This window comes from Nicotiana tabacum, chromosome 11, assembly GCF_000715075.1.
Source record: "Nicotiana tabacum cultivar K326 chromosome 11, ASM71507v2, whole genome shotgun sequence".
In the NCBI taxonomy this organism is placed as follows: domain Eukaryota; kingdom Viridiplantae; phylum Streptophyta; class Magnoliopsida; order Solanales; family Solanaceae; genus Nicotiana; species Nicotiana tabacum.
Window position 1 is genome coordinate 10,004,743 of NC_134090.1, and position 72,089 is coordinate 10,076,831.

Consider the following 72,089-nt stretch of genomic DNA (forward strand, 5'->3'; position numbering starts at 1 on the left):
ACTGAACTTTTAAATGTTAAAAATCCGGCCTAGACTCTCTCCCCAAAAATGAATTTTGTCCCTGTATATCCAGTGTATCCAGAGTGTATATCGAGTTCCGCCCCCTCTTTTTTTCTTCTCTCTATCTATTATTTCCTCTTTTTTTGAACCCCCTTCTTCCTAAATTTTCTCTTCTATTTATAGCAAAATTTTCGAAATCTTCAGATTTGTTTTTTTTTTTTTTTAATTAAAAGAAATCCCACTTACAAATTGCTTTTATTTTTTTAGAAAAAGAAATCCCACCTTTATTTAATTTTATTTTTAAAATTCCAAATTTAGTTACTTTTATCTTATTTAAAATCCCACTTTTTATTTTTTTAAAAGAGAATCTCACTTTATTTAACTTTTCTTTAAAAAAAACAAACCACTATCTTTTCTTTTTATTTTAAAAATGCTACTTTCAATTACTTTAAATTTTTTAAATTTTCAGATACCTTTATATTTATTTTTTAATTCCAACCTTCTTTTACTTTTTAATTTTTTAAAAATTTCCACAAAACTTTTTATTTTTTAAAATTTTCTACATTCTTTTACTTTTTTTAAAAGAGAATTCCACCTATTTTTACTTTTATATTTTTTTTATTCAATACTTCCCTTTTTCTTATTTTTTAAATTATTCCTGAAATTATTATTTTTTCAAAAAAAATAAATATTTTCGGATTTTTTTATATAAAAAAACAAAAAAAAAAACTATTAATAGTGATAATTCACCTTTTAATTTTTTTTGGTATTTTTATCCTATAATAAAAAGTGTAATAAAGTTAAAATAATAGTAGGTTAAAACTCCCTAAAATATTTACATAAAGAATTGATAAAAAAATTAAATGTTGTCAAAAATTAGGTGTTCACATATATCAAAAGTTCTCATTCTTCAGGGAACGAAACATAATTATTTAAATGTGAATTAATCACACCAAATTGTGTGACTGCTTAGAACCTCTTTTAAGATATTGCTACTTCAGGAGCAAATCGAGGCATGCAAGTAATGTAGAGAAATTTTCTCTAATTTATCTTCAATTGTAACTATGGAAAGCCTAAATTATCACTTCTGGTGGTCATAGGCATATACCATTTCTGGTAGTTGTATATTACTTTCAAACTCTACCAGAGTTGCAAGCAAACTTATTGTCTTTGCTCGCCTTTAGAATCAAGTTATAGGACTTCAATATAAGGTAAAAACCTTACCTGATAAGCATGAAATGCTTTTAAAGTGGTAATTGTGTTTTATACATGGTAGATGATGATGCTCATGAAATCATCGTAACCAAGAGCGTGACTTTAGTTGGGACACATATCTTCAACCGGGATGGACGTTACTGCCAGCATCTCAACACCTCAGTTGGTTAGAACTTACTTAATTTTAAAGCTCTACCATTCACCTCAGATAGGAAAATCAAATTCGAAGTAAGTGCTCAAAATGACAGAGTCTCGTGCTGATAACGTGTTATAAAATAAAGATTGTAAAGTAAATAAATCAAAGACAAGTATAGGGAGAGAGATTGATATATTATTGAACTTTCAAACTGATGTACATAATGAACTGAAATCTCTTCTATTTATAGAAGAAAGGAAGTTGATGTGTAAGTTGCTACGCAAGTTGCTGTGTAAGTTGCTACTACAAGCTGCTATTACAAGCTATTGTGTAAGCTGCTACGTAAGCTGCTGTGTAAGCTGCTACGGCAAGTTGCTGTGTAAGCTGCTACTGCAAGCTGCTGTGTAAGCTGCTACTATACCAGATATGGATAATCTTCTACCTAGGGTAATGTTTATCCATAACCGGATACCGAAGTGATAAGCTTCTTCAGGAAGCTTATTTCCAATAGAGTACTAAATAGATAAACATATTTACGGTGGAGTCTGTAAGCACGTGATTTTTGCCCTGTATGAGGATTACTCCCAAAAAAATTCAAAATAAAACAATTTTCCTTTGTGTGCAATTTTTGAATTTTCGTGACATTTTTTGATAATTATTTGTATTTTTGCCTGTGCATGTTAATGTGTTAAATTAATAAAAAATATGTCGCATTTGCATTTGATATTTAATTAAGTTTGTTTTACAAAATGTCAAAATCATAAAAATAATGTACGTTGCATTTTTAGCATTTAATGTCCAAATTGTGTGATTTTATCATTAATCGCTATTTAATTGTGTGTTAATTAATATTAAGAGTTAATTAGTATTTCCAGATAATTTTGGATTTTATAATTTAATCTTAGCATTTTTAGCTTTATTATTTAGGAAATTGAATAAATAGAAAAGAACAAAAATAGAAGAAGACCGGATTTTTCTTCAATTTTAGACCACAGGCCCAAAGATACCCAACCTTCCCCTACGACCCGGTCCATTTCAAACTTGGTCGACCCAGTCCATAACCCAAAAACTCAACACCCCTATCTCCCTATCTTTCATTTCACAAAAAAACAAACCCAAAAAACATAAGAACCTACCCGCCCCCCTCCATCTTCTTCTTCTCTAAATCCCTCCAAACCCTAGCAGCCATGGCTGCCTCCTCATCGTCACCATCACCTCCGGAAACCATGGTTGCCTACCCCTGCTGCGTCGTCCTCCTCATCGTCACCACCTGTTGCTGCCGCTGCTTCGTTATCTTCTTCGGCACGCAGCGAACCAGTCCAAAACGAGCTCCACCTCCTCGTCCCAAACGACCAGCAGCTCGACCAGATTCACGACGCATGACCATGGCTGCCCGCGTTGCTGCTGCTGCTTCATCCAGTTTCTGCAGCGTCGCCACTACTGCTCCTGCTACGTCCAGCCATGGACGAGCTGCAGCGTCGCTTCTGTTGCCTTCTGCTACGTCCAGCCATGGACGACCACCAAAGCTGCCAACCGTCGAGCATGTTCAGTAGTAGCAGCTGCTACTGCTTCATCGCCTCCTCGCCGCCACTGCTTCATCTTCAAACGACACCAAATGACCATCTTCTTTGATCATCCATTCGTGGTCGTCTTCGGCGTCAAGTTATTTTGGTGCGATAATAGTTTCCGGGCAGATTTGTTTTCGTTCGAGTTCATCGTCTTTCCGATCCGATTAGTTGGTTTAAGTTTCGTTTCTGTCCGTAATTTGTTTGATATTTTTGAATCTGAAATCAGTAAATGTTTGATTCTTGTTTTTGTTCGTGTTTATCGTTTTTTTTTTGTTTTTTCCAGTTTGTTTCATTTTTTCTTGTTTATTTTTTAGGTAGAAATTGTTACTTTAATTATAATGTTGTTAGATTTAAGTTGAAGTTCAATTAATTATTTCTTCAGTTTGTTTTTATTAATTTAAAAAGATTTAGTTTTAGTATAGAAATATGTTAGTTTGATAACTTGAATCCGTCATCTTTGTTGTTTAATATAGATTTAATTCGTGTTCATTTTTTGTTTGATGTTCGTTTTTAATCCAGTGATTTAATGTGAGCTTATGTTTTGGTTTTTAATTTTTTGATTTAGTTTGAATCATTCATCTTTGTTGTAATATTGTTAGATTTAATTTGAAGATCAATTGATTATTGAGTTTAGTGATTTGAATCCATTTATTTGTTCTGTTTAAGTTTAATTTGAATTTGAGCTCAATGATTTGAATATACTTGTTTGTTATTGTTGTTGAATCTGAAAGTAGATTTGTTGTTTAAAAATATTGTTCAGTCAAAATAATTCCAGTTGTTTCTTTGCTGTTCATCATTTAGTTTGAATTTGTTGATTGAATTTGATTAAGAATTGGTTATAGTTGTTGTATTTTGGGTAGAATTGATTAGGTGAATTGGTTATAGCTGATGGTGGTAGAATGGTCAATTGCAGTATTTTTAGGGGTAAAATGGTAATTTCAGTAATTTCAAAGGGGTATTTTTGAATTGAAAATCTGAACATTTTTTATTTTTAGTGCTCTGTCCATTAAGATTAAATAATATTTAAATAATATTTAAATAATACGTAGTGGGGGACAAGACATAATGGTGGGGAATTTTTACATTGTTTAATATAGTGGGAGACAAAGCATGCAGTAGTGGGGCAATAAGTGATGTGTTAATACATTATTTAATATAGTGGGGGACAAAACATTAGGTAGTGGGAAATTAAAGGGGGATGGGTAGAAGATAGTGGGATTTAATTTTTAAAATGCTGAAAGTTGGTAATAAATAGAGGGGCTGGACACAAATAAAAAGGGGCTGGATATCGAAGAGAGAGAGAATTCCGAAAATATTAAGACTTCCAAAAGATAAAATAAAAACAGTCTGGAAATTTAAAAAGAGAGTAGTATACGCCTGATATACAATCTAATTATTCTGATATACGAATTCAGAAATTAAGGGTTAAACATTAACTAGTCTTTCAATCTAAAAAGATTCCCTTTACTTCTGCCCGTTGATTGTTGTTGGTGTCTCTGGATTTTCGTTTGATTTGTTCCTTGAGTTTGGTTGGTTGTTTGCCACTACTTCACTGGTTTACTGGATTTTTATCTTGATTTTAAAATCTGTCACTGGTTTCTCATTGCTGGTTGTTACTGGTTGTTGGGTGTTGCTGTTGTTGTATGCTACTGCATTTCTGCTGATCTTCCTTTTCTTTTGCTTCCAATATCAGGTACACAACTGACACGCTGGATACTGTAAACTGAAACATGAAGCATGAATATGAAATGAAGAGTTGAAGTTCTGAATTTATCTTAATTATATTCTGAATTTTATTTGTATATATACATTATTTAACTTACTCTAATTAGAATCATGTAGCTGTTTAATATATATAATGGAACATCTGACGGTAGTTTAGCGGACGAACTATCTATGTATTACCTAAAATAAATAAATAGTGTAGTAACTCTGTCTAGTTAATTCGTTATTGTTGGATGATTATCATGTCTCAAAAAGCATGTTAGCTGATTTAGACTATTTTTAAACATTCAATAGTTAGTTCACTAAACGAATAGATCATTTCGGAACTTGTAGAAATATTGTTTAGCTAAATACTATTGGTTAATTTCAGCATGTAAATGGTTTAGGATTAAAATTAGATTGCCAAGTTTTTTTTTTTAATTTGACAAACTGTGAGCATGCCTAGTATAATGTAACTAGGTAGTAACATGTGAATGAGATGGCCCGGGTCCAGTTTGTACCATACACATTGGGTCTGGGCCTGATTGGCAACGGACTGCCCTGCTTGCATCATTTTCAGATTTTACGAATCATATTCGGAACCCAACTATAACAACGCGTAAGCATGTAAATAAATTAGGACCTTTTCTCTTTCATTTTTGTAGAGACAAATTTAATAGAAAAAATGTAGGCACTTTAGGATTATCCTGTTAAAATAAATGAGATGAGCCTCACCCAATAAAACGTATAAGTTGTGGGGCCCTCAATAAAAGGTTAATAATTGTATAGACTTCGGGATCGGTCGTTTAGCAAATTTCACGACCTTACCCCAAAAATAATAATACGCTAGTCGCTTTAGGCGCGCCTTTAACAATTTATTTTCTTAACACTCGGGTGCACATTTATGTGACCCAAATCCAAATCTCAACAGAGTCGAAATATGTCGATAACCACGGGTACATTGATGTGACGTGGTTCGAGATATATTTTCACGATGTTGCAATTCTCGATAAAAATAATAATAATAATAATAATAATAAAAGCGGTTAAATTCAAAATTCGCACATATGTTCAACATGTATTATATCAGATAACCAAGCCGAATATAACAGTTGAGAGACCGTGTTAGAACCACGGAACTCAGGAATGCTAACACCTTCTCCCGGGTTAACAAAATTCCTTATCCGGATTTCTGGCGCGTAGACTGTTAAACAGAGTCAATATTTTCCTCGATTCGGGATTCAACCGGTGACTTGGGACACCATAAATCTCCCAAGTGGCGACTCTAAAATAAATAAATAAATCCCGTTTCGATTGTCCTTTAATTGGAAGAAACTCCTTTCCGCGCCCCTTTTGGGCGGCGCGGGCGAAAAAGGAGGTGTGACAGCTCTGGCGACTCTGCTGGGGACCAGATTTGCAGAACCATTGGTTCAGGGTTAGAAATTCGAGCTTAGATAAATTGTTATATTTGGCTTTATCTGATTTTGTTACATGTTTGGGCCCAATGTGCTAAATGCTGCTTTTACCGCTTTGATATTATCTGAACTGTATATAAACTGTGCCGAAAACCTTCTCTTCTTACCTCCGGGGATGTGCTTACTGGTTGAGACTCCCTATTCTGTTAGTGTCATACCCTGAAATAAAGAGGCTCGAAAAGTTTCTAAGCCGGTTGGCCTTTTGGTTCCCGGAAAGGAGCTCATTCCTCAACTCGAGTTGTCCACTCGGGTACACTGTCTAGAACATATACCGAGGTTGAACCTAGAATAACGTGACTTCATGCTGGATCCCTAGTAGGAACGCTTATTTGCATCACGTTGCATTTGACTTAGGGGACTCAACACAGGGGTTGGGTCCGTCTAGGACTAGCAACCTGAAATGAAAAGACCGTCCTGATGCATCCTATTTATTTTCCGTGCATTTATTTGTCTCGCGCCCGCATGCTGATCGGCTTTTGAACATCAGGAATATTATGAAATTGAGGGAAAAAAAAAAAGAAATAGCGGTTAGGGAGTTAATTGTTTATTTTTGAAAAACCCAATGCCCAAATACTGTCGAAACTCTGCCAAAATTTTGAGAAAAAAAATGTTTTATTAGTTTGTTTTACTAAAAGCAAAAGAAAAAAAAGAGTCGTTGTTCTGTCTTGTTTTCAAAAATAGAAAAGGAAAATAGTTTGTCTTGCCATGAAAAAAAAGTCTTGTTTTAAAATAGTTCAGTTAATCGCCCGAACTGCGCAGGTCTGATTCTCACCGGATGTGAGATACGTAGGCAAACCTCTTCAGTTCCGGTCCACCATATTCCAAAAAATCCAAAAATATTTTCCATTACCCAGTCTTTTAGACCTCAATTAAAAAATAATACAAAAATATTTCCTTTTAATCTCTCTCAAAATCCAAAATATTTGTTTAAAAATTCAAAATTCAAAAATATTTTTTTTCTTTTCTTTTGTAGTATTTCTTTCAGAAATTCAGAGTAATAGTCCAAAAATATTTCCTTTTTCTTTAGAAGATTTTTTGAACTTTAAAAAAAAAGGAAAAGAAGTTAAAATTCAAAAAAAAATAATCTTTAGTCGTCGTTCTTTTCAAAAAAAAATCGAAATCCAAAAATATTTTCTCTCTTCTTTGTAAGTATTTTTATTCGAAAAAAAAAGTTAGTTTATTGCCTTTATTTCTGATTGGCGAACTACACTGGTTTGATTCTCACAGGGCGTGAGATACGTAGGCAACCCTCATCGGGTCCAACCTCTCATTTTGTTAAAATAGCCAAAAAATGTCAAATTTTTGTCATAAATAAGTCGGGTAATGCCGCTCAGGTCAAATATAGCCAAGTGTCCCCAAAAGGGACGCCGGAAGGCTGGATTTTCATAAACGGCCACATTTGGTCATTCTTTTAGAATTTTGACCGGTTATCCACACAGCCTTAAATTCTTCGTCCCCGAGGCACTAAAAAGGTTGTGTTTACCGGATCTTTCATTTTGATTTGAAAAATAGAAAAAAGAGTCATAAATACGTTGGGTGACGCCGCTTTTGTCAAAATTAGTCAAATGTTCCCAAACGGGATGCCGGAAGGCTGATTTTGCATAAACAGCCACCTTTGGTTATGTTTTGATTTTTGACCCTCACAGCCTTAAGATCTTCGTCCCTGAGGCGCTGAAAGGCCGTGTTTGCAATACCGGGTCTTTTATTCTAATTTGAAAAAAAAACAAGGAAAGAGTCATAAATAAGTTGGGTCACGCCGTTTTGTCAAAAATAACCGAATGTTCTCGAAAGGGACGCCGGAAGGTTAAATTTGCATAAACGACCATCTTTGGTCATTCTTTTGGGTTGTGACCAGTTATCCCGCACAACCTTAAAATCTTCGTCTCCGAAGTGCTGAAAGGTCGTGTTTGCAAAATCAGGTCTTTTATTATTTGAAAAACAAGAAAATAGTCAGTGGTCAAGTAAATACCGTTTGGTTTTTAGTTAAAATAAGCCGGCCCGACTTCGGTGATGTCTTAAACCGTTCTTGCCAAGATAGCCTTAGAGTATCTTTTAGTTGTCGAAGGGCTATTTTCGTAAAAGAACGAACAAGTTTGTGAAAGGTCGTAAAATAATCCTTCCCGGCCTTAAAATTCATGTGAAGTTGAGAAGGGGACACGTCGAAAAAACAACCATTTGGTTAAAATTGGCATATAGGGGAAGGAATCTGGCTGTTTGTTTTTGAGTTTGTAATTCTTTGATTAGAGTATGTAGGCTATTTGATTTTCGAGACCGTTTGTTGTCTTTTGTCAAAGTCTGTTAGTATGGTCAGTTTTTAAACTTTTGTAATCAAGTTTGTTTTAATATGAAAATTGAAAATTCCAAAAAAATGTTTTATTATTATTTATCTTTTATTGGTCCGAACTACGCAAGGTCTGATTCATGCGGGGTCATGATATGTAGGCAATCTCCATAAGATTCGACTACCACTGAAGAAAAAAAGGAATAATAAAAAAAAAAAGAGAAATAAAAATAAAGGAAAGTGCAATAGATTTTCAAAGGGGCACAATTACAAGAAGCTGGAACGACGCACGTAACTGAAGTGAATGCATGATAGAACGGTTTAACTGCTTAGGTGCATTGCATCTCTGATATATGATTATCTGTCAAATGCCCTAACACTAACGTGATGGCTTCACTTTGCTGTGTTCATATATAGAAAAGTGGTTGGTTGTGGTAACTCCTCCCTGCAAAGCAAAGTCAAAGGACAATGACAGAGAACCTCAAAACCGAGTGGGTCGGTACCGATGACCGACAACAACTGGTCGAACGGAATAACGGGTTGGTAGAAGAAGTGAAAATGTTGAGACAGCATGTGCCAGACATGTATCGGGCGTGGATGGCTCGGAAAGCACCACCCCCGCCACCACCTAGCTTCCTGGAATCTGTCCTTACCCGAACACCGAGCACAATGCCAGACGCTCCCCCACACTTTCCATATATAACCGCCTATCACAGCTTTCCCAGCCACCCGAGTAGCTCCATCACTTTCCCTCCAGCTATGTTTTCTCAATTCTTCTCCCCTTCCCAACACCACTTCTCTCCCCGTGACCCTAAAAACCATACGTCACTTTACAGGTACCCGGCTCCACAAAAGGCCTATCCACCCCCTCAAGCATACCGGAAGCCTCCTGGATCAGGTTTTAAGCCAAATCAGACATTTAGGAACGAGAGGTTGCTGAAGCGAGGAAAGGCTCTCACCCTTATCGGAGTATCTTATGCAAGTCTATTTGAAAGGCTAAGGCATGCTGGCCTGATTGAGCCGTTCCCCGCATATACTCCAGATCCACGTGCAAGAAGCTTTGATCCTGCTGCACGATGCGCATACCACTCCAATGTCAGAGGGCACAACATTGAGAGATGTCGTAATTTGAAAAGAGAAATAGAAAGGATGATCCAGGAAAATCTGATTGTGATCCAAGATAGTGACACCTAGAATATCGCGCAGAATCCTTTACATGCACATCATAATGAACACTTTGTGGGGAAGCTGCCTGATGACAGGGAGCACTCGAATCCTATTGGGAACTTGTTGACTGAGGTTGATGATATTGAAGTTGGTAATGGTCTTGGCAATATTGATGTGAAGCTTAGTGGCTAAGATACCAGGTTTGATAAGTGGGAGGACGCTCCATTCCTTGGTTAGCAAGAGAGAAGCTTTTGGTGGCTTAATTTGTTGTCATTTCTGTTGTCTGGATTATTCTTAGGGTTGTAATATGGATGTTGTCTTGTGTCAAACTTTCTTATCTTTTCATTTTGTCATAGCGGTTTGTTTAATTTTGTCCAGATTTGTTTCGAGATTGTATTCTGGTTTGTTTTGTTTGTCTTGTTATTCAAACCATTTTACCGTTAGTCTAATGCAAAATCCGATCTTTTATTATTTCCATTCATCTTTTGTTTAGTTCTTTTATCATTTTGTTCAGCGCCGATTCTGGTGACATGACATGACATGCGCACACAGTTTGAGCCTAATCTTAAAAGATAATCATAAAACCATTGGGATGTGATCGGCACATTTAAAAGGAATAAGGACGGTTTGAGATTATTCGGAGCTCGAGTCATGTGGAACTGGGGCGAATAAAACATAAAGAAAAACCATAAAATCAAGTGAGAGTATTGCCTAACGGTGCTTTAAAAATGACAAATGAAAAGGCAAATGTATGCATATGGTTATCAAGTCCGGCACAATCAGAAGATGTGGCGATTATTTAATGGTGTTGTTTGTGCTTGGCGTGATTTGAAGATTGGAATGACGAAGGCCTTTTATTCTGCTATCTAAACACTTTCTCCTTCGTTAACCCTTTGATCCTTATTTGTTTTCTTTCATACCCCTCTTTCGGAATCAGTAACAAAGAGTAGAAACGCAAACATAAAAAGATAAGAAAAGAAAAAAAGAAAGAAAAAAACAAAAACAACAGAAAAAAAAAAGAGAAGAGATAAAGAAAAGGAAAAATGAAAACAAAAACAAAAGAAAATCACAACAAGGAATTGTGAACTACGTTCGACCTGATTCCTCAAAGAGGATACGTAGGCGCCTCACGGCTCGGTCATAGTGTAACAAAAAATTAAAAAATCCCCAAGCAAGAAACTGGGGCAAGGGTTGCGCTTGTTGTAAACAAATATGGTTCCGAAGGTTGTAATTTTGAACCCCAAATTGATTTGTTTTTGAGCCTTTAATACCCTTTCTTTCTAGCCTATCCAAAAACCCACATTACGGTCCAAAGAAAGATCTTCCGATCAGTCCTCAAAAGATGCCAAGTCAGACAAATGAGAGAGTCTTATCATAACATAACACTCTGATCTCCAGCAGAAAAGACTCTGGTCCATATATAGAGAAGACTCTGATCCCCAGCAGAAAAGACTCCGGCCCCCTGCAGAAAAGAAATACAAAGAAGAGTCTTATCGGTAACACCCCAATCCCCAACTGGAAAGTAATACAAATAAGAGAGTTTTATCGGTGAAAACCTTCTCGGGCACCATAAGGCGATGAAAGATGAGAGAAAAACCAACATGAGAGAGGCTTGATAGTGAAAAACCTTCGGGCACTACAAGTCGAATAAGATTGAGAATCAGATGGGGAATCGCCAAATGAAGATCTTGAAAGACGATTGACGGCAGAGGATAGGCCACATGTGCATGTCATGACCATTAGAGTCGGTATCAGCGTTTGATAGGTTTTTATTTATAGTTTCTCTTGTTAAAGAGTCCTCTTTTTCCTTTGTCTTTTATTCGGTTCCTTTTTTTTTGTTTATCTTTCTCCTTTCATAGGAAAATTCCCCATTAGAGTCTGTTTGGTCAGAACAAGTAAGAAATGACTTCAAAATCTGCCATCAGTTTTCCAATTATGCAAGACCAGATCCGATTAGAACATCCAAATGGTCTAAGTCAGGAAGGAACAAGCGCGAGGCCAGTGTCAAGAAAGATATCCCCAGCAAAAGGAGATTGACAAAAGGATGGACGAGTGACAAGAGGGATATCCCCGCCGAAATCAAAGGTTATAAACCTCAAGGCCAAGGCCCGTGGACAAATCAAGAAAGAACAATACGGAGAGCAATGGACATGATTTGAGAAATTCATATGAGACTAAAAGGTCGTGGAAATGCCAATTTCCGAGCTATGCCACAAAAGAAGAGGGATATCCTCAGCAGAAAAGGTTGTTTTCAGTGACACGAATGAACAAAAAATATGGTTTATCAGCAAAACATTGCAAAATATTGAAGGGGAATCAGCTATCAAGGAAAAGATACCTGGTCAGATAGAAAAACAACGTTGAGAGGTTGGTGAATAAGGAATCGACGATAAGGTCGGAAGTTATCACCCAAGTTTCAAGATAGTCGAACGACGCAAAGCAGGGCAAGTCGTTCTAAGACCAGCAGGAATATCATCCCCAACAAATAATATCATCCCAAGCAAGTTTTGATAGTGTAATAGGAACGTATAGTAGGAAAGGAGAAAGGGAAAAGTCATCCCCAGTAGGAGTATCACAACCAACCACCACGTTTTAAACTAACAAATTTTGTTTGATTTGAAACAGGTAAAGGAAATGGCATTGATGACGGAAATGCATGCCACAAGGGAGATTATCAAACTAGGGCAGAAAATTTTCCTTCATTTAGAAAATTTTCTGGAAGTCAGATACCCATTTGGGGAAGAATAAAGATAGCACCAATCTAAAGGGAAGTGGTCTTTGAACCAGTGTTACCCCCAGTGTAACAAGTTTTAATGAAGGAAGTTGTTCCCCAACGGACAGAACAAAAGGATGAAACTTGTGCTCGGAAAAAGCAAAATGCCAGTGTCATTCCCAGCAACCTTCAGAAGTGTGAAGAACTAGTTTGGAAGGAATCAAAATCCCCCAGCAGTGTTATCCTCGACAGCGTTATCCCCAGCTGATAACATTTTATCCCCAACAATGTTGAGAGAGAATTTTTTTGAAGGAAGTAGTTTTGGAAAAAAAGGGGAAGAAAGGAGATTCCCCCAATAATATTATCCCCCAACAGGTAAGTAAATAATTCCCCAGCAGTGTTATCCCCAACAGTCTCGGGGAAAGACAACACGAGCTTTTAAAGGAGAAAGCCATCCCCAGCAAGGCCACAAATCGGCCACCATTTTAAAAACTGATAAAATTTTCTTTACTTGAGAGTTGAAACATGAACAAAGCAGCACAAGGGAAAAAGAAAAGAAAAGAAGAAATTACAAAGGTAAGTTTCTCAAACCTTTGATCTTTACATTTTCCTCCTAGGATAAAAGTCCTAGTCTGATGGATTTCCCTCCCGATACAATCTTAGTCCGATGAATTTTCTCCTAGGATCAAAATCTAGTTCGATGAATTTTCTCCTAGGATAATTTGAAAAAAAAGAAGAAGAAGTTTGAATTTGAAAAAAAGGGAGTCATTTTTTAGTTTTCTTAAGATTATCAATGTTCAGTTGTTGTTGAGGTCAGGAGCCCGCCTAGAGAATGGAGGTGTTAAATTTAAGAAATTGTTGAAGTCAGGAGCCCCCCTGAAGAACAGAATGGCGTTTTATTTTTAAAGTTGTTGAGGTCAGGGGCCTGCCTGGAGAATGGAGGTGTTAAAATTTAAGAAATTGTTGAAGTCGGGAGCCCGCCTGTAGAACGGAGGTTGTTAAATTTTAAGTTGAAGAAGTCAGGAGCCCGCCTGGAGAATGGAGGTGCTAATATTTTAAAAGTTGTTGAGGTCAGGAGCCCCCTGAAGAACAGAATGACAATTTAAATTTCAAGTTTTGAAGTTGGGAGCCCGCCCATATAACAGAGGAATATATTTCAGTCTTTACATTTAAGTTGAAGAAATTGGGTTCATCCGCCCTCGAATAGGATATTTTGGGTTCATCCGCCCTCGAATAGGATATTTTGGGTTCATCCGCCCTCGAATAGGATATTTTGGGTTCATCCGCCCTCGAATAGGATATTTTGGGTTCATCCGCCCTCGAATAGGATATTTTGGGTTCATCCGCCCTCGAATAGGATATTTTGGGTTCATCCGCCCTCGAATAGGATATTTTGGGTTCATCCGCCCTCGAATAGGATATGTTGGGTTCATCCGCCCTCGAATAGGATATTTTGGGTTCATCCGCCCTCGAATAGGATATTTAGGGTTCATCCTCCCTTGAACAGGATATTGAATTTAATCCTTTCTCCAAAGGACGTTTAATTTATTTCGACCCGAGTGGTCCTGCTTGTATGAACATTGCCAAAATATATGTTTCATAAATCATTACCAAAGGCGAATTATTTTCAAGTTGTGGTTGAGGTCAGGAGCCCGCCTGAAGAGAGGAATGACAATTTATTCTCAAAAGTTGTTGATGAGGTCAGGAGCCCGCCTGAAGAGAGGAAAGGCAATTTATTCTCAAAAATTGTTGATGAGGTCAGGAGCCCGCCTGAAGAGAGGAAAGACAATTTATTTCCAAAGTTGTTTATGAGGTCAGGAGCCCGCCTGAAGAGAGGAATGACAATTTATTCTCAAAAGTAGTTGATGAGGTTAGGAGCCCGCCTGAAGAGAGGAAAGACAATTTATTTCCAAAGTTGTTGATGAGGTCAGGAGCCTGCCTGAAGAGAGGAATGACAATTTATTTTCAAAGTTGTTGATGAGGTCAGGAGCCCGCCTGAAGAGAGGAATGACAATTTATTTTCAAAGTTGTTGATGAGGTTAGGAGCCCGCCTGAAGAGAGGAAAGGCGAATTGTTTTCAAAGTTGTTGATGAGGTCAGGAGCCCGCCCGAAGAGAGGAATGACAATTTATTTTCAAAGTTGTGGTTGAGGTCAGGAGCCCGCCTGAAGAGAGGAATGACAAGTTATTCTCAAAAGTTGTTGATGAGGTCAGGAGCCCGCATGAAGAGAGGAAAGGCGATTTATTTTCAAAGTTGTTGATGAGGTCAGGAGCCCGCCCGAAGAGAGGAATGACAATTTATTTTCAAAGTTGTGGTTGAGGTCAGGAGCCCGCCTGAAGAGAGGAATGACAATTTATTTTCAAAGTTGTTGTTCAGGTCAGGAGCCCGCCTGAAGAGAGGAATGACAATTTATTTTTCGAAGTTGTTGAAATATCGCCCGCCTGAAGAAAAGAATGGCGATTTATTTTTAAAAGTTGTTGTTGAGGTCAGGAGCCCCCCTGAAGAACAGAATGGCGATTTTTTTTTTTAAAGTTGTTGAGGTTAGGAGCCCCCCTGAAGAACAGAATGACGTTTTATTTTCAAAGTTGTTGTTGAGGTCAGGATCCCCCCCTGTGAAGAACAAAATGGCGCTTTATTTTCAAAGTTGTTGGTTGAAGTTGGGAGCCCACCCATATAATAGAGGAATACATTTCAAGTCAGTAAAGCAGAAGAATCCAACCGGAATCCCTAGCGGGACGCAGAGGAAGGAAGTCCAAGACTCGATGGAAAAATAATGCAAAAAGGAAATAAGCAGTTCGAGATCGGCAGTCAAGGGAGAATACAAGACAAATTGGAAGTAAATAAATACCAGAGGAGTCACCGAGACATCAAAGCAACAAGAGACACAAGAGCATGATCTAGATAAGATTTTGTAATTCATACACTATGGTCTAGTCTAGCTTCTTGTTTTCTTTCAGCATGGTGTAATAAGGAGATCAGCAAGCAGTAAAAACAGCATGCAACATCAGTAACATTGCAGTCCCATGGTAGTCCCAGCTACCAAAACTTCCCGAACTACATTAACCTGATTTCCTTTTAGCCAGGGATATGTAGGAAACCTTTGAAGCAAAGGTTCGGTTAAAACTTTTTTCAAAATATGCTTCACACGGAGTACTCGGATGGGAAAAAACGCTCACTTTATCTTTGCACGAAAACTCTTCGTGTCTTCGGACAAAGAGGGGCAGCTGTAAGCACGTGATTTTTGCCCTGTATGAGGATTACTCCCAAAAAAATTCAAAATAAAACAATTTTCCTTTGTGTGCAATTTTTGAATTTTCGTGACACTTTTTGATAATTATTTGTATTTTTGTCTGTGCATGTTAATGTGTTAAATTAATAAAAAATATGTCGCATTTGAATTTGATATTTAATTAAGTTTGTTTTACAAAATGAAAAATCATAAAAATAATGTACGTTGCATTTTTAGCATTTAATGTCCAAATTGTGTGATTTTATCGTTAATCGCTATTTAATTGTGTGTTAATTATTATTAAGAGTTAATTAGTATTTCCAGATAATTTTGGGTTTTATAATTTAATCTTAGCATTTTTAGCTTTATTATTTAGGAAATTGAATAAATAGAAAAGAACAAAAATAGAAGAAGACCGGATTGGGCCTTTTCTTCAATTTTAGACCACAGGCCCAAAGATACCCAACCTTCCCCAATGACCCAGTCCATTTCAAACTGGGTCGACCCAGTCCATAACCAAAAAAACCCAACACCCCTATCTTCATATGTTTCATTTCACAAAAAAAACAAACCCAAAAAACCTAAGAACCTACCCGCCCCCTCCCTTTTCTTCTTCTCCAAACCCTAGCAGCCATGGCTGCCTCCTCATCGTCACCATCACCTCCGGCAACCATGGTTGTCTACCCCTGCTGCATCATCCTCCTCATCGTCACCACCTGCTGCTGCCGCTGCTTCGTTATCTTTTTCGGCACGCAGCGAACCAGTCCAAAACGAGCTCCACCTCCTCGTCCCAAACGACTAGCAGCTCGACCAGATTCACGACGCACGACCATGGATGTACGCGTTGCTGTTGCCGCTTCATTCAGTTTCTGTAGCGTCGCCACTGCTGCTCATGCTACGTCCAGCCATGGATGAGTTGCAGCGTCGCTTCTGCTGCCTTCTGCTACGTCCAGCCATGGACGACCACCAAAGCTGCCCTCCGTCAAGCATGTTCAGCAGTAGCAGCTGCTACTGCTTCCTCGCCGCCACTGCTTTGTCTTCAAACGACACCAAACGACCATCTTCTTCGATCGTCCGTTCGTGGTCGTCTTCGGCATCAAGTTATTTTGGTGCGATAATTGTTTCCGGGCAGATTTGTTTTCATTCGAGTTCATCGTCGTTCCGATCCGGTTAGTTGGTTTAAGTTTCGTTTCTGTCTGTAATTTGATTGATATTTTCGGATCTGAAATCAGTAAATGTTTGATTCTTGTTTTTGTTCGTGTTTATCATTTTTTTATTTTTTCAGTTTGTTTCATTTTTTCTTGTTTATTTTTTAGGTAGAAATTGTTAGTTTAATTATAATGTTGTTAGATTTAAGTTGAAGTTCAATTAATTATTTCTTCAGTTTGTTTTTATTAATTTAAAAAGATTTCGTTTTAATATAGAAATATGTTAGTTTGATAACTTGAATCCGTCATCTTTGTTGTTTAATATAGATTTAATTCGTGTTAATTTTTTTGTTTGAAGTTCGTTTTTAATCTAGTGATTTAATGTGAGCTTATGTTTTGGTTTTTAATTTTTTGATTTAGTTTGAATCTTTCATCTTTGTTGTAATGTTGTTAGATTTAATTTGAAGATCAATTGATTATTGAGTTTAGTGATTTGAATCCGTTTATTTGTTCTGTTTAAGTTTAATTTGAATTTGAGCTCAATGATTTGAATATACTTGTTTGTTATTGTTATTGAATCTGAAAGTAGATTTGTTGTTTAAAAATATTGTTCAGTCAAAATAATTCCAGTTGTTTCTTTGTTGTTCATCATTTAGTTTGAATTTGTTGATTAAATTTGATTAAGAATTGGTTATAGTTGTTGTATTTTGGTTAGAATTGATTAGGTGATTTGGTTATAGCTGATGGTTGTAGAATGGTCAATTGCTGTATTTTCAGTGGTAAAATGGTAATTTCAGTAATGTCAAAAGGGTATTTTTGAATTGAAAATCTGAACATTTTTTATTTTTAGTGCTCTGTCCATTAAGATTAAATAATATTTAAATAATATTTAAATAATATTTAAATAATACGTAGTGGGGGACAAGACATAATGGTGGGGAATTTTTACATTGTTAAATATAGTGGGGGACAAAGCATGCGGTAGTGGGGCAATAAGTGATGTGTTAATACATTGTTTAATATAGTGGGGGACAAAATATTAGGTAGTGGGAAATTAAAGGGGGATGGATAGAAGATAGTGGGATTTAATTTTTAAAATGCTGAAAGTTGGTAATAAATAGAGGGGCTGGACACAAATAAAAAGGGGCTGGATATCGAAGAGAGAGGGAATTCCGAAAATATTAAGACTTCCAAAAGATAAAATAAAAACATTCTGGAAATTTAAAGAGAGTAGTATACACCTGATATACAATCTAAATATTCTGATATACGGATTCAGAAATTAAGGGTTAAACATTAACTAGTCTTTCAATCTGAAAAGATTCCCTTTACTTCTGCCCGTTGATTGTTGTTGGTGTCTGTGGATTTTCGTTTGATTTGTTCCTTGAGTTTGGTTGGTTGTTTGCCACTACTTCACTGGTTTGCTGGATTTTTATCTTGATTTTAAAATATGTCACTGGTTTCTCATTGCTGGTTGTTACTGGTTGCTGGGTGTTGCTGTTGTTGTATGCTACTGCATTTCTGCTGATCTTTCTTTTCTTTTGCTTCCAATATCAGGTACACAACTGACACGTTGGTTACTGTAAACTGAAACATGAAGCATGAATATGAAATGAAGAGTTGAAGTTCTGAATTTATCTTAATTATATTCTGAATTTTATTTATATATATACATTATTTAACTTACTCTAATCAGAATCATGTAGCTGTTTAATATATATAATGGAACATCTGACGGTAGCTTAGCGGACGAACTATCTATGTATTGCCTAAAAATAAATAAATGGTGTAGTAACTCTGTCTAGTTAATTCGTTATTGTTGGATGATTATCATGTCTCAAAAAGCATGTTAGCTAATTTAGACTATTTTTAAACATTCAACAGTTAGTTCACTAAACGAATAGATCATTTCGGAACTTGTAAGAATATTGTTTAGCTAAATACTATTGGTTAATTTCAGCATGTAAATGGTTTAGGATTAAAAGTAAATTGCCAAGTTTTTTTTTAATTTGACAAACTGTGAGCATGCCTAATATAATGTAACTAGGTAGTAACATGTGAATGAGATGGCACGGGTCCAGTTTGTACCATACACATTGGGTTTGGGCTCGATTGGCAACGAACTGCCCTGCTTGCATCATTTTCAGATTTTACGAATCATTTTCGGAACCCAACTATAACAACTCGTAAGCATGTAAATAAATTAGGACCTTTTCTCTTTCATTTTTGTAGAGACAAATTTAATAGAAAAAATGTAGGCACTTTAGGATTATCCTGTTAAAATAAATGAGATGAGCTTCACCCAATAAAACGTATAAGTTGCGGGGCCCTCAATAAAAAGTTAATAATTGTATAGACTTCGGGATCGGTCGTTTAGCAAATTTCACGACCTTACCCCCAAAATAATGATACGCTAGTCGCTTTAGGCGCGCCTTTAACAATTTATTTTCTTAAAACTCGGGTGCACATTTATGTGATCCAAATCCAAATCTCAATAGAGTCGAAATATGTCGATAACCATGGGTACATTGATTTGACGTGGTTCGAGATATATTTTCACGATATTGCAATTCTCGATAAAAATAATAATAATGATAAAAGCGGTTAAAAGTCAAAATTCGCACATATGTTCAACATTTATTATATCAGATAACCAAGCCGAATATAACAGTTGAGCGACCGTGCTAGAACCACGGAACTCGGGAATGCCTAACACCTTCTCCCGGCTTAACAGAATTCCTTATCCGGATTTCTGGTGCGCAGACTGTTAAACAGAGTCAATATTTTCCTCGATTCGGGATTGAACCGGTGACTTGGGACACCATAAATCTCCCAAGTGGTGATTCTGAAATAAATAAATAAATCCCGTTTCGATTGTCCTTTAATTGGAAGAAACTCCCTTTCGCGCCCCTTTTGGGCGGCGCGGGCGAAAAAGGAGGTGTGACAGAGTCCCATATAGATAAGCTTCTTCAGGAAGATTATTTACAACGGAGTACTAAATGAACATCCATAATATAATATATTTATAACAAATATCAAATTTTAACTTCTTTCATTTTAGTCAAAAGAGACTAACGTCCCAAGACCAAAAGCAAGAAACATTTCCCTTTCTTGGTTTAAAAATTTGATTCTTGGTTAAGTTTCAAAGACTCTTGTCTTTGAGAAAAACGTGAAAGCAGAATCAAAATTCTTCCCAAAATTTCAAATCCAAAACAAGTTCGTTCCAATTTTAAGGCAATCCAAGTATAAATTTCGTCCATATTTCGCAGAAGCAGATTCGTTTAAATGATTCGAGAAATAGGTATGTTAAGGCACTCCCTTTTTTTTTGGCATGAACACACAATTTTCATAAATTACTCTATTCATAGAAATAGTATGGGTGTATATATTCTTGATGCCCCATAATGTTTTTTATTATTTTCTGTTCATAGGTCTCAGAATAATACGCAGTTGGAAAAGTTTATCCGAAAGGAATATTGAGATCATTATGTATTTTTCATGCAGTTTACTCATTTATACATGTGCATTGACCCATGACCAGATGACGTTATATACACATATATATGTAAATATATGTATATGGGATATGGAAAAAGGTTACGGCGTTATATACGCACCACCACCTGATCAGCTGGTATATGATAATGATGTTGTCCATAGTAGTCGAGATGATACGATGGGATGCCCTCGGTGGCTTGATGATATTATGTACACCCATATCTATGCATAGCACGACATTTATACACACGTGCATGATATTATAAACGTTTCAGAATTTATAAAGTTATTCAGATTTAAAGATGTGTTTTTGTATTCTATGTTTCATCTATGTCTCTTACGTACTAATTTTCATGCCTTACATACTTAGTACATTTTTCGTACTGACGCCCTATTTTACGGGGCATGCGTTTCATGCCCGCAGGTGTAGGTAGGCAAGTTGACGGTCCCCTTCTTAGGATCCCTGATCAACGAGAGTTGGCGTGCTCCACTTGATCCGGAGCTACTTTTGATTTTGGTACGATACGTTTGTGTGTATATATATATATATATGGGTATGACGTGACTCAATCCCGTCTTTGTACAATTATGTTTTTATTAGAAGTCTGTGGACAATATGTCTAGTTGGGTTGTATATGGCATTGTCGGCCTTCAGTATTGGATGTATAACTGTCTATAGCAGCCTTGCCGACTCGCCCATTGTATTCTGTATGTATACGTACATGTGACTTGATGACAGGTTTCCTTCACGTATGTTATTTTCGTAATGCAACAAATGTTATTCAGGTTCATATCTTAGACGTATGCTTAGGGGTGTTTGACAGGTAGGACTCAGGCACTCGTCGCGACCCATCGGTTTGGGTCGTGACAGTGCTGACAGATAGTTTTCTAGAAAGGCCGATTTATTAACACCATCATAATGTTTAAAATCATTGATGAGTTGTTTTATTTTATCTATCCTTCTCTTTACACTCCAAAGCAACATGTTGTAGTAAGCGAATCTTGTATGTGAATCAACATTATTTCCATCTATTATTAGGTCACGGTAAAAGTGAAACTCGTCTACCATACCAAAATCAATAAAATACTCAAAAATCGATTCTGATAAAATGTAACAAAATTCAGAGGGAAATAGTCAATTTAGGAGCTTAAAGCTCGAAGAAGGTGATGGCTATGTCAGGCAGACGCGAGAATATAGCTCAAGGAAGAAGAATTTAGAAATAGTAGAATTGTATTATCTTCAAAAGTGATCCTCAATTACAAGTGATTCAACTATATATACTCAGCTAAAGATTCTAGAAGTAGTTATTGATTAACAACTTGTAACTAACTCTAACTAATTCTAACTAACTGTAACTGTCTTAACTAACTTTTGCCACATCAGTTGCCAGCTTTTCTTTTCTGTTACTGCTTACTGTTTGATCTCTTCTTCTTAGCTGCTCGATCCTCTTAACTTGTATCAATACCCTCCCCTAAATAAAATCCTTGTCCTCAAGGATTAAAGGAGGGGAACCTTCTCTGTAGATCCTGAAGACACTCCCAAGTAGCATAATCAGCATCAAGACCTATCCACTTGATCTTAGCTTGACACACAACTTTATTACCACGTTTGACTAAAGTTCTTTCTAGGATGGATTCTGGCTGAGGACAGTATGGGCTAGATAAGTATAGTATAGGAGGATGATTGATGATGTTAGGTATTTTATGACACCTTTTTAACTGAGAAACATGGAAAGTTGGGTGGATAAGGACATCAACAAGCATGAGTAATTTATAGGCTACTGAACCAATCTTTGCTGCAATAGGATAAAGCGCGTGGTGCTTAGCAGCCAATTTGTTGAAAGGTCTTGTAGCTACTGAAATTTCTCTATAAGGTTGCAACTTTAGATAAACCCAATCTCCTACTTCAAACGATCTCTCAGACCTGTGTTGTTTGGCAGTATCCTTCATCCTTTGTTGAGCTCTAGATAAATGAAATTTTAACAGCTGTATTATGACTTCTCTTGCCTTAAGAGATCTATCAACCATCTCAACATATGTATCTCTACTTGAATAGGAAAGGTGTATGTGAGGCTTTTGACCATACAAAACTTCATAAGGGTGCATTTAATAGTGGAGTGATATGTGGTATTATACCACCACTCTGCTATGGGCAGATATTTGAACCAATCCTTAGGACTATCTGAGCAAAAACACCTCAAATAGGCTTCCAAAGTTATGTTCAACACTTCTGATTGACCATTTGTCTATGGATAATATGCTGTGGATCTTTGCAGTTGTACTCATCGAAGAGAAACGAGTTCTTACCAGAAAGAACTTAAGAAAACTGGATCTCTTTCACTGGTCATAATAAGGGGCATACCATGTAACTTGGAGACCCGGTCTAAATAATATTGAGCCACAGTCTGAGTAGTGTAAGGGTGTTGCAGACTTGAGAAGTGCCCAGACTTAGTTAATCTATCTACTACTACTAGAATCACCCCCTTGCCATGTGATTTTGGAAGGCCTTCAATAAAATCCATACAGATGTCAGTCCAAACACTTATAGGAATTGGTAAGGGATGTAATAAGCCAGGTGAAACTGCAACATCATGTCTTTGACAAACATCACACTTGTTGATAAAAATCTCTAACATCTGTTATAAGAGATTTCCAATGGAATAAGGATTGTAACCTCTTAATAGTAGCATCCATCCTAGAATGACCTCTTTGAGTATCACTACGCCAAAGTGTAATTATAGTCTTTCTCAACTGTTGATCAGTGCCCACAACTAACCTGCCCTTCCACCTAAGTTGGTTGTTAATCCAAGTATAGGCTTTGTAAGGTTGTGTTTGTAATCTAGCTATTAACTCCTGTAACATTGGATCATCTCTCCATGATGTTTTGATCTGTGCATATAGTGATTCATTAGGAGTGAGCAAGGAAATAACTAAGAGTTCAACATCAGGTTTTCTTGATAATGCATTTGTAGCTTTGTTCTCAGAACCTTTCTTGTATTCCATAATAAAGTCAAATGCCATCACCTTAGAAATGCCAGCTACATGGAAATCAGTGTGCACCTATTGCTCCAATAAATGTTTTAATGCTTTCTGATCTGTCTTAACAATGAAATAATTGCCCAATAAGTAATGAGACCATTTAGTAACAGCAAAGATAAGGGCAAGTAACTCTCTGTCATAAACTGACAGACTTTGATGTCTGGGGGCTAAGAATTTGCTTATGTAAGCAATAAGATGCCCTTGTTGCATCAACACAGCTCCAATGCCTTTGCCACTAACATCTGTCTCCATTGTAAAAGGTTTAGAATAGTCTGGCATAGCTAACACATGAGCAGAGATCAAATCCTGCTTCAAATTGTTGAAAGCAGTAGTAGCTTCATCAGTCCACATACAACTATCCTTCTTTAATAGATCATGAAGTGGTCTGCATATGGTCCCAAAGCCTTGAATAAATATTCTATTATAGCCTGCAAGACCTAGGAATCCCCTTAGCTGTTTGATATTCACAGGTGTAGGTCGTTCTTGTACAGTAGTAATTTTCCTTGGATCTGTGGATACACCTTCAACACCGATAAAATGGACAACGTATTCGACCTTAGCCACTCCAAATGCACACTTTGACATCTTTGCATACCATTGATGTTGCTTCATCAAAACAAACATAGCCTTTACATGGTCCACATGAGCAGTCACACTCTTGCTATAAATCAAAATATCATCAAAGAATACTTATACTGACTTCCTCAATAATGGTTTAAAAACAATATCCATCAAACTCTGAAATGATGATGGTGCATTGGTTAGCCCAAAGGGCATTACCAAAAATTCATAATGTCTGTCATGAGTTCCGAATGCAGTTTTGTTAATATCTCCTTCAGCCATTCTTAGCTGATGATAACCAGCCCTAAGATCTATTTTAGAAAAGATCTTAGCACCACTTAATTCATCAAGTAGGTCTTCAATAATGGGACTGGGAAACTTATCTTTGATAGTCATTTGATTCAGACTTCTATAATCTACACAAAGCCTCCAGCTACCATGTTTCTTTCCCACTAACACTACAGGAGATGCATAGGAGCATGTGCTAGGTTGTATTACTCCTTGGTCTAACATTTCATGTACTAGCTTCTCAATTATATCCTTCTTAATCCCAGGGTATCTGTAAGGTCTCTTTTTAACAGGATTAGAGCCTTCCTTAAGAGGAATCCTATGATCATAAGAACCCCAGTGAGGAGGTAAAGTAATAGGTAATTCAAAGATGCATGCATACTGTAGACATGTGATTTTTGACCCTCTCCAAGATTTTACACATTTTTGTATTTAAATATTTAGTTTAGGTCTAGTATAGTTATTTTAACTAGTTTTGACCCTTTTTACTTTATTTTATCACAAAATAAAAATTACAAAAATATTTCTTCTTTTTAGTTGCTTTTAGTTTATATACCTTTCGTAAAAGTAAAAAAAATATACAAAAATAGTACCTTATTTCTATTTTAATATGATATTAGAAAATACCAAAAAATAGGTTTGTTTTAACGGTTAGTCTTATTTTAATAGTTATTTTACTTAAGTAAGATTAATTAGTAAGTGATGTCGTATTTTAGTGTTGTTCACGAAGAAAGAATAAAATTTGGGCTCAAACAACCCATTTTAGGCCTAATTTTCGGATCTAGCCCATAATTCCCAAGCTCATAATTTCTAAGCCCATACCCCTAACCTAAAAATAATCCAAAAACCTAATACTACTTAGAGCGATCAGTTGAAAATACAGAAAACAGACCTAGAGACCCCTAAGACCCCCTGCCGCAATACACACGAACCCTCCCCCCCTCCCCGTAACCTAGAGCGAACATCTTCTTCATGAAGACTTAAGACAGAAGAATTCCTCATCAGTTTTTTTTCGATTATTTTGGAAGCTAAGTTCCTTCTTCTCCAAGAGCCGTTTCCATCGATATTTTGACAACAAACAAAACCTAGAATCCCTATCTAAAGAGGAGCCGTTTTTTACATGCTGAAGACTCTTCATCTTTAAACTTCAGCCATAGATCCCAGCCGTTGTCCTTCGTCTTCTACACACAACAGCGTCCATAAGATATCTAAGGAAAAGGTAGCCAGAAATCATCCATTCTAGAGAACCACCAACGTCCAACGACCCATCTTCTCATCTTTCAGCCTCAAAACAGATGTCACTGGTGACCTCGAGTTCCTCGTTTGAAGTCAGTGTTCGAGTCGCTTGAGGTTCGAAGCCTTCCGGGTAGTTTGAGGTCCCTTCGTTGGTCCCGTCGATTACTCGTTTGTTGTTCTTTAGTCGAGTTTGTGTAGTTGCCGACGAGTCCTTTGTTTCCCGATGAGTTCTTGCCGAACTTCCGCCTTTGTGTTAGAGAGATTTTCATATATAGTTGTGTATTTCATTTGGTAAATCAAGGTCCATTTGCGCTTAAAATCCAGGTATTACCTTGTTACTGGTGTTCTTCTAGTTATCCATGGTGCAAAAAATTTTGTTTTTGAGAAATGAAATGCTTTATTGTTAGTATTTTACTTCAGCCTTATGCTATCTGCTTTGTATACTCATTAATGTGCTAAAATTATACTTATTACATAGAAAGGTCATACAGTAGCACCAGAATCGACCTTTTCTAAATAAGTCGATTTAAGGAGTGTTTGGAAAAGTCTTACAAGTATTAATGATAAACATGTTAGTAAATCGCGGGTACGTTTCACGTGGCATGATTCGCAATATGAATAATTATCGTGGCCATGGGTACAGTTTCCGTGATACGTAAATCTCAATTCGGGTATGCATTTCATGTGACCCGATCATAATTTTGAATAATAATAAAATAAACATGTTATAAATTGCGGGTGCATTTCATGTGACGCGGTTCGCGATATGTACGACAATCGTGACTTGTTCTAGAAAATAATTCTATAAACATTAAAAGCGGTTAGAAAGTAAAAAATGCACGTAAGTTTAAAATGTGTAATTAGTCAAATAATTAGGCCAATGTTAATAGTTGAGTGACCGTGCTAGAACCATGGAACCCAGAAATGCCTAACACCTTCTCCCGGGTTAATAGAATTTCTTACCCAGATTTCTGTGTTCGCAAACCATAAATAAGAGTCAACTTTCCTCAATTCGGGATTTTAAACCGGTGTTTGGAACACCATAAATTATCCCAAGTGGCAACTCTGAATTTCTAAATAAAAATAATCTCGTTTCGATTGTCACTTAAATTGGAAAAACTCTCTTATACCCCTTCCGGAGGGTAGAAAAGGTGTAGAAAAGGAGGTGTGACACATACTGCTTTATAAGTGCTGCTAATTCTGGCAAAGGGTCAGCACTTGGTATAGCTTGTATACTGTGACAGTAAATGTTTTCATCCTCATTAGCTATTAAAGACATCATAAAGAATTGGTCAACTGCTCCCTTTTTTTTTATCAAAATCTTAGCTTTAGCAGACTTGAGTTGATCATTTGCACCCCCGAGTACATGCTTCTTTCCTTGATACATAAATCCAATAGTTTTCTTTTTGAAATCAAATAATATCCTCCCCAAGGTATTCAACCATTTCACACCTAGCACAATATCTATATTTTCCAATGGTAAGTGTAAGAAGTCAGATGAAAATGTTGTACCTTGTAATAACCACTGCAAGTCCTTACAAACCGAAGTAGTTTGTACTCTTCTGCCATCAGCTACGCTGACAGATTGTTTTTGAATAGAACAAGCTCTGCAGCCTAGCCTTGCAACTACTTCCTCAGTAATAAAATTGTGAGTACTCCAGTATCTATCAACACTTGCAATAGCCTCTTTTTATGGTATCCTGTAACTCTAATAGTCTAATAACATTCTACACCTGTAAATGCTTGTACTGATATGGCCATGAACTCATTTGAATCTGCCAATAATTCTTGTGTCAGATCTTCCTATTCCTCTACTTCCACCCTTTCATCTTCTGCCACCTCTACTAAGTACAATTGTTGGTTACCCCTGCAATTATGGCCTGGTACATACTTATCATCACAAAAAAACATAATCCTTTCGATCTCTTCTCATCCATTTCAGCTGCACTCAACCTCCTACCAGGTATCCTAGTGTTCTTATTAAGAGTAGGTTCAAATGGCTTCTTGTTAATAAAGGTTGGTAATGGGTTCTTTGGTTATACTGGAGTTTACTATGATTAGGGGTAGGTAGTAGGCCAGTGTTGGTTCTCATATTAGGCTTGAGACCCCAGGATTGGGCTTGAGCCTCGAACACTTCCTCCTGCAATCTTGCAATTCTATAGGCTTGTAGCAGTGTTTTAGGTGACTGAATTCTCACAGCTTTGTTCAATCCGGCTTAAGGCCACCTATGAAGCAACTAATTGCATTTTCATTAGATAAATTAACCCCAATCAACAATCTATCAAATTCTGCTTGGTAGTACTTAACACTGCCAGTCTGCTGCAAATTCTTTAAGGCCTCCATATGATCTTCAAACCCTTCCCCAAACTTTTCATTTAAGGCTAGAACATATTCAGTCCAGGTAGGTTCTAGCACTGAATCCCTAGATTTCATATATGACCTATGCCAAACAATAACTTTTCCATCAAAATGAATAGAAACCACTTTAACCCTCTAATCAAAAGCTACTTCATCCATAGAAAAGAATTGGCCGACTTTGTACAACCAAGTCTCAAATCGTGACCAGAAAATCGAGAAAATTCTAGCTTAGAGTATCGAGTAAAAAATTACCATTAGAAGTTGCACCTTGATGAACTTATCTGTTTCTTCCTCCTTGCTGAATCTCCATTGAACCAGCACGACCAGTAGCAGATTCTGCCCTAATTGTTTTTTTTCCTTCTCTTTTTTGATTCATCGCTCCCATGATTTCTTTCAATTCTATTGATTCCTTGTCAGTTTGTACATTATGCTCATTTATAATCATCATTCCATCCATCAACTTTTGCAGTTGATCGTGAATAGCTGTCAGTTTGTCCTCCAATTCTCCAACAGATTTCTCTGAATTTTTGTTGCGAGTCATGATTGAATATGCCAAGGACCTTTAGCTCTGATACCAAATGATACAATGTAACAGAATTCAGAGGGAAATAGTCAATCTAGGAGCTTAAAGCTCGAAGAAGGTGATGGCTATGACAGGCAGATGCGAGAAAATAGCTCAAGGAAGAAGAATTTAGAAAGAGTAGAATTGTATTATCTTCAAAAGTGATCCTCAATTACAAGTGATTCTACTATATATGCTTGATTAACAACTTGTAACTAACTCTAACTAATTCTACCTAACTGTAACTGTCTTAACTAACTTTTGCCACATCAGCTGCCAGCTTAGCTTTTCTGTTACTGCTTACTGCTCTATCTCTTCCTCTTAGCTGCTCGATTCTCTTAACTTGTATCAAATTCATAGCTCTCCTCTTCTAGTTGGAAACCTTGCTCCTTAATTGATTCAAGAAGTTGACAAGATTTTGAGAACTCATCTATATCCTTGGTGTATCTGGCCTTGTGTACGCATTCACTTATTTGAGCATTGACTTCGTCTACATAATTGGATTGTATTAGAGTATTATACCCTAATCCCAATTTACGAAACATTAAATCAGTACTCAATACAGTACCAGTAGACTTTTTATTTTCTTGCGTTATTCCAAGTGGTGAACATATAGTTGTTGTATACAATTTTGGCGAATAAACAACTGAATTGAACTTCAAGGAAAGAGCAGTCAATTTAGTGGATGAACGGAATAAAGAGACTAGGGTTTTAAATTTGTGCGCAGCCATTCTTCTTGATATTGGAGTGGTAAAGTTTTGTGATAAGAGTGGCGATTTTCAACTAGAATTGTGCTTGGGAAACAAGTTAATTGTGAGAATAACCCTAATCTCTATCCGCATACTATTGTGCCTATGTGAGAGGTGAATGAAGGGTATTATCACTTTTACCCCGCGCTAAAAATTATTTATATTTGGTAATCGAAAAAGTATATAAAATATATATAATTTTTGTATATAACATGCACAATATATGTATATACAAAAAAAAAATATTTTTTGGCTATTATTTTGAGAGCGGCTATACATTGCCATTTTTTTAATTTAGTCTGAAAAGAAAAAAAAAAGTGGGGTAGAAGTTAAGTTTCTATTGAATTGAGTAAGATCCTTTTGAATAGAAGATGACCATGAAAAAGAAATTTTTAGAGGAAGATTAAAAAAATGCGAATTTCCCTATTGATGAACAAAAATAACTAAGTGGGCATTTGGATATAAAAATTGTAAAATTTAGGAAAAAAGTAAAAAAAAAATCATGTGAATGGTATTTAAAATTAGAGTTGCGTTTGGACGTGAATATAATTTTGAGATGTTTTTGAATTTTTGTGAGTGATCTGAAGTGAAAATTTTGAAAAATAACTTTTTTGAGTTTTTCAAATTTTTGAAAAAATTTGAAATTCATCTTCAAGTGAAAATCGAAAATTTCATGGCCAAACACTGGTTTAAAAAAGAGTGAAAAAAATTTCGAAAAAAATCTTTTTTTAATAATAGTGCACAATGTGTGTATGGTGTATGTCTAAAATGATTAATGCCAAAATAAAGTAAGCGGAGTGTGTGTACCATTGTATATTGAGAAACAAAAAATGACGTGTGTAGTGTGCCATGAGAGTTGGTTAATTGATCCTTTGCATTCCTTTTCATTTTAAATAAAACTAGCTAAGTAGAATACTACTACTAATTATCTAAAGTACAAAAATAATAAATGATAACATTACTGTATTAAACAAATATACTCAATATTTACTAAAACCCTACTACAACTTAAAATCACACTAAACTAAGTGAAGATATTTTTTGAAACTTTTCTTTTTATCTTTTGTAAAAAATAAAATGTCAAGACTATTTTTGTATTATTTTCAAAACCAAAGCTAACTAAACAAAATACCAATAAGCTAAAATAAAGGAAAATATTTTTGTAATTTTTAAGATAAAATAAAGCAAAAAGTAAAAAATAATTAAAATAGCAATGATAGGCCTAAAATAAACATCTAAGCTCTAAATAATATAAAATTTCATTAAAGGTAAAAAATTAAATATCTACAATATTAATAATAATTTATTCAAAACTCAATAAGTTATTTCTTTTATTATTTAAAGTCCCTGAACTCAAAATTTTAGCTTCGCCGGGAGTAGGTCAAGTACCTACTACCTAACATTGAGACCTTTTCAAGGATTCAAAGGCCAATTATTTAAGGTGGTAGTTGGAAGCTAAGGAGAGATTCTTGGAATAATTCAGTTTGTGAGGTCCATGACTCAACTGGTCCAAAAATCTTATCAACCACAAGATCACATATCAATTTTAATGAAGAAACGTTTCTCGTTTTAAGCCAAGATTTTCTTTGCTATTCTCATTATTTGTCATTAATAATTCAACATTGCCTTTAATGATTAGACATTTGAGGATTCTTTGTAGGCCTGGCAAAATTTTCATGCCAAAAACATGTGAATTAGTTGATTTAGTTCAACTACAGAAAAATTCTAACTTCAATCTATCTTTGACAATGAATAGAGATTTAAGAAAAATTTCTATCACTATACTTATAAAATGCAATTAGCAAAAAATTCGTATGAAGAAATGTCCAAGAAAATCGTATGTGATTCTCAGGATGGAGGACGAGCTGATAAGGGCGGGTCAAGTAGGGCTAGTAGGCATCTAGCATGACAAGCTTTTGAAAAAGGGGTGCCGATTAATGATAAGACATTTGAGGATTCTTTGTAGGCCTGTCAAAATTTTCATGCAAAACCTTTTGAATTAGTTTAAATACAGAAAGATCCTAACTTCAATCGGACTTTGACAATGAATAGAGATTTAAGAAAAATTCATAACATTATTTATATTTATAAAATGTAATTAGTGAAAGATTTGTATGATGAAATGTCCAAGAAAATCGTATTTGATGTCGAGGATGGAGGGCAAGCTGATGAAGGTGGGTCAAGTAGGGCTGGTAGGCTTCTAGCACGACAAGCTTTTGAAGAAGAGGTGCACATGCAGAGTTACAACCAAGATTTAAAGTTGATATGTTCGGAATTCTAGTTCTTTAAAATTATTGAGTTCTAAATAAGCAATTTGTACATATTCAATGAATTTCTTAAAATAAATACATAGTTTGAACTAAAGTTACTGGGCCGGTCGGACCCGTAACATGTATACTGGCTCCGCCCTTTGTTCACATGCCACCTTAGGCAAAACCCTACGTCGAAATAAAAGAGAAAATAAAACATGAAATACGTTCACATGATATACCCGCTTTTGAGACTCGATTTGGCAGAACCCGAAGGACAAATCCGTATAGGCCTAGACCAAAAACGAACAATATGTGTCGTGACATCATATTTCTGTATTTCGAGTAAAATGTACGGAGCTAAAATAGACCTTATAATAAGTAGCATTTGTGTTTGAATTAAAAAAAAATGTATGACTCAAAATAAGAATCAACCCCATTTTTAGTTCAAAAGTGGAGTGTGGATGACATTGGTTTTAGAGGGATGGAGAAGCTACAAATCATTGTCCTCTTTTTTCTGGCATGAAAAAGATAGGAGACAAAAAGGACAAAATAGAAAGAAAAGAAAAAGTGCACATGAGTCATAATGCCAAAAGTGAACTATTTCCTTGGAGTTGATAATTTTATCCTAAGCCTTAAAACTTACTCTTCCATAAAACAACAACAACAACAACAACAACAATAAGGGAAGGGGAGGTTGTTTACCGTTAGAGCAATCCCTCTTGTCTACTCTTCCATAAAAACAAATCGTTAAATATAACTTGACCATAATAAGGGCATATATGGCCCCATTTTGATCACAATAAGGGCACATTTGATCCATTTAATAAGAGAGAATCAATGCAAACCATTTCGCATCGAGTTCAGGTTATATACAACATCAGCAACAAATTTTTACACTGTCATACCACCTTTATTTATTATATCGAGTAACTTATTTTATCTTTAATATATAAATAAAAAAATTGCTAAATATAACTAGACCATAATAAGGGCATATATGGCCATTTTGATCACCATAAGAGCACATTTGATCCATTTATAAGAGAGAGCAAATCCACACCATTTCACATACGCGTTTAAGTTATATACAACATCAGGATAAGAAATTTTACACTATCAGACCACATTAATGTTGGACTTTAAGCCATTGAGCTTTAAAAGAGAAGAAGTGTGAATTGGAAATGGAGGAAAATAAAATGGAGGGAAAATGAAAATTTGGAGAAGTCAACTTTTATCTTGCACTTTGTCCCTCATTGGTTAGGGACAATCACATTTATGTGCTTATATATAGATTCACTTCTTAAAGCTCTTAAAAGGAGTTGAAGAGAATGAACCATCGCGCCGTCGTCGCTCGCTCGGCTCGGCTTCGGCGCGGCCGCGTATTTTCTGAAAAGGCACCTTTCCAGACACCTCTTCTAATATTTGCCTATAAATTCTGAGGCAAGGCTGCATCTTCCAGACACGAAAAACACTCTAGAACTTCTTTCTTTCTGAATATACTGCATCCTAATTCGCAGTCTCTCTCTCAAATTCGTAAGTGTGATTTTGCTCCGTTCTTTGAGTTCGTTGGTATCCTATTATCCTGGGAGGATTTAATCCATTACCTTGGCAACGTGAGGGGGTTAAAATTCCTTAAGGACGCACAAGAAAATTGTGGACTCGGAATATTTCTGATTCTTTACTATTTTATATATTTCTTTATTCTTCTAACAGTTTTCTGATTTTTGTTTCAACTCAGTATCGTTCACAATTAATTTATTATATCAGATAACATATTTTATCTTAAATATATAAATTTCACACTTTTAAGAAGACTTGCCCATCGAAATTTTTTACACTATCAGACCACATTTATTTATTATATCGGGTAAATTATTTTATCTTAAATATATCAATTTCACACTTTTTAAGAAGACTTGTCCATCGATATTATTTGAGTTACTTGGGTAGTTAATATTTTTTCTTATACTACAATATATATGACTTAAAAATTTCAAATAATTATGACAAATTTGAAGCTTTTCCATTAATAGGAAAAATAAAACAACAAATAAACTAATGTCCGTATCTAGGAGCAAGTACGAGCATTCGAGTTTCATCAAAATACAACCGACACACCCCCAACTTTTGTTGTCACTCGAAAATATCTTTACCCCTTTTTTACAACTTATTTACCAAAATACTACTCACCCACCAAATTCTACACCTACTCGTCCTCAAAATCTACCCCCAAAAATTCTACTCATATATAAATAATCCTAAACCCAATTTCAGATCTCCTCCTCCTACAGATCCTCTTTCTCTCTATTTACAGAAAAAGTAGTCATCTTCTTTTTTTTTATAGAGAGAAAAAGAGGAATCAAGAATCCAGAAAATGGCTTTATCAAATACCTTATCATTGTCATCATCAAAATCCCTTGTTCAATCTCACCTTCTCCACAACCCCTCATTACCCCAACCCCGTATTCCTCTTTTTCACAACCCCCAACATGGGCGGCGCCACCCCATCTCCGCCGTACATGCGGCGGAGCCCGCCAAAACAGCAACTGCTTCACAGCCGTTGAAAAAAACCCAATGGAGTCTTGATTCTTGGAAAAGTAAAAAGGCTTTGCAATTACCTGAATACCCAGATGAAAAAGAACTTGAATCAGTGCTTAAAACTCTTGAATCTAACCCTCCACTTGTGTTTGCTGGTGAAGCTAGGAATTTAGAAGAGAAACTTGGTGAAGCTGCTTTAGGAAAAGCTTTTTTATTACAAGGTGGTGATTGTGCTGAGAGTTTTAAGGAATTTAATGCTAATAATATTCGTGATACTTTTAGGATTCTTCTTCAGATGAGTGTTGTTCTTATGTTTGGTGGTCAAGTTCCTGTTATTAAGGTAATTATCAAGATTTAATTTTTATGCCTGTTAATTTCAATTTATTAGCTGAAATATGTGTTTTTCTGTTGCTTAAGATAACCAAGATTGAATTTTTATGACTTGTATTATAATTCTGTATTATGATTACCTAAAATGTGTGTTTATGTTGCTTAAGATAACCAAGATTCAATTTTTATGACTCTTATATTCTAATTCTGTCTTTTGATTAGCTAAAATGTGTGTTTTTCTGTTGCTTAAGATAACCAAGATTAAATTTTTATGACTTGTATTCTAATTCTGTGTTATGATTAGCTATAATGTGTGTTTCTGTTGCTCAAGGTAACCAAGATTGAATTTTTATGACTCTTGTATTCTAATTCTGTGTTATGATTAGCTAAAGTGTTTGTTTATGTTGCTTAAGGTAACCAATATTCAATTTTTATGTCTCTTATATTCAAATTCCATGTTTTGATTGGCCAAACTGTGTGTTCTTCTGTTTCTTAGTTCTCACTTTTATGGATCTGTGTGGATATGGTGCTATTGCGTTTGCACTTGTTTTCTTTTTAAAATATGTCATAGTAATTTCATTTTTGGATGTTCCAAAATGTTTGACGCTGTTCTATTGCTATGCAATTTTTACAACTTTCAAGAGTTTAATTCATTAAGCTATTCAAATTTTAAACTTTGAGACGAGGTTCTTTGTCGGGCTATTTTAGCCGCTATGTCAGTATTTCCTTCCCTATATTTTAATGTGATGTATAAGCTAAGTGAAAATCTTAAACTCTGTATTGAGCATTTTATATGAAATAGAGCCGAGGGAGTAGGTGTGTATACATATATACAAATATGTTTATATGTATGTCTGTGTGTGTACATAGGTATTGTGGGTGCGTTATGTTTGTAAATATTCGTTATGTGTGGCGTGTGTTTGTTATGTGTGTGTTTGTTATGTGTATGTGTATACAGATACACATAATGTGTATATGTAGAATATATTTGCTTTAGTCAAGTGTCTGAGTTAATAATTGTAGAATATCTGGTTACTTGAATTGGTATGATGACGATCATTACAATGAGCTTCTTGGTTGAAAAACATCATGATACTAAGCTTAAGTTGTTACATGGTTAATTATAGGTTGGAAGAATGGCGGGTCAGTTTGCAAAACCAAGATCAGATCCATTTGAGGAGATTGATGGAGTGAAGCTGCCAAGTTACAAGGGTGATAATATTAATGGTGATACATTTGATGAGAAGTCAAGAATTCCAGACCCTCATAGGCTTATTAGGGCTTACATGCAATCTGCTGCGACTCTTAACCTTCTTAGGGCTTTTGCTACTGGAGGTTATGCTGCAATGCAGAGGGTCACCGAATGGAATCTTGATTTTGTGGAGAACAGTGAGCAAGGAGATAGGTATGAAAACTGTAACAGATTCTCTTCTTCAGCAGTTAATCTTGTTTTATGTGGCTATCAAATGTCTTTCTAAGATCTGCAACTCTATATCATTTTAATGACTTCTCAATTGGACATGGGCCTGAAGTGAGGGGCGGAACCCATATACGGTTTTGACCGAACACAATAGCTTTTGCTCAAACAATGTCTTTGTGTTAAGAAATTTATTAAGTTATGTACAAATATTAAATTTAGAACCCAGTTATTAGCAATTGAAGTCGTCGTTCTTAAATCCAGAACCTATAAATTTGAAATCACGGCTCCGCCATTGGCCTGAAGTGCCAAGTTTTTGTCATTACGACTTCAAGTGTCATTTCGGTTGCATATTCCGCAGTGTAGGTCGGGATATTGAGATGATATTAAGTCTAATATGTTTGGAATGTTTTGCAGGTATCAAGAACTAGCTCACAGGGTTGATGAAGCCTTGGGATTCATGGCTGCTGCTGGACTCACAGTTGACCACCCTATCATGGCGACAACTGATTTCTGGACATCCCATGAGTGCTTGCTTCTTCCTTATGAACAAGCACTTACAAGGGAGGATTCAACTTCTGGTCTTTTCTATGATTGTTCCGCTCACATGATTTGGGTTGGTGAACGAACCAGGCAACTTGACGGTGCTCATGTTGAGTTCTTGAGAGGAGTAGCAAACCCACTTGGCATAAAGGTATGCATAGCTTAAAGCAGTTTCAGACATCCAGTGCAATATGCTAATAGAAGTATTACTAATTTACTCTGTTCGTTGTTTGATTTATCTAACATTGAAATAAAATGTAGTGGAGGAAGCAGAAATTTAGAACTAATGCATCTCCACTACTTACCATTCTCGGAAAAAAAGTCCATCTCCGTTGAAGTTCCATTTAGTTTACTCACCTCCTCTTATTTATCACCATTTGACATCTGATGTTTACCTATAGTGCCATTTGATATTTACCTACAGCGCATTTGATGTTTACCTCTGCCGTAATATTAATCAAAATGTTATTTTATATGTAATATTGAGATCTTACTACTACTCTTAGCCTATTCTATTACGTCAGTTGCCTGAAGACGGAAGTTCTATTGCAGGTGAGCCAAAAGATGGATCCAAATGAGCTAGTTAAACTCATTGACATCCTGAACCCAACCAATAAGCCCGGAAGAATTACTGTAATTGTGAGAATGGGTGCTGAGAATATGAGAGTGAAGCTTTGCCACTTGATCAGGGCTGTTCGAGGAGCTGGACAGATTGTTACCTGGGTTTGTGACCCAATGCACGGAAACACTATAAAGGCACCATGCGGACTCAAAACCCGTGCTTTCGATTCAATCCTGGTAAGTTTCATCTCTGAGTTTTCTCATTCTGATTCTTGGGTAAGGTTTAAATCCTGTATCTGAATGTCATATTCTGCTGAACTGGCAGGCTGAGGTTCGAGCTTTCTTCGATGTGCATGAGCAAGAAGGGAGCCACCCTGGTGGTATCCATCTAGAAATGACAGGGCAAAATGTGACTGAATGCATTGGCGGATCACGAACAGTAACCTACGACGATTTGGGCTCTCGCTACCACACACATTGTGACCCAAGATTGAATGCTTCCCAATCTCTTGAACTTTCCTTCATCGTAGCTGAACGACTAAGAAAACGAAGAATGGCCACTCAACGCCTGTAGGCTTTCTCTAATTTACCCGTATTTTTAGTCTGCATCCTTGTTCTCTTGGTATCCAATAAACTCAGTTACCAGCCATCCGCTCAAAACTTATATGTGGTCTCGGGGCGTTTGAGCTGCTATTTGGAACCAAAGTTTCTAAGTTAAAACATGGGCAGAGCAACTTTCCAAATGAGGTAAATAGGTTTCCTGCAGAAATCAATGGGGGAAGTGAACAGCAAGTAAAATTAGTCGAGTTGTCCGGTAGCCATTCTGTTTATTAAAATTTTAAAATTTAGTTTGGACTGTAAGTTTAGGGTATAAGTGGGTTCAGTTCTCTCCTTTTCTTGATGTATGGATTTTATTTTGAGATACTGGTTTTGCAGTGGAGTCAAGTGTTTGCCTACCTTCTTGCCATTTTTGCTTATTTTACAGCTATTAGATTGTATTTTCATAATTTGTTTCCTATAATGGCATTTTACTGGATAGAAGTGCATAATCTGCAGAGAGCAAAGTCCTAAATTACTAATAAGAGCTATTAACTTAAGGTCTTCGCATTGAAGTGTGGGTTAGTGGTCAATGAAGTCCGTGGCTATGGAATGAAGACTACGGTTCGAATTCTATGGAATGAAGACTACGGGTGATTTTTTTCTCAAGTATTCAATGCAATAGTCGAGTTTTAAAAGAAAACCTAGTGTCCAATGTAATGGTTAGCATGCGAGAGAGAGCTATGAATTTCTCTTAATTGACTTTTCTTAAAACTTTTTAAGGAATTTCTCTTAATTGACTTTTCTTTCTAAGCTTCAATGTGAAAGTGAAAAGAAAGGGAAGAGAAATGAATAAGTTGGACCAACCAGCTGTACCCTTTTCTCTTATAACTAGAAAAGAGAGGTGCATGATCTCGTGAATTACTTCTGAATAAATTTTAAAATTATATATAAGAACTATAGCATTTCGCGATTCATTGGTAAATGACAATTTTTGCTAAAACTTAGGACTTTGTGAATAGGTAAAGAAAGAATAAAGAATGGAAACTGTTACCTCTTGATTATGAAGGATATGCCTTAGGATTAGCAGTTCATGTTCCTTAATTTTTAGGCCAATCGTGTAATCTTTAGGGTGGCCTGCTCAATTCATATTTCCAGATGCTAGTCCACGCTGCAATTAAATATGCAACATAAAAATATTAGTATATGAACATAAACTATCAGGGTATTAAAAATACTCTTAAAATCTAACAAAATCATTCTGGTGTACAAGTACAATAGACACTGTTTAAGTTCAAATGTAGGGAGGGAAGACTACATAAAAAAACGTAGAAATGATACTAGGTAGGCACTCTAAAGGGCATCTATTTCGGGATTAGCCAGTATATCCTGAATATCAATTTTTCAGGACAAAAATATCCTGAATTGTCCTGAAATTAAGATTTTTAGTTTAAAAGTTTAGGCCAAAATAGGCACTGACTAGTCTATAAATAACATCCCCGAGAATGACTATTTATGCACTTGCCCCTACATAAACACAACTCGGAGAAATGTATCTCTTTAGCTACTCTAAAAAATAATAGTTGATAAAATGTACATATATGTATTATATATAAAAAGATACATATTTTATATACTTTTTAGCTAGCGAATGCAAATAGTTTGAGGCGGCCGGCTAGTTTTGTTATTTTGCCCTAATCTTGTGCTAGATGCCTAGATAGCTACTACAATTTCTCAACCAAAATCTAGAGTAAAAATAACACGGTATAGCCAGTTTTCGGACGGGTCAAAAATAGCAAGTGTTTACCAAGTCAATGAAAAATAACCACTATTTTGCTGCAACAGAGATCGGTCTAGCATAATATACTGGAGTTTGGTGCACCTGTGTATGAACTCCAACATATTATGCTGGATTGATATACTTTGCTGGCTTCAGTATAATATACTGGAGACTGGAGCACCGGTACTCCAAACTCCAGTATATTATGCTGGACAGATATACTTGCTGGAACTCCAGTATATTGAGCTGGAGTTCTACTGTACTTATGCTGGAACTCCATCATATTATGCTAGAGTTCCAGTATACTTATCCTGGAACTCAAGTATACTTATGCTGTAACTCCAGCATAATATACTGACGTATTTTCCGGATTTTGAACAGTGTTTCGCTCAGATTTATCTTTACATAAGAAGTGGCTAAATTTCGATTACTTTTAAAATTGAGCTATTTTTGAATGACCAGTTGTAAATCTGACTATTTTTGAATTTCTCCCAAATCTAGATGGTATAAAAGCTGTATTGGGCAAGCACTTTCTGGCAATTAGCAACATTAAAGAATTGATCACGACAACGTTAATAAACGTATATAAATAGTATGCGTTACATACTTTATTTATGTCCTATATTATATCACATACGTATGGATTAAATTATCTTATTCCCTAATTACACGGGATGTAGCAGTTTTTAAAGGGATTTGAAAAGGTGGATACCGTGTAATTAAAAAGTTAAACAAATAGTGTGAAACTTAAAAACAAAATGGTCACGTGTGAAAAGTTTAAGAAGTAATAGCAGGAGATATAATTAACTCTTTAAAAGTTATATGCAACGTAAATTTCCCTCTTTTATTATTGTCTGTTTGTTATTTTATAATTTGCTAATTGCCAAATCAAGCTAATAAAATCTTTTTCTTTATATATTTTATAATTTGGGTTTTTTTTAGTCATTATAGTTTGGTTTGATCAAGTCTAAAGTGTAGAGTAACATTCGAAATGCAATACTTTTTTGTAAACTAGCTTTAGGGTACGCACTTTGTGTGTGTCTGTATTAATGAGAATAAAGTTTAAAAAATTAGATAAATATTAATAAATAATATAATTGAGTTATAAAATAAAAACTAAAAAAATGTAAGTTCTTAAAAATAATTAATGTTTATCATGTTTAGCTGGATCTACAAAGAACTATTATAGGCATTCATAAAAGGACTCTAACTTTAATTTGTAGTATTTGAATATGTTGCCTATCTCTCAACTAAATTTTGGCCTTTATCCAAAATTATCTTTTTATACTATCTTTTTTTCTTACTATTAAATTTTTCCTTCACCTATCAAAGTTCCAAAAAGTGTTTTTTTTTCCTTTCAAAATATGCAGATTCACTTTTGTATTTTTGGTTAAGTATATTGCAACAAATTTTCAAATGTTAGCATTAATAATAGTAATATTTTAAAAAGGTTTAAACATAATATATATTTACAAAGGAAAAAACATATAATTTGAGAACCTAAATATTTTTTAATATCAAAGGAGCATCGACATATAACTATTGACTTAAGTAACATTTAGTTTTGTGGACTTTGCTTTTTTTGGTTTTCTTATTTTTTGCAAAATTATTATCTACATAATACAAATAATGAAAAAAATTTATATGAGGTATTAGAAATTTTTATATTTCAAATAAGAAAGAATTTAATGCACAAATTTTAATTGATTTAAAATACTAAATACATATTAGGGAAAACTCTTCCGTTCTACTCAAGAATGCATAAATAATATAAACAATCAATTTGCAACTAAACCATGCAAATAGCTAATAAAAAAGTCATATTTTATTTAAATAAAAATATAAAGAAGCAAATAAGGAAGACTTAAAGTCCTAAAATTTGCCGCAGAACAAACGTGAGTTATGCAAGTAGCCAATCGTGAAGTTCAAATAAACAATTGTGAAGTGCATAATCAATTTGCAAAAGAATTTCATAAATAAAATTGCAGAAGCTGCTTTAAAGTCCTAACATTATGAAAATTCAATATATAAGGAATTATAATTATCTTGCATCGTTAAAAAGGAAAAGAATTATGCATAAAGTCCTAAATATCATATTTTCTACTTAGCTCAAATAAGGAAAATAATTAAATGAGCATTCCTACATATTAGGAAAATAATTAAATAATTATTCCTAAATATTAGGTAATACTTTAATTACGATTTTGTCTAATGTGAAATCTATTTTTAAAGGATAAAAAGGCGAACGATATTTCGCTAAGGGCCTTCGTGCTTTTAATATAACTAGTATTAGGGTACGCGCTTTGCGCGTGTACCTATATCAATAAATATATAATTTTTAAAAATTATATATATATTATTCAATAATGTGTTTTAGTTATTGAAAAAATATCAAAGAAAGAAAATGTAAGTTTCTAAATATAATGAATGTTAATCTCACTAAGCTAGCTCATTAAACAAAGAAATGCTACGCCACATAAGTCTTTATATATCTTATTATGATTTATGAGATAATATATATCTTATAAAAATTATTGTTATCTTTATTACCAAATACTGTAAACAAATAACAAAAAAATACTTTAAAATAATTATTCAAAGATAATAAAATAAATTGAAGAATTTGAATCTTTGGGTCTTTTAGAAATTTGTGAGCGTAGAGATAGAACTATAGCTCCGAGAAACCCATAGATAAATAACAATATAAAGTATGAAATAGCTAATATTGAATTATAAAAAATGATGTAATACGATATGAAAAATATAGGGAGCTACATTTATTAAAATAAATATAAAAATAAAGAAAAATGATAAGGGTAATTTTTGTAATTTTGTTTTTGTCTTGGGTTATATCCTTATTGCTTCAACTTAACATTTTAGCAATTTAACTTTTAATACTATATTATAATAAATTTTTCTCTATTTTCTTATTTCTTTCACGGTAATTGCTCTTATTGCGTAAAATAATTTGTGTACCTTAAGAGTTTTATCAACTTGACAAATAAGTTTACTTACATAATAATTTTAAAACAAAATTGAATTGACTTTTCCGTTGCTTTATTAATTCAAAGACTTGATTATTTGTTGAGATTTTATGCTTTTTTGATAGTATAGAAGATACAAATTATTTTCAAACTATTCTCCTACTCGAGCATAATATTATTCTCTTTATCGATTTTATGTAATATTGAAAACTACATTTAATAATTAGAACAAATATTTAATTAGGTAATGTTAGAATTATAGGTTCCCTAATAAGAGGAATCAATGTAAACATATTTCTATGGAAATCACGTGAGTATACAAGGAAAAGAAACGTAATACTCTTAATTAATTCTCTTAAATAATATCTATTTTAAAGTCCTTAATATTGGGGTTTCTTATTTAATTCAATAAGGAAAAATCGAATAATCAAATTTTAGTTTCCTTTAAAGTCCTAAATATTAAGATAATAATTAAATGACTATTTTGTCTAGTGTGAGCTCTATTTTAAAAGGATAAAAAAGGCAAACGATATTTCGCTAAGGGCCTTCGTGCTTTTAATATAGTATAAATAGATTAAATAAATTCTTTAATTTTAATTTATTTTAGTCCAAGCATTTCAAATGGAAACAGAAGAAAGAGTGAAAATTTTCTATTTGGTATGAGAATACTTAGGCCAAAGCGTGTTAGTGCATAGTTGGTTATAGTTGGAATAAATAAAAATTTAATATGGAAAAGTTTAGTTGATTTCAAATTCTTAAATATTTAGGATTCTTACATAATTTAAATAAGGAAATAGATTCAATAGTAAAGATTATAGTTGGTTTAAAAGTCCTAAATATTAGAAAAATAACTAAAAGACTTTTTTGTCTAATGTAAATTCTATTTTTAGAGGGTAAAAAAAGCGAACGACATTTCACTAAGGGCCTTCGTGCTTTTAATATAGTATAGATATAGATATAGATTATAGGCATAAGTAACAGAGTGAAATCAAGTGAAACATAAGTAATAAAACAGGGTAATAGGACTAGAAGAGATGAAAAAATCTGGCGAAGTAATGCAGTGGATTTAGAATGGGAAGCTGCTTTATTTGCTTTGTCCAAAATCTGACCCGAATAGGCTAAACAAACCTAGGAATAAAATCAAGAAAAATTAACTTAAATAGCCACTCATTCAACAGTGTAAACTGAAAATAGTCAGGACTAATAATACGTGTATAATTCATGTGTAATATGTGTATAACCGTGTATAACTAATATATAATTTATATATATCGGCTAGGAAGATATACCGTGAATTTGATTGGCTATTTGTGCAAATTATTTAGACTTGGTACTGAGTATCGCACTCTTCACTAACCAAAGTTAGTTAGGAAATTTTATCAACTATAGTAAAGGTATACACCATATTTATTATAAACCAAAATCATTTTAAAATATTTTTTTCTATAGCTATCTTTTATATTTTATAGCAAAATAAGTATTTATGGTATATACTACCATTGAGGCATGAAATAAGGCATGAAATACGCTATTTATGTCTTTCCTCTCTCTTAGACAACTGGACATACCTATTTTTAAGGTGATTGACGTTACTGTACTCATGAATACATGACGCGAATACATGTGAATACATGCGCGTACAATTGTACTGCCCTGATTTTAGGCGCTTTTTACTGCTGTATTCATGAATACAGTATTGCAAATACATGTGAATATATGCGCGTACAACTGTACTGCCCTGATTTTAGGCGCTTTTTGCTGTTGTATTAATGAATACATGGCGTGAATACATGCGAATACATGCACGTACAACTGGACTGCCCTAATTTTAGATGCTTTTTACTGCTGTATTCATGAATACAACAGTGTGAATACACGTGAATACATGCGCGTACAGCTGGACTGCCCCAGTTTTAGGCGCTTTTTGCTGCTATATTCATGAATACATGGCGCGAATACATGTGAATACATTCGCGTACAACTGGACTGTCCTGATTTTAGGAGCTTTTTACTGATGTATTCATAAATATAGCAGCGCGAATACATGTGAATACATGCGTGCACAGTTGGACTGGACTGGTTTTAGGCGCTTTTTGCTGCTGTTAGGGGTGTACAAAGAAAACCGACAAATCGCACCAACCCGATAATCCGAATCGAGAAAAAAAATCCGACTATGGTTTGGTGTTGGAAAAAAAACCCGACCATAATTGGTTTGGTTTGGTTTTAACTAAAGAAAGTCAAACCGAAACCAAACCAACCTGATATTACATATATAGAAATTTTAGATATATTTAATATATAAATACTTATTGTGACGTTTTTCTTAAACTTTTTCATAATTTTATCTTTTAAGATATTATTTCAAGGTTGGACTTAGATCTTTTGAATGTTCCAATAAGTTTTATAGTCGTTAATATAACTTAAATAATGCTAACAAAAGCCCAAACTAAAATCAAATCAATACTAATGCTAACAAAAGACATTCAATTCAATACTACGAACCACAATGTATTGAATATCTATTTTTTTTATTTTGCAATAATTTAGATAAAAATGCATAACCTATTTTTATTTTTTCTTCAGCGTTTAGTCATGTAATTAATACTTCCTTATTAGTCTACTTATTTTAGCATGACTTAGTACTTTTAGATTTTGTTTATTTTTATTATGGATTTTCAATTAACAATATTTATATTACATAATTTTATTGTCTTTATTGTTGAATATTTTAGGATAATTCCATAATACATCTCATATTTTATATTATGTTTTTGGAAAATACCTTATATAGTTGTATCTTACTAGTATTAACGAAATATTTTGAGCACAAATTATATATTTTGTGCTACCAATATTTTACCGGAAAAAAAACCCGAAAAATATGAATAACCCGAAAACCCGAAAAAAATCGAGATTGAAAAATCCGAGTTCTATTGGTTTGGTTTGGTCTTTAGATTTAATAACCCGACACAATTGGTTTGGTTTGGTAATTGCAAAATCCGAACCAACCCGACCTATGTACACTATTAGCTGTTGTATTCATGAATACAGCGAATGCACTACCGTAAATCCGTAACAACTGAATAGTAGCTATAGAAATTAATTATGTATATAATAACTATATGAAGTTAATAGCCACTAAAGAATAATGATTTCTGAAATTCATCAATTAGTTATCTTAATTTTCAAGTCGTCAAGAAGGCATAAGTTATCCTAAGGTGGATATTGCAGAAAAAGAATAAAAAAATAAAAAAATAAGGTAGTTATTTTTAGGTTAACCACCTTTACGTGCAGTCAAAATTCAAACAATAATAATCCTAATATTATACTGAGTATGACTATATGTATATACTTAGCCCGAATAGTTAACTTCCCAGCCAAGACTTATAATAATAATAATAATAATAATAATAATAATGATGATAATAATAATAATAATAATAATAATAATAATAATAATAATAATATAGAGGAACTTACTCGTCTATTATTGATGTTGTTGTTCTTGTCATCGTTTTCATTAACGTTTTCATTAATTTTTAATTAAACAGCGAAAAGGTTATAGTAATTTATTTTTACTTCAACAGAACGTTACGAGTATTTTCCTATTTATGTAGTTTTGTATCTCATTATTAATTTTCAAAATTGTATAAAATCATTAATAGCGTGGAAAAAACTACTTATTTACCAGCATATTGCAGTATATGAAAATCAAACTATTTATGAAAAGGATACGTATACAACTTGCAGAGAGTGATTATTAATTATTCAGGCTCAAAACATGTACATGTAAAATACTAACGTGTGTTCACCTAAGAATATTCTCATTTTAAAATATATCATCAAAAATCTTAGAAATAACCTTAATTAGGGGGCGTTTTACAAAATTTTAAGGGTCGCTAAAATTCGTATTGGTATTAGCTAATACTTATAACTAAATGTAGAATAAATACAATTCCAAATTCTAGTTATTTTGAGATTATAATCCTACTCCCGATAATCAAACATTAACGCTACGACTATGTTGACTGACCAGTGGCTAAGTCGGAAATTTTCACAAGGGTGTTCAAACTTAAAAGAAGTAAAAAAAAAAAAATTCCGACAGAGAGTGTTCAGTATATGTTTTACACTTCTAAAATCTAATATTTTATCCATACACACTGCCTAACTTTTCAATGAGAGGGTGGTCAATTGACGAACACCCTTCGATCGGATAATGTAACTTTGCCACTGGGAGCCTGGGACTGAGCCGTAGATCTATTGGAAATAACTTCTCTACCTGCACAAGGTAGGGGTAAGACTGCATAGACACTACCCTCCCCAGACCGCACATGTGAGATTACACTGGATTTGTTGTTGTTTGTCCATATAACCAAACGACTAATTAAGTTCCTCCCTTCTCTAACTACTATTCCCCTTCTTAATTTTTCTTCCCTACCCCTCAACCTCCACACAAAAGGATCACAAAATATTATATATACTTCACACTACTACACATACTTATAATACAAACAACATTATCTTCCCACCAAAAAAAGAAGAAAAATCTTATACCATATGGATTCTCCAACTGAAGTTCCTCTAAAAAGGAAAGAAAGTGATCCATTAGAAGATGATGATAATGGCTTATACTTAACATGGAAAGATTTGTGGGTGACAGTGCCAGATAGGAAAGTAGGAAGAAGGCCAATACTTGAAGGGATAACTGGTTATGCTCAACCTGGTGAAGTTTTGGCTATTATGGGTCCTTCTGGTTGTGGCAAATCCACTCTTCTTGATGCATTGGCAGGTAATTTTGTTCATTACCATTTTTTTTTTGGAATTTAGTATTTAAAACTTACTTGGCTCGATAATCTGGATTCACATCGAGTATACAACAATAATAACAACCAAGTATAATCCCATAAGTGGAGAAATTTACATCAGAGTATATGTTCATGAAAAAGGAAAATTGCTCTCTACCAAGAGGTTCGCTATTCCAAAAAGTTTGTTAATTACCGTGTGCTATGTATATGGTATAGTAAAGTTAAATCATTAGCTAGTTCTAATGCAAAAGGAAGTTTTGAGGGAAAATGTTGGAGATGTCTATGAAGAATTATGATCATCTGTGCGGTTATAAAAGAAAAAAAAAAAGAAAAAAAGAAAAAGAAACAAGAATCAAGTATTGATAAGATTTAACTTATATATGCATTGATACTGTAAACAATATTTTATACTAATAGTATATTTTAACCATTATAGTAGTTTATTTACTGCATTTTTAAGGTTGTCAAATTAAGATTAATATTATAGACAATTACTTTTTGTAGGTTCATTAAAACAAGATATAGTGTAAAAATGTATACACAGTTAGTGTATATTTGTTTTAAAAAAATCATACTGGTATGATAGCTACATAGCTTTAAAAGATGATCTCTTTAAAGGCAAAAAAAAAAAGGTACGTATTATACGAACTCAACCTAGCCAGTCGACTGAACAATATTGATATATGTACAACATAATTAGTAACCTTAAAATCACGAAAATTTTGGGGCACTAACTTTTTATTATTCCCTTCCGAAAAAGGTTATCGTTTTATAAATAATTTAACTTAAATTAAATTTATTTAACGACCTCAATGAAATATTTTTATAGACACAAAAATATCATGCTAGATTTAACATATAGGTTTCAAAAGTTTTTCTTTCTTTGAAACGGTGCTCTAAGGGATATTATCTCTTTCTTTTTTTTGGGTTATGTTAGTCGATCATTTTTCTTTCAAAAATACAACTTCTGAGTAGTTTCTTTTGCCCATGCACTTTCTCAATTTCATCATCATGGTATTCTTCCTTAATGGTAGCTAACGTTAATTAGGAAAAATATAGTTTTTCTCTTACATTCATTTTATGATTATATAATGAAGAATCATGGGTGACACGACAGTTGGAGGAATTTTTTCTTTAGCTCTTTATTCAGACACATTTATCTTGCAAACCTTATTTTAGAAAGGCTTTTTTTTTTTCTGTGGCTCAAAGGGATATTAATGGAATAATTTGTGGTGGGAGGTAGAAATAATATTTGTTGAGATGGTTCAACAAACTGACGATTCTATGGTTGGTGACCAAGGCGTCTCACTTTAAGAGTTAAAAAAATATTGAAGTGTGCTTTCTTTTTTCCTTTTCCAGCAGGAGTCTGGTATTTATATTGGAGTCCCGACTAATTTATATCCACGTCGCGTAAGCTCCGTTAAAAGAAAAAGCGCTTCCTAGTTCCAACCAAGATTTTTTTCATTCACAAGGTTTAAACCCGAGACTTCTTATTAAGGATGGAGAGATGATTTATCTAACCCACCACTAATCTTTGGTGGTTTTAAGTGTACTGGTATAACATCAGTTGATCAATTTCCTAGTATACATGAGGTGAAAACTATTACTTTTAAGAATGGCTTGGTGATATCATTTTTCGGAGATTATACTTAAACAATGCAAGTCAACTTATCTTATAATAGTAGGTTAGCATCTTATATTGTTTAATTAAGAAAGATATTATACGAAAAAAATTATATTAGAATAACAACGCAAGAAAGAATGCAGTTCACCAAACTAGCCAAACTTATAAGTTAATTACCAAAAAGAATTTAAAAAAATAAAAAGGAATAATTAGACTACGTTAAACTATTGTGTATTGGTGCACATACACCCTTATTTTGATTTAATAGTGTAGTCTACTGAAGCTTATATTGTCTTCAGCTATTTCATCAAATGATTATTTTGAATAATAATGTTGTTATAATTTTCGAATCATTAATTATGGCGAAATATATGGTATTACTATTATTATTAGTGCAGTTCCAATCACATGACTAATCAGGAACGCGTATCCAGTAGTATAGTTATGGGTCCAATTCAGAGGAAAATCCACGATTTAAATTTTATGGGTTCAAATTCATAATATTACCACATCACATCTAATTTAATGGGTTTATAATTTGTTATTTTTACATATTTAGTAATTTTATGCGCGAAACCTTAGCCTCTAAACTGGATACGCCCCTGATTCTATTGATCCCATAACTTTTAGTCTATATCGGGATATTTATTGAAAATATTAAAACTATAAATTCACAACTCAAACAAGGTGATGGGTTCAATAGTTGAAACTGGTCTAGTGACGCACAATTAAAATTTCGGATCTGCCTCTATGACTAATGATTCTCTATTATGGTGATAAATTGGGAAATTTGCAGGAAGATTAGCCTCCAACACGAGACAAAGTGGAGATATACTCGTCAATGGCCGTAAGCAAGCACTAGCTTTTGGAACCTCGGTACGAAATTTGCATATAAATTATCACTCATAAACATTTTATCTCGAAATTTAAACTATTAATATGTATGTTGCGCTCTTCCTCATATTTTGACATTTTTATCAGATTATCGATAGTTATCGTAATTATTTACTTCTAAATACCTTATAGTTGACTTGATTATATACTTTTTTTACACCCTCAATAAATAACATTGGAAGGGAAGCCTTGGAACAACGGTAAAATTATCTCCGTATGACTTATATAAGTCATAGGTTCGAGTCGTGGAATCAACCACTGATACTCAAGGGCGGATTTAGGAGATGGAAGGGGCGAACCCCCTTTGCCGGAAAATTACACTATGCATATAAGACAAAATCCAGTTTGTACCTCTATATAATATATTTTGAATATCCTTAACATAATCCCAAAGCATAGCTTAGTGGTCGAGAGGGTCCAAAATCTTTGGTATGTCATTGGTTCAATTTTCATTGGCCACATTCTCTTTTAATTTTTTGACTTTTTTCTTGAACTCCCTTAGCAAAAATCCTGGCTCCGTCACTGTTGATGCTTGCATTAGTGTAGGCTGCCTATATCGGACCATCAGTAAATAACCCCCTTAGGGTGCAGTCTTTTCCCAGACCATGTATGAATGCGAGATGCTTAGCTTTGTGCACCGGACCGTCAGTAAATAACATTTACTTCTTTGTTTTCACAGGCCTATGTAACTCAAGATGACACACTAATGACAACATTGACAGTAAAAGAAACAGTATACTATTCAGCTCAGCTACAACTTCCAGAATCAATGCCATTATCCGAAAAGAAAGAAAGAGCAGAAGCAACAATAAAAGAAATGGGATTACAAGAAGCAATGAATACAAGAATAGGTGGATGGAGTTTAAAAGGTTTAAGTGGTGGACAAAAAAGAAGAGTTAGTATTTGTATTGAGATTTTAACAAGACCAAAACTTTTGTTTCTTGATGAACCTACGAGTGGTTTGGACAGTGCAGCATCTTATCATGTGATGAATCGAATTATTAAAATTGCACAACAAGATATGAGGACTGTTGTTGCATCAATTCATCAACCTAGTAGTGAAGTTTTTGAGCTATTTGATAATTTATGTCTTCTATCTTATGGTAAAACCATTTATTTTGGTTCTAGTTCTGCAGCAAATGAGGTACGTAAAGTTAGTAAACGTTAATTTCGAGGGTGTGTTTGGTACGACAGAAGTCATTTTTTGGTGGCTTATTACCATAAAAGGTGGCGGAAGATATTTTTCGTACGACTATCTTAACCTTTAATATCTTATTACTTTCCTCAATTAGCACTTACACGTTATATTGATCTTTAATACTCAAATTACAGGTTTCATTATGTATATATTTTTCAATTGCCAATCAAATATAAAAAATTATTTTTCATATGAAAGATAGACTTCTGCCGTACCAAATGATAATATATTTTCAAATTATTCTCTAATTAATAAGACAATATTCAAGGATACTAATGAATCTTTTATGTCTTATGTTTGCTCCAGTTTTTTGCTATCAATGGCTTTCCTTGTCCATATTTGAGGAACCCTTCTGATCACTATCTTAGAACTATTAACAAGGATTTTGATGTAAGTTATAACACATTTAATTATTAAATTATGCAGTTTTATTGAATCATAACAAGTTTATAATTTGATTATTGAAACAATTAATTGTTTATTATTTTTAGGACATTGAAGAAGGATTTGGCAAAAAGATAAGCTCAGGAAAAGCAATTGACACTCTTGCCATGTCATATGAAGCATCAGAAGCTTGCCGCAATGTTCGCCAAAGGGTATTCAACATATGTCAAAAGGTAAAAATGTCCTCTATATTCTTCTTTATAATTAAGTTTTCAACTTAAATTATTTCGGATTTAACTTATATGCATTATCATTATAAACAGTACTTAGTTACTTTTTAAGTTACTGATCTCACTTTTTATAGATAATACGTACTATGTAATCGTCTTTTATGAAACTTGACAATGTAAACATTTACATTTTTAACCTCACGAACTACTAATACTATTATTCGTGTAGACCTTTTTTGTACTATTTCATCATAAGCTATCAAAACTTGCTTCTTAGCGCTACGTTATCAGTATATAAAAGTTAAACTCGATTATTATTTAAGTTGATTTCATATGTATGTAGTAGAATGGACATTTGCTTGAGAAGAAGGGGAGTCAAGCAGGATTCATCACTCAGTGCCGTGTTCTAACACAAAGATCATTCGTCAATATGTATCGCGATTTAGGCTATTACTGGCTTCGATTTCTCATATATCTTGCATTATGCTTGTGCATTGGCACCGTCTTCCATGAAATTGGATCTGATTATAGCTCCATTCAGGTAAATATTTGTTTACGCTATCAGTATATTTTAACTAGTTATAGCAGGTCAATTTTGTAAAAATTAAAGTCATTATATAAACAAATGAGCTAAAGAAGCACCTTTTTTTTCTTCTTCAAGATTTAGATTTTTTTTCTTCCCATTGCAGGCTAGAAGCTCAATGCTGGTATTTGTGGTTGGTTTCTTGACATTCATGGCAATTGGTGGATTCCCTTCATTTGTGGAGGAAATGAAAGTAATCCTCCTCGATTTCCTATAGTTTTTTGGGATCTTTAGGCAAATATTCGGATAAATTTACTGTTTACTTTTTCTAATCGCTATACATAGATTATCTATTGATTATACACATGTTGGATTATACATCTGCCGGCTACTTTAGTTTAAGCGGTTCGATGAACAACTACTTAGGTTAGTTTTTATAGTATTTTATATTCCTTATTTAATTTTTTCATATCAACAATGCAAAATTATTTACATTACTAACATAATAGAAGTTGTTATAATATGTCATTTAATACTTACATTGATTATCAATTAATATATATTATAGTGATATGATTGTGTAATATCTTTTCTAATTTTAAGTTTTATCATTTGTCAGCTCTTCACGAGAGAAAGGCTAAATGGGCACTATGGTGTGAGTGCATTTGTCATAGGAAACACATTATCTTCAACTCCATTCTTGTTATTGATCTCCTTAGTACCTGGAGCAGTGGCTTATTATCTTGCTGATGTTCAAAAAGGGATCGATCGTTTCGCCTATTTTTTCCTAATGCTATTCGCTTGTATGATGCTAGTCGAGAGCCTAATGATGATCGTTGCAAGTATTGTTCCCGACTTCCTCATGGGAATCATCACAGGTATGTATGTACATGTGACAAATGTACGAATTTTGACTTAGACGTGGATGAGTAGGTCAAATCAATAAATGGATCATGACTCAGCTGGTTCATTGTTTGAGTCAAATAGATTGAATTAAGATGAGCTCATATAACGGTTCATAACCCAGTCTCGTCCAACATGGCCCAATCATCCTTCTTAGTTTATTTTGCTTTTTGAAAATAAAATGTGAAAGTTAATATATTTTCCTTAAGTGAATAGCTTAAATTCTCTCAACTTTGCATAATTTTCAAGGTTTTTGTTTGTTGTTTGCTTGGTTTTGGGTTGCATCTTGATATGTTATTATTTTAACTCAATAGTTTGACGGGTTTCGGGTTCAACTAGGTCAATAAATAACACATAATCAATCCGTTTAAACTTGAACGAGTTACTTAAAAATGAGTTGATTTTGTCACATCTAATCATAGGTGCTGGAATTCAAGGAGTAATGATGTTAAATGGAGGCTTTTTTCGCTTGCCAAAGGATCTTCCAATGCCAATTTGGAAATACCCAGTGTACTATTTAGCCTTTCACAAATACGCAATTCAAGGTTTTTACAAGAACGAGTATGAAACTTTCACTTATTTTACTAATGGAGGATTGGCTGTGATTGTTACTCGTGACGAAATCTTGAGAGATATTTTTCAAGTAGAGTTGAATTATTCTAAGTGGGGAGATATTGCTATTGTTTTTGGAATGGTAATTCTATATAGGCTGATTTTTCTTAGCATTATAAAGGCTAAGGAGAAGTTTAAGCCTATGGTAAGAGGTTTTAAAGCACATTCTTGTAAGCATTAAATATTGTAGCACATAAAATAGATATAGTCAATGGATATGAAGTGGCTGACAAAGTTTAATTAGTGCTTTTGAGGGTTTGAATAATTCATTTTCTGCTTACTTGTATGTGGATTAGTATAGGAGTAGTACTCCATGTAAACCCAAATATGAAATGGTTTACTTTGTTTGGTCTTTAACTTATGTCATGTTAGTTTAGTTAAATTCATTAATGCATGTATTCGCTTTTAATGCATATTTGTTCCGTTACTTAATTGTTTCTTACGGCAACAACAAACTTAGTGTGTTCTCATGTATGGGGTCTGAAGAGAATAATGTATATGCAGACCTTGCCCTTACCTTATGCAGATAGAGAGACTGTTTCCGTCTCAGCTCAGGCAAACACATTCACAACAGTAAGAAAATAAAATATAAAATTAAAAGTCATCGAAAAGAACCAGAAGCAACAATGAGATAGTACCAAAATCAAAACAGAAGCAACAACATGTAGTAACAAAAATCCAAGAAAAGAACTAGAGAAATGCTAAAGCTACCAGAATGGAAGGAACAAGAGCAATAATAAAAGCGAAGTACGCTAATCTACCTGCTAGCCTTCTGTCACGATCCGAAATTTTCACCGTCGGGATCATGATGGCGCCTAACAATGAACCCGTCCGGCAAGCCAACGTTACTGATTTTTTTACCTTTTTCCATTTTTCTTTAACAATTTACCAGATGATATAAGAAAATCAGCGAAAAATCAAATTGCGGAAGATCAAAACTTAACAGTTTAACCTAATACAAATACGAATCCATAATAAAACTCCACCCAGAACTGGTGTCACAATCTCACGGATTGTCTACGAATACTACAAATAGTGGCCTGAACAAGGAAAATACACATCTGCCTCAGAAATAGATAAAAACAGAATGAGAATATGATAGAAGGGGACGCCATGCGGATGCTTGCAGGACTACCTCGGGTCTCCACTGGACTGAAGGCAACAACCTCGAACTACGGCCCGTAGGGTCCAGTACCGGAATCTGCACAAAAAGTGCGGAGTATAGTATCAGTACAACCGACCCCATGTACTGGTAAGTGTTGAGCCTAACCTCGGCGAAGTAGTGACGAGGCTAGGACACGACAACCAAATAAACCTGTGCATTTAAATCATATACGAACAGAACAATAATAACAAGAAATAACAAATAAAGATGGGAAGGGGACATACTGTGGGGAATATCAATTTCTAACAATAAATCAGTAGGGAAGCATAATGAACATCATATTTGTATCAACAAGAATAATGAAACAGCAACACGTGCACGTCATCACCCTTCGTGCTTTTACTCTCGTCCTCACCATATGAAACAACAGAAACGACACAGCATCACCCTTCGTGCATTACCTCTCATAATCATGGCACGACATCACCCTTCGTGCATTAGCTCTCAAAATATCGTCACGGCATTACCCTTCGTGCATTAACTCTTAAATCATGGCACAACATCATCCTTCGTGCACTAACACTCACAATATCGGCACGACATCACCCTTCGTGTATTAACACTGACAATATCGGCACGACATCACCCTTCGTGCATTAACACTCACTCACAATATCATGCACGACATCACCCTTCGTGCTTTACACTCTTTCTCACCCAATCAATAGAAATAATGCATCCCTGCAAGGGAATCAACTTGCCCCGTGTGTTTGCAAAGCAAAATAGTTGTTTTGTTCAGTCTTGGAAGTGATATAAGCGTTTCTTTGTTGAGCCAGATATGTATATTTTACCCGCCTAATTGTTGTGTATCGTAGTTAACCCCGTTGAGCTTGTAATCATGTTTCTTTGGCAACCACATTACAAGCCTTACCCATTTGTTTGAATTAACCATCTATTTGAACCTTCTAACCTCTCATGAGCATTTGAATTGTTATGAGTTGTGTAAAAGTTAAAGTGTGGGATGGTTGGTTTGGCTTTTGAGTGGACCTAATGAAATAAGGAGAAAAGTGCACTATTTTAAAAAAGTAAGAGCCACATGAATAATAAAAAAAAGTTGTATTGTTACGAAAAATAATTCCTTGATAAGTGGTGACTCTTGATGTAATTGTGCTTGTGCTTAAAGAAGTATGGGGTAAAATACATTGATGTGAATGTGGAGTTTGGTTTGACATAAGTATGAGTTTTGAATGTTAAAGTATATGTATTAAAGTGCTTAGGGAGGTGTAGTCACTCTTATATCCAAATGTATCCTACTCGTCCCGCAGCCTACATTATAACTGTCACGACCCATTTTCTGAACAAGCCAAGACCGACACTCGATCACTAAACATGACCGAGCGAACCATCTCTGCTTATCAACCCTATTATAACTCCAAACTTTATATGCAACAAAGCAATACTCTAAACAGATACTTTTGATTAATTCAAATATTTAAATAAATCAACTCCAAAGCTTTATTCGTAGTAACTACTGAATTACTGCTAAGTTATTATAAAATAACATCTGAATCTCAACCCAATGACTATGTCTATGAAGCCTCTACTGATAAACTGACGCACTGCTCAGGACATGAGATTTCCTGGCCAGTTCTCTAAATAAACAAAGAAATAGCTAAATGAAAATGACTCTAAGAATACTCCACGAACAAAAGCGGAGCTCACCAATATCACTGGAAGGGAAGGAAGTCCTAACTCGTAGCCTGCTCGCCTGCAAATCCGGTTCCTACGTTGTACCGCAGACCAACGTAGGTTCCCAAAAGAGAACGTCAGTACCATCCATTGTACTCAGTGAGTCTCAACAACAGGGGGAGAAACTTTAATAACATATACATTACGAGCAAAGGTTCTAAATGCATGTAAAACATAAAACTTATAAGAATGATTCTAAAATAATTGCATAATGGCAATTTATGAATATTCTAAAAGAAATTCTTTCCTTTTTCTTTCTTTAAAAAAATACTTCACTTTATACTTTGGGAGTTCCAACTATCCTGACTTAATTCTATCTCAGTCACCGTGTGATCGGCACGGGTTCGATGCCAACCTGATCGAATAGGCCCAATCCACGAGGTGCCACTCGCTTCATGGTTCTCAGCGCTCATGTATCATACCTTAGCATGGCTAAGTAAATTCTCAGCAACGAGACCCTCGGCTAGTGTGCTCCCTACTTTGGCACAAGTAGTTTCAGAAAGTCAACGCCTTGGTCAGGACCCTCGGCCTAGACGATGACCCCTTCTCAGAATAAAGGATACTCCCCAAAAAACTTTTCTTTCTAAAACTTATTCTTGTGACTTTTCAAGTCTAAATCTTTTCTTTATAGAACATTATGTACATGCTCATATTGGTGTCCTTAAATGTAAAACATGGCATAAGAATGAAATAAACATATAAAAATATTTTCAAAGATTCTCTTCTTCATTCATAATCTTCAACATGAAAATAGCATATAAGAATAACACAAAAATCTGAAAATTTAAGCACATATAGCATAATAGATCATCTAAACTTTTGCTAGAACAATTCTAAATTAATGGGTACTCACTCGCTCTAATTAAATAAAGATAAACTCTTTTAAGCAATTCATCAAACACCTTGTATGCGTGCTTTTGTGAGTTAAACCACTTTAGTAAAGAGTTATATCAACTCACCTCAAAACTTCTCGAGCCAATACGTAGGCCCCAGTCCAATTGACACCAGTCAAACAATCGCTTCTACAGCAACCAGTGCATTCTAATCAATTTTTAAAGTACTACACTTAAATATGAAATTTATTGTTGATATGGAGGAAGAAGGGGATTAGCTATTCAATTCTTACTTATTACCACTATACGATAATTGACAATAAGGAAATTTACTTACCTGAGTTCAAGAATCAATGATTGGTAAAGAACCCTAAAATTTTCTGTGCGTGATTAACTTGTGACTGCCTTCGTTTCGCAGAAGGCTTTTGATTTTGTTCTTGTGTTTTAAAACAGAAGGTGTTCTGTTTTGTGCATGGCATTAAGCCCCTTATGTTTTCCTTTTGAAAACCCACTTTATGGGTTAGGTCACGTTTTTTTTCTTTGTTTTGTTTATTTATTTTCTTTTTTTTTCTTTTTAAACTAATACTTAATGATATCCACTTTTAATAATTAACAATATTAAAATTACTAATATTCCTCTAATTGTATATATATATCACTTTAGGCAAGATAAAAATAATAAAAATAGTAATAATTTAGTTCTATAGTTAGCGTATCTCGAAACTTTTATAAATTGGAGGAGTGTTACAATAACAAAATTAAGCTTGATCCTAGACTGAATGAGATCGATTAGTAGAGTAGTACACTACGGGAAAGCCTATGGTGCATCTTTTGTGGCATATGAATGTTATTTTTGAGAGTGAGTGAATTCTTTCTATCTTGAGTTCCTAAGTATTCTTAAATTTTATTGTGTGGGACTACTCTCTTTTGTTGTGTGAAGGCACTTAATTCATGAAGGAAAGGTAATGTCAGTGACATCTATGTTAGAGTAAGTGGGTGAGTTGTGAATAATGCGTGGTACTTGTGAGTCAAATCTTGAGGTGAAGATGTTAAGCTTTTGTGCTTAGTTTATTTTAAATATTCTTGGTGTGACGAGTTAGGAGAATTGTTTAAAAAGGTCGTGTCTATATAAAGCGTAGTTTAATTGCTCGAGGACGAGCAATAGTTTAAGTGTGAAGTGTTGATGATCGGCTATAATTACGTATTTTAGTCGCTATTACACTCTAATTTACTGCACTTTAATTGAGTTTGAACTTTAATCGCTAGTGTTTTGCACTAATAATGTGTTTTATGCCTTGTAGGAGTGATTCCGAGCTATGTAGATGTTATGGAATAAATTCAAGTGATTTAGAGCTTTGAATTCTGAGTAAAATCCCAAGGAATTAAAGTTCGGGGATCAACGGATGATAGTTAGAACGAACGAAGAATCGAGTAGGTATATTGCGCACTATCAAGTAAAATGGACATAACGTTATACTCAGAACTCCATTTGGGCTCCACAATATATGGTTGGAAAGTTAACTCAAAGAGCTACAACTATCATGTTTTACGTTGTTCCAAATTCCAAACGGAACAGGGTGAAAATTGCACATCAAGTGTGCGGCCGTGCTCAGGTTGCGCTCGTCAGGCAGAATACTGGGCAATATGCGCGGTCACGAGCGCGGCCGCGCTAGTCAAATCTGGGAAAAGTATTTTTTTTATATATGAGAAGGTATAATTATTTGGTCCCGACCCTACTTGGTATATATACATGAAAAAATGGTATTTTGAGGAGGTTGGACAGATTTGAGACACAGATTCGACCTAGAGGCAGAGACACAATATGAGCAAGGCGAGGAATTCTTCTACGAGTTTTTCCTTCCTCTTCCTATTTTTCATTGTTAGTTATGACTTTTAGTATTGTAGTTTTACATACTATTATGAATAGCTAATTTGTTATCTAGGGTTTTGATGGAATCTTTTGTAGGATAAGTTCTTGTTATGTTTTTATATAATTGAGCCATAGTATTTTCTCTATTTGTTCAACTATATTATTCTTGTGGTTGATTGAAGGGCCCTCAATTAGCTGTTCCTATTTAGTATGTATTACTCGGGAGAGAGTGCATATTTAGGTAGTTGTTGAATAACATCACTCCTGACGTATGTGAGGAATCAATAACCAAGGGTTTAAAGGTAGGATTAGGGATAACGAAACCTTGAGCGCGATCTAAGTGAGTTGTAATTAAAGCTAGCTAGCGTAACTCGGGAGAGTATGTCTAGTAAATTGTCGTAATTACTCTGGAGAGAATTACAACACGCAGAGCGCTGATTAACGGTAGAGAATACTTAGGCGAAATTATAGAAGACATAGCGGGAAGGATTCCGACAATTGAGGAAATCATAACTCTAGACCTCCTTAATCTTTTCTCCAACCTATAGTATCTTTAGTGTTAATTTATTATTTTAATTTGTTAATTAGTTAGTTAAACAAAAGAATCTACATATTTATAAGTTAGGAATTGTTCAAGTTTGTTTTCTTGGTGATAGTGAACAACTGTAGCTAAGCCTTAGTTCTCTGTGGGATTCGACTCCGGATTTGTAAACGGGATTATATTTGCAATGACCGCTTAGTCCTTTTTATAAGACATAGTTGGGCATGATCAATAAGCACAAACATCTCCGTACTGATCCCTCAGACTCTACCTAGCTTGTCTGTGAACTGTGAGACCTAAGCAACCTAGAGCTCTGATACTAACTTGTCACGACCCGAAATTTCTACCGTCGGGACCATGTTGGTGTCTAACATTGAACCCGCTAGGTAATCCAACATTACTGATTTTTTTTACCTTTTTTCATTTTTCTTTAATAATTTACCAGATGATATAAAAAAATCAGCGGAAAATCAAATTGCGGAAGAACAGAATTTAACAGTTTAACCTAATACAAATACAAATCCATAATAAAACTCCGCCCAGAACTGGTGTCACAATCTTATGAACTGTCTACGAATACTACAAATAATGGACTGAACAAGGAAAGTACACTTCTATCTCAGAAATAGATAAAAACAGAATGGGAATATGATAGAAGGGGATGTCAAGGCCTGCGGACGCCTGCAGGACTACCTCGGGTCTACACTGGACTGAAGGCAGCAACCTCGAACTACGGCTAATAGGGTTCAGTACCAGGATCTGCACAAAAAGTGCAGAGTGTAGTATCAGTACAACCGACCCTATGTATTGGTAAGTGTCGGGCCTAACCTTGGCGAACTAGTGACGAGGCTAGGACACGACAACCAAATAAATCTATGCATTTAAATCATATACGAACAAAACAATAATATAACAGATAAAGATGGGAAGGGGACATACTGTAGGGAATATCAATTTCTAACAATAAACTAGTAGGGAAGCATAATGAACATCATATTTGTATCAACAAGAATAATAAAAGTAACACATGCACAACATCTCTCTTCGTGCTTTTACTCTCGTACTCACCATATGAAATAACAGAAATGGCAGAGCATCACCCTTCGTGCATTACCTCTCATAATCATGGCACGACATTACCCTTCGTGCATTAACTCTCAAAATATCGGCACGACATCACCCTTCGCGCATTAACTCTCAAATCATGGCACGACTTCACCCTTCGTGCATTAACACTCACAATATCGGCACGACATCACCTTTCTTGCGATCAAATCATCAGAATAACATCAACAACTACGAATTTAACCTCAAATTCATGAAACTCATAAGATAGTTCAAAATTTTCATTTCTCAACCTAAGGTCCGATTTATACCAAATCAACTCCGATTCTTACCAAATTTCACAGATTCGACTTAATTATTATTTTAAACCTGTACCGGGCTCCGAAACAAAGATACGGGCCTGATACCATCAAGAACATGCACCATTTCATTTTCAAAAGTCTTTATATTTTCCAGCAAATAATTTTCTTTAAAAATTCTTTTCTCGGGCTAGGGATCTCGGAATTCAATTCCGGGCATACGCCCAAGTCCCATATTTTACTACGGACCCTACCGGATCGTCAAATTACGGGCCCGGGTCCGTTTACCAAAAGTATTGATCGAAGTCAACTTTAATTAGTTTTTAAGACCAAATTCATTATTTTTCTTAAATTTCACACAAAAGCTTTCTAGAAACGTGCCTGGACTGTGCACACAAATCGAGGTGAAACAAAAGGAGGTTTTTAAGGCCTCGGAACGTAGATTTGACTTCTAAAACAAGAGATGACCTTTTGGGTCATCACACCTTCTACCCTAATCCTCGACCTCCACAACTTCCTATCAACAGTCATGTCCGCAATAAGCTGAAGATGCACCATATCCTGCCTAATCACTTCTTCCCAATACTTTTTAGGTCTTTATCTACCTCTCTTAAGATCCACCATGTTCAACCTCTCACACATCCTTACTGGTGCATCTGTGCATCTTCTCTTCACATGTCCGAACCATCACAACCTCATTTCTCGCATCTTATCCTCCATAGGGGCCACCCCCGTCTTATCCCAATATCTCCATTCTTAACCATGTCTCTCCTAATATGCCCACACATCCATTTAAATATCCTCATCTCTGCGACTTCATCTTCTAGACATGAGAGTTATTAATCGACCAACACTCTGCCCCATATAATATAGTCTATCTAACCACCACTATGTAAAACTTATCTATTAAGTCGTGGTGACACCTTCTTATTAGACAAGACACCGGAAGCAAGATTTCATCCATCCTACTCTAGTACGGTTTGTGACATCCTCATTAATCTCCACGTTATCTTGGATTACTGACCCAAAATACTTGAAACTACCCCTCTTGGGGATGACTTGTTTATCAAGCCTTACTTCCACTTTATTCTCATGAGTTACGTCACTGAACTTTCACTCCATGCATTCGACTTTAGTTCTTCTCAACTTAAAACCTTTAGTTTCTAGGGTATGTCTCTAAATCTCTGGTGTAGCATTAACCGGAAAGTACCCTGAGTCTCATCTTACTGCCCTAGTGTGAGTCTTAACTCCATTATACATATCCTTAATCACCCCTCCGACCCAGTGAGTAATAAATATAAATAATGACTGAAGGTAAGAAAACACGTTAAGGCACAACAAATACATTGCTATAAAAATATTGCTTCTTTCTAGGGGTGGCAAAATGGTTAAAAGAAAACAGTTAACCACCCATATTATCCACTAAAAAATGGGTTGGATAATGAACTTTTTAAAAACGGGTCAAATATGGATAAGAACCATATTATCCATTTAGAAAATGGATAATCAATGAGTAACCAATGGATCTAATTTTTACATTTGTACAACCTCAAATTGGGGGTTCCTCAAGTTAGGGAGACTAAGAATTCTCCCAAAAGTGATCATATACAAGAAGTCATGAATAATATGAGTAACACATATTATCCGCCGGTTAACCCGTTTTTTATCCGTATTAAATACGGGTCGGTAGGATAATTGAATCATTTTTATTACCCATTTTCGACCCGAACCATATTGACCCAACCCGTCCGTTTGCCACTCCTACTAATAGAGAAGAGAAAAATAAATTTTTTGAGATGGAGGGATTAGCCACAAAACAATCGTCGTTTTTGTTTAATATTTTGAGCAAAATTACAATTATATTCTTTTATGTAAGAAATATCCCCTCGAGAAGTCAAGAATGTCGTGAATGGTAGGAGGTTAATGAGAATTAACCTAATCATAAAGTACTTATATGATCGGTACAAGATAGACTATCTCATTCTTTATTCCATTCTATTTTTGAAGAAAAAATTGCAGACTCAACTTTCAATTTGAATTAGTAATAAGACATGCTAATGCGATGTCAGTATAAATGCACGCTCGAATATGAAACTACTACGGAAAATTTATTTTTCTTTTTGGTTTGTTTTTGGACAAACGGTTTACATGAATGAATGAGTCACAAAAATTATTACTGTAATAAAGTAAGGTCTTACTTGGCACTTCAACACATTAAAATAAAAACTAATAAACCACATATAAGAAGCCGAAATAGTTATAATCTATTACCAAATTATTCTACAACAAGATAAAAATTGGGAAAGGGTGGAAGCAAAACACAGAAGGATAAAACATATAAACTATAAACTTTTTTTGTTTTTTTTTTACAAGATGAACATATAAACAAGAATCTGACCTTTAGACAATGAAGATAAGTACTATCGGCATTCATTCTATTTCCAGCTTTCATTCAACTTATGAAATGAAAAACATAAATATTATGGAGAATGAGAATAAAAAAAAAGATGCGTGACCTAGACAGTACTTCCCAATCTTTCTAGTTTGAATGTACTGACCGGCATCTGAAATCGGGAATTTTTGAAAAAAATTGTGAAAAGGAGAAGAAATAGCAGTGCAGAAAGATAATTCTGAGTTACCGGCAAACTCTGTCAAATTTTGTGAAAAAAAAATGTTTTCTTTAGTGTAATTTGTTTAAACAAGTCTTGTTGTCAGAATTAGTTTTTGTCGTGTCCCGAACTACGCGGGTCTGATTCTCACCGGATGTGAGATACGTAGGCAAACCTTTTCGGTTCCGGCCCACCATATTCAAAAATCCAAAAATATTTTTCATTACTCGCTTCTTTAGAAAGTCTTTCTTTTAGACCTCAATTTTTTTAAAAAAATATAATACAAAAATATTTCCTTTTAATCTCTCTCAAAATCCGAAATATTTGTTTAAAAATTCAAAAGAAAATTCAAAATACAAAAATATTTTTCTTTACTTTTGTAGTATTTCTTTCATAAATTCAGAGTAATAGTCCAAAAATATTTCCTTTCTTCCTTAGAAGTTTTTTCGAAATTTCCAAAAAAAAAAGGAAAAGAAGTTAAAATTCAAAAAATATTTCTTTAGTCGTCTTTTCTTTTCAAAAAAACAAACAAACAAACAAACAAATCGAAATCCAAAAATATTTTCTCTTTTCTTTGTAAGTATTTTATTCGAAAAAAAAAGTTAGTTTATTTCCTTTATTCCTGATCGGCCCGAACTACGCATGGTTTGATTCTCACAGGGCGTGAGATACGTAGGCAACCCTCATCGGGTCCAACATCCCATTTTGCTAAAATAGCCAAAAAATATGTCAAATTTTAATTTTATCATAAAGAAGTCGGGTGACGCTGTTTTGTCAAAACATAGCCGAATGTTCCCGAAAGGGACGCCGGAAGGCTGACTTTGCATAAATAGCCACCTTTGGGTCATTTTTTTAGATTTGGTCCAGTTGACCCACACAACCTTAAAAATCTTCGTCCCCGAGGCGCTGAAAGGCCGTGTTTGCAATATTGAGTTTTCTGTTTTGAAAAACAAGAAAAGGTCATAAATATATCGGGTGACGCTGTTTTGTCAAAACATAACCGAATGTTCCCGAAAGGGACGCCGGAAGGCTGACTTTGCATAAACAGCCACCTTTGGGTCATTTGTTTATTTTAGATTTTGACCGATTGACCCACACAGCCTTAAAAATTTACGTCCCCGAGGCGTTGAAAGGCCGTGTTTGCTATATCGGGTTTCCTATTTTGAAAAACAAGAGAAAAAGTCATAAATAAGTCTGGTGATGCTATTTTTGTCAAAAATAGCCGAATGTTCCCGAAAGGGACGCCAGAAGGCTGACTTTGTATAAACAACCACCTTTGGGTCTTTTTTAGATTTTGACCGATTGACCCACACAACCTTAAAATCTTCGTCCTCGAGGGGCTGAAAGGTCGTGTTTGCAATACTAGGTCTTTTATTTTAATTTAAAAGAAAAAAAATAAGAAGAAAAATTTGTCAGTGGGCAAGTGAATGCCGCTTGGATGTGTTGGTCAAAATAAGCCGAGCCAGCTTCGGCAATGTATTAAACCGTTCTTGCCGAGATAGCCTTAGAATATCTTTCAGTTGTTGAAAGGCTATTTTCGTAAAAGAACGGACAAGTTTGTAAAAGTGTCATAAAACAGATCCTCCCCGGTCTCAAAATTCATGAAAAATTGGGCAGGGGCCACGTCTGCAAAAAACAGCCATTTGGTTGAAAGTGGCAAATGGGGGAAGGAATCTGTCAGTCTGTTTTTTAATTTCTTTTCATTAGAGTATGTGGGTTGTTTAATGTTCAAGTCTGTATCTTGTCTTTCACCAGAGTCTGTTAGTTCGGTCTAAGTTTGTCAGTTTTTTTTTTAAAATCATTGTAATCAAAGTGTGTTTTACTGTGAAAAATTGAAAGTTCCAAAATATGTTTTTTTTACCTTGCATTGGTCCGAACTACGCAAGGTCTGATTCATGCGGGGACATGATACATAGGCAATCCACATAAGATTCGACCACCATTAAAAAGAAAAAAGAGAAAAAAAGGGAGCACAATTACAAGAAGCCGGAATGACGCACGCAAGAAAGGGTTAACTGCCTAGTTGCATTGCATCCTCAATGTGTGTTTTTCCTATATGTGAAAATCCCTAACGCTAACCGGTTGCTCTCATTTTTGTTCCCTTTTCAATCTTTAGAAAGGTGGTTGGTTGTGGTTCTGAAAGTAACGCTTCCCTGCAACACAAAGGCAAAAGACAATGGCAGAGAACAACAGAGCTAAGTGGGTTGGTATCGATGCCCGAAAGCGGTTGGTTAAACAGGACTACGGGTTGGTAGAAGAGGTAAAAATGTTGAGACAGCATGTGGCAGACATGTATCAGGCATGGATGACTGGGAAAGCACCACCCCTGCCACCGCCTAGCTGCTTGAACTCTGTCCTTACCCAAGCACCTAACCCAATAACGGATGATCCCCCATACTCTCCATCTCAACCCACTTATGATAACTTTCCTAGCCACCCGAGTAGCTCCATCACTCGTCAATGCTACTCCCTTCCCCAACACTACTTCTCTCCACGAGATTCCCAAAGACATGCTTCGCTTTCCAAATACCCAACTCCACAAAATTCCTATCCACCCTCACAAGCCTACCGAAAGCCCTCTGGATCAGGTTTCCGGCTCAATCAAGCATTTAGGAACGAGAGGTTGCTGAAACGAGAAAAGGCTCTCACCCCATCGGAGAATCTTATGCAAGTCTGTTTGAAAGGCTAAAACATGCTGGCCTGATTGAGCCGCTCCCCAGATATAGTCCAGATCCACGTGCAAGAAGCTTTGATCCTACTGCATGATGCACATACCACTCCAATGTCCCAGGGTATAGCATTGAGAGTTGTCGTTCGTTGAAAAGGGAAATAGAAAGAATGATTCACGAAGGAATGATTACGATCGATGACAGTAATAAAGAGCATGTGAACCCTCTTGGGATATTGACTAAAGCTGAAGATGTTGAAGCGGATAGTGGTCTTGGCAATATTGATGCGAAGCTCAGTGGCTAAGATGTCGTGCTTGGTAATTGGGAAGATGCTCTATTCCTTGCTCAGCCGGAGTAGAGTTTTTGGTGGTTTATTTTGTTATCATTCATGTTGTCCGGGTTATTTGCAGGGTTGTAATCCAGACATTGTCTTGTGTCAAACCCTCTTATCCTTCCATTTTGTCATAGTGGTTTGTTTAGTTTTGTCTAGGATTTGTTTTGGGGTTTGTTCCAAGGTCGTACCCCAGTTGTTTTGCTTGTTTCGTCATACGAACTGTTTCACCGCTTGTATAATGCAAATTTCGGTCTTATGTTACTTTCAGTCATCTTCTTTGTTTAATTCTTTTTTCCTTTTTGTCTTTATTCAACGCCGATTCTAGTGACATGACATGCGTGCACAGTTTAGGCCTAATCTTAAAAGTTAATCATAAAGCTGTCACATCTCCTTTTTGCGCGCCTACCCCGAAGGATAAATGCGTGAGAGAGTTTTTACAATTTAAGTGACAATATTCGAAATAGGATTATTTATTTATTTCAGAGTCGCCACTTGGGAAAGGTTTGGCTTTTGGTGTCCCAAGTCACCGGTTTATCTTGAATCCCAAATCGAGGAAATTTTCTACTTTCCAAATGAAGTCTGCGAACCAGAAATTCTAAGTAAGGAATTCTGTTGAACCGAGGAAAGGTGTTAGGCACCCCCGAATCCCGTGGTTCTAGCACGGTCGCCTAAATTGTTATAATGGCTAAATATCTGATTTTAATACATGTTATAACTTGTATGCTTTTATTAGGTTTAAACCACTTTTATTATTATTTATTTTTTTTATAGAATTGCAACGTTGTGAAAATGCATTCCGAACCACGTCACAATCAATGCGCCCGTGGTTGTTAATACATTCCGACTCCGTTGAGATTTGGATTTTGGTCACATAAATGTGCACCCGAATTTAAGAAGGTAGTTTAATTAAATCGCGCCTAAAGAGTCTAATCGCGCCAAAAGATTTTAATGAAAATTGCACTCGAATTTGTAAGGCAGGGAATTATTTCATGCCTTATTCCATGAGCGAACATGCTTTTAAAATGCGCACAAGATTGATAAAATGCTAAACTCACGCTAAGCGTTCTCCAAGTTGAATTTAAACTAACTCATTTTAATGAGATTAATGGAATTGACTACTAGAGGATGTTATTAATGGGATTCAAACATTGTCCTATAAACTGCCTAATGGAATCCGATTTTTGATAGAGTTAACTCAAAGGATTAAAAGCTATATTGCATTTGGCAAGGTTAGAAACAGTCTGCCTTATATGTGCAAAAATACGACTAGAGGTGAAGCCTAGTTATCGACATACTAACTACTTGTGCATTCCACAGATTACATAACCATATCATATATACAACTAAACAACTATAGATCACAGCATTGAACAAACTAAGTTTCAGTTAAGTACAATCTACCTAATGCATTTTCCGTTGAGTTATAAACCAAAAAAAATTACACAAATCCACTAACATTTTATAAAACTACAAGTACAACACCGAATGATTAAACTCCTTCGCATCTTTCATTTCATGCTCAACTTTACTGTTACATCAGTGTGAAATTCTAGTGTGTACCTGGATGTTGGACACAAGAGGAAAAGAGGAGTAATCAGTGCAGCAGCAGTGATAAAAAGCAAACAGCAACAACAGCAGTTTCAAGCAGTAAAAATAAGCAGAATAAATCCCAGTGAAAGAATTCAGCTACAACCGATGGAAACAGTGCTCAAAATCCAAACCAAAACAAACTCCGGAGACTCAGTTGAGGCCAAGCAGAAATAGGTGGATCCGCAATGACAGTAAAACAACAGTTTTCTGGTTTTTGGACACTCAAAGAAGAAGCCCAAGTTTCGAATAGAACAAAACAGTTAATGCTGATTTCAAAACAAAAAAAAGGTGAAGAAAAGCAGAATTTTCAGCTTCTTCTTTGTTCTCAAGTTTCTTTTGGTTCCAACCCCCCTTCCCTCTCTTCTGGTTTTAAACTCTTGGTCTCTCAAAAATGTTATGTCAAAACTCTCTCTCTATTTTTCCTCCCTTTTTGGGTTCTGACCTCCTGTTCTTCTGAAACCCCTTCCCCCTTTATAGCCATACACAGACCTTCCCCCTCCAGCTCTTAGAGCAACTAGTCCAATAAAAATACTGAATCCCTCCCATGTGACCCTTCTATTTTTTCCACTCAAAAAACTCAAAAGAAAAGTATTCCCCATCAGATTCCCCCTGACAGCCCTCTTTTTATTATTACAATAGTTTATCCTTTATTAAATTAAGCAAGTATGGGAAGCATGAGTATGTCCTGACAGCACATGCTGTCCAGTTTACTTTAATTCATTAAAAACTACAATGCACATGCTGTCCAAGATCTAAAATGAGTAAACATGCCAGCAATTTTATATCAATTCAAACTAAACTCTGGAATCTATATTAAAACTGCAGCTATAACCAATCCTTAAATGATTTTTTATTCAACTAACAGACTACAAACAGTTATAATCAATTCTCAGTTGATTCAACAATGCCTCAGTAAACAAATTAAACAGCATGAGTCAGATTACTACCATTCCAAACTAAAACTAATTGACGACATATATCGAATCGACTACGCGAATTACAACACATACAATCAATACCAAATGATCAGAATTGAACAGTATTAACAGGTGATTCAAGTTGTACTGTCAAAAATAAAGAATTGCCCTGGAAACTAATTAATCGACCAAACTCATTCCAATCGATTATATAGTTTAAACACATACACTCCCCAATGAATAGACGAAAATTTCGACCAAATAAAAGGTCCGGGCGAGGTGGACAGAATAGTCGACACAAAAATGAAAACAACTCAAACTGACATTTAAGCACATAAACAAACATCAACAGAAAACAACATGGAACTGACAAGGAAAAGAAAAAATACCTTAAGAAACTGAAGGTTAGACGAACCTGTCTTGGATTCTGACTCGGACTTCTTTTGGGGTTGAACGGACTTTAATCGAAGTGTTCTCAACTGAGAACACCTCGATTAAGGTCTATTAAAACCCCAACCCTTCGTTTAGTTGGACAAAACCCCAGGTTCTGGATTTCTAGGGTTCTTGGGGGTTGATTTGGGGTCCGAGCTTTTCTGGTTAGATTGGAACCAAACCAAGCTTGGTTTGGTCACGAGGGAGGTCAGGGGAGTAACTGGTATGGATTTGGGGTGGGTTGGCATAGGTTGAGGTTTGGCTCGAATCTTCAAATGAAGATTCGAGATGATGAGGGAAGATTCGAGACCAACAGTTTGCAGATCCGTGTTCAGGGGGTCGAGGTGCACTAGGGGTGTTAATCTGGTGGTCACTGGCATCGTTGCCTCCGGGTTTATGGTGAGGGAATGGAAGGGCGGCGCTAGGGTTCTTGGGGGTGTTTGGGTTTAGTCTCTGAAAAAGACGAAGATGAGGGAGGGGGTCTGGCTTAGGGCGTGGGGGTGAGAGGGGAAAGTTTATATACGGGACGGGGGGTTGAATTTTGGACATTGGATCATTGATGATCAACGACCTTGATCTTTTCACTTAAAGAGACGACGTCGTTTGGTTTAATGTTGGGAATGGGTCAATCCGGGTATCAGTGGGTTGGGTATCTGGGGAAAGCCTGGAGCCGTTGGATTGGATGGGATGAACGGCTCCGATTGGTCATGCCTAAACGGCGTCGTTTGGATTAATGAGAGACCTGAACTGGACCGTTGGATTTGTTTGACCAACGGTTCAGATGGAGGGTGCCAAAACGGCGTCGTTCTTTCTTGTATCTGGGGGACGGATTGGATCAATGTGTTTGGGCCTGATTTTTGGGTTTAAAACGAGCCCAGGTCCAAATGTTTTCCTCAATTTTGCACTTTTTTCTTTTCCCTTCTTTAGTTTCTAATTAAAAATCCGAATTTACAAAAATCCCAAAAATAAATTATAAAATTAAAATTATACCAACAGACATTAATTGATTTTTAGTAATAATATCATATATTAATTAAGCAAAATCAACCATTAACGCTAAAAATGACAAAATTACCAAAAATAATATTTTTTGTGATTTTCATTCATTTAAAAACCCAATATGATTTAATTAATTCCAAATGGTAGAATAAGATCCTAAATTTAACGCAATCCACATTTTTTGTATTTTTAACTAATAAAAATAAACAATCAAAGACAAAACTACAAATAGCTATCAAAATGCCACGCAAGTTACAAGATTCCTATCTATAATTCTTTCGCAACTTGATCTTGGGTCTTAGCTGATTTTGCTTGTAGACTTCGATCCGAATCTTGATGCTCGCAAGTTGTAGGCGCTTGTTTATTTCTGTAGCATTGAGCGAGATGGGATTGGCGGAGCTCGGGAATTTAATCAAATTTTGAGCGACTTGCACTTTGTTTGCTCCAATATTTGGGAACGTCTTCTTTTTGTTCTTTTCTTCCTTTCTTTATTCTGGATTGAGACTCACTCCATAGGTCATCTCGATCCGTGCGCCTCGAGGTCAGACCTGCTGAGACAAACAAAACAAACGAACGAAATTTTCTGCCCCAGTTTCGCTAGGAAAATTTCGTGAGTTAATTGCCATAAAAATCTACAGAATTGATGAGGGGATTGGAAACCTCAAGTCTAAAAGGCGCAACTCAGGAATTGGAGTCCTAATGTTTGCAAAAGGTAGAAAATGCTTGATTCAGGGGTTGGAGCCCTAATATTGGCTAAAAGGGAAAACCGCTCGACTCAGGGATTGGAGCCCTAATGTCGGCTAAAGAAAAACTGCTCAACTCAGGGATTGGAGCCTTAATGCCGACTAAAAGAAAAATTGCTCAACTCAGGGATTGGAGCCCTAATGTCGGCTAAAGAAAAACTGCTCAACTCAGGGATTGGAGCCCTAATGCCGGCTAAAAGAAAATCGCTCAACTCAGGGATTGGAGCCCTAATGTCGGCTAAAGGAAAACTGCTCAACTCAGGTATTGGAGCCCTAATGTCGGCCAAAAGAAAAATTGCTCAACTCAGGGATTGGAGCCCTAATGTCGGCTAAAGAAAATCGTTCAACTCAGGGATTGGAGCCCTAATATCGGCTAAAGAAAAACTGCTCAACTCAGGGATTGTATCCCTAATGCCGGCTAAAAGAAAAATCGCTCAACTCAGGGATTGGAACCCTAATGCCGGCTAAAAGAAAAACGCCCAACTCAGGGATTGGAGCCCTAATGTCGGCTAAAAAGAAAATCGCTCAACTCAAGGGTTGGAGCCCTAATGCCGGCTAAAAAGAAAATCGCTCAACTCAGGGGTTGGAGCCCTAATGTCGACTAACAGGAAATTGCTCAACTCAGGGATTGGAGCCCTAATGTCGGCTAAAAGAAATTGCTCAACTCAGGGATTGGAGCCCTAATGTTGGCTAAAAGGAAAAACGCTCAACTCAGGGATTGGAGCCCTAATGTCGGCTAACAGGAAATTGCTCAACTCAGGGGTTGGATCCCTAATGTCGGCTAAAAGGAAAAACGCTCAACTCAGGGATTGGAGCCCTAATGTCGGCTAACAGGAAATTGCTCAACTCAGGGGTTGGATCCCTAATGTTGGCTAAAGAAAATCGCTCAACTCAGGGATTGGAGCCCTAATGCCGGCTAAAAGAAAATCGCTCAACTCAGGGGTTGGAGCCCTAATGTTGGCTAAAAGAAAATCGCTCAACTCAGGGATTGGAGCCCTAATGCCGGCTAAAAGAAAATTGCTCAACTCAGGGATTGGAGCCCTAATATCGGCTAAAAGAAACTGCTCAACTAAGGGATTGGAGCCCTAATGTCGGCTAAAGAAAAACTGCTCAACTCATTGATTGGAGCCCTAATGCCGGCTAAAAAAATCGCTCAACTCAGGGATTGGAGCCCTAATGTCGGCTAAAAGAAATTGCTCAACTCAGGGATTGGAGCCCTAATGTCGGCTAAAGGAAAAACTGCTCAACTCAGGGATTGGAGCCCTAATGTCGGCTAAAGAAAACTGCTAAACT

The 72,089-nt window shown here is 35.3% G+C and overlaps 2 protein-coding genes across 2 annotated transcripts; both read left to right on the forward strand.

The window, feature by feature from the left end:
• The first annotated feature begins 33,423 nt into the window (after window positions 1-33,423).
• On the forward strand, window positions 33,424-37,523 carry LOC107797958 (phospho-2-dehydro-3-deoxyheptonate aldolase 2, chloroplastic). Its single transcript, XM_016620880.2, has 5 exons — window positions 33,424-34,056; window positions 35,174-35,451; window positions 35,881-36,157; window positions 36,559-36,804; window positions 36,893-37,523. Exons 1-5 carry the CDS (start codon window positions 33,553-33,555, stop codon window positions 37,139-37,141), a joined length of 1,554 nt encoding a protein of 517 aa, XP_016476366.2. The 5' UTR covers window positions 33,424-33,552; the 3' UTR covers window positions 37,142-37,523.
• An 8,797-nt stretch (window positions 37,524-46,320) lies between these two features.
• Window positions 46,321-53,429, forward strand: LOC107767413 (ABC transporter G family member 1-like). The gene is made up of 9 exons (XM_016586423.2): window positions 46,321-46,657; window positions 49,094-49,173; window positions 49,871-50,335; window positions 50,696-50,779; window positions 50,881-51,006; window positions 51,350-51,544; window positions 51,693-51,779; window positions 52,146-52,404; window positions 52,852-53,429. The coding sequence occupies exons 1-9, from the start codon at window positions 46,426-46,428 to the stop codon at window positions 53,220-53,222; spliced, it is 1,899 nt and encodes a 632-aa protein (XP_016441909.1). The 5' UTR covers window positions 46,321-46,425; the 3' UTR covers window positions 53,223-53,429.
• The last annotated feature ends 18,660 nt before the right edge of the window (window positions 53,430-72,089 follow it).

Excerpts from the sequence above, each read along its gene's own strand:
- LOC107767413 (XM_016586423.2), top strand. The coding sequence starts at position 46,426 with ATGGATTCTCCAACTGAAGTTCCTCTAAAAAGGAAAGAAAGTGATCCA. Across the intron at positions 49,174-49,870 it reads CACTAGCTTTTGGAACCTCG|GCCTATGTAACTCAAGATGA; the intron begins GTACGAAATTTG and ends TTGTTTTCACAG. Across the intron at positions 50,780-50,880 it reads CTATTAACAAGGATTTTGAT|GACATTGAAGAAGGATTTGG; the intron begins GTAAGTTATAAC and ends TATTATTTTTAG.
- LOC107797958 (XM_016620880.2), top strand. The coding sequence starts at position 33,553 with ATGGCTTTATCAAATACCTTATCATTGTCATCATCAAAATCCCTTGTT. Across the intron at positions 34,057-35,173 it reads GTCAAGTTCCTGTTATTAAG|GTTGGAAGAATGGCGGGTCA; the intron begins GTAATTATCAAG and ends GGTTAATTATAG. Across the intron at positions 36,805-36,892 it reads GTGCTTTCGATTCAATCCTG|GCTGAGGTTCGAGCTTTCTT; the intron begins GTAAGTTTCATC and ends CTGAACTGGCAG.